The sequence below is a fragment of the Stomoxys calcitrans genome, chromosome 2 (assembly GCF_963082655.1).
Source record: "Stomoxys calcitrans chromosome 2, idStoCalc2.1, whole genome shotgun sequence".
NCBI classification, from domain to species: domain Eukaryota; kingdom Metazoa; phylum Arthropoda; class Insecta; order Diptera; family Muscidae; genus Stomoxys; species Stomoxys calcitrans.
The window spans coordinates 40,008,815-40,076,270 of NC_081553.1; the positions used below are offsets into that span (position 1 = coordinate 40,008,815).

A 67,456-nucleotide genomic window follows, 5' to 3' on the forward strand; every position below is an offset into this window, starting at 1 on the left:
AATGCAGAACTGTGGTATGGCAAATATAAAAAAAAGTTTACAAACTGAAATCTTTAAGGCCAGCCTTAGAGGTACTTTACAAAAACTTCTCTGCACACAGGATTCCCAAAACCAACTGCAATTTCTTGCAACTATATGGAACCTTTTTGTAAATTCCAAGGTTCCTTAAGGAATTTGTCAGTGTGCTTAGAGCATCACTGTGTTTCTTTAGTTATCGCCATAATGCAGGCGAAAAATATCAACTTTTTTTCGCAAGCTCTATATTTTGTCAGCGTTCTTTTATACCATTTAGTTGGGGTCTCTTTCATAGCTGGAGTGTTTTCAGTTGGTGTTTTTCGTTTTTCTTCGTCCTTTGTTAGTGTATTATGATGCTGATGAGAAGGACGACGACGACGAAGACTATGGCAGTGTTGCTGTCCCAGCTGACGTTTGGTTGGTATTTGCTGCGAGATGCTACAATGTGTGGCAGTCACTAGGAAAAGAAGAAGATTTATGGCGGATGTTGGAATTTAATGAAATTGCAAAATGAAAATGAAACTCACACAAACTCCCAACTTAAACACACACACACTCATACACACCCACAAAATCCAGGCTAAGGGCAAAAGCAGGAGGGGACTTACGAGACAGACAGACCCACTAACCAAGCATTTCAACCAGTCTTCCATACATTTGACTTTGGCAAACATCGACCAAAGCAACATCATGGCAAAGGCATGGCTTCAACTTGGAACGCTTTGCAGCTTCCAAAACAAACAGAAAACAAGATATGGTCCGGTTCGGACCACAATTAAATTATATGTTGGAGACCTGTGTAAAATTTCAGCCAATTCGTATAACAATTGTGCCCATTGTGGCTCACGAAGTAAAATAGAGAGAACGATTTATATGGGATCTGTATCGGGCTATAGACCGATTCAGACCATAATAAACACGTTTGTTGATGGTCATGAGAGGATCCATCGTACAAAATTTCAGGCATATCGGATAATAATTCGACCTCTAGGGGTCAAGAAGTCAAGATCCCAGATCGGTTTATATGGCAGCTATATCAGGTTATGAACCGATTTGAACCTTATTTGACACAGTTGTTGAAAGTAAAAATAAAATACGTCATGCAAAATTTCAGCTAAATCGGATAGGAATTGCGCCCTCTAGAAGCTCAAGAAGTCAAATCCCCAGATCTGTTTATATGACAGCTATATCAGGTTATGAACCGATTTCAACCATACTTGGCACAGTTGTTGGATATCATAACAAAACACGTCATGCAAAAATTCATACAAATCGGATAAGAATTGTGCCCTCTAGAGGCTCAAGAAGTCAAGACCCAAGATCGGTTTATATGGCAGCTATATCAGGTTATGGACCGATTTAAACCATACTTGGCACAGTTGTTGGGTATCATAACAAAACACGTCGTGCGAAATTCCATTCCAATCGGATAAGAATTGCGCACCCTAGAGGCTCAAGAAGTCAGGACCTAAGATCGGTTTATATGGTAGCTATATCAGGTTATGGACCGATTTGAACCATACTTGACACTGTCGTTGGATATAATAAGAAAACACGTCGTGCAAAATTTCATTCCAATCGGATAAGAATTGCGCACTCTAGAGGCTCAAGAAGTCAAGACCCAAGATCGGTTTATATGGCAGCTATATCAAAACATGGACCGATATGGCCCATTTACAATACCAACCGACCTACACTAGTAAGAAGTATTTGTGCAAAATTTCAAGCGGCTAGCTTTACTCCTTCGGAAGTTAGCGTGCTTTCGACAGACAGACGGACGGACGGACGGACGGACGGACGGACGGACGGACGGACGGACAGACGGACGGACATGGCTAGATCGAAATAAAATTTCACGACGATCAAGAATATATATACTTTATAGGGTCTCAGATGAATATTTCGAGTAGTTACAATCAGAATGACGAAATTAGTATACCCCCCATCTTATGGTGGAGGGTATAAAAATACACAAAATGGGAAAGTGGCAACAGAAACGGTTGTGGCAAACAAAAAGGATGTTGATATTGGTGATGGTGTTAGCATTGGTAAGAGCGAATAAACAACCAAACGAAACTAAAAAAAATCCATTCAAACGCCCTCTTTGTAAAGGGATTCGGTATTTGCCTGCTGCCACTGCTTCGAAAAGCAAACGAACACAAAATGGCGTAAAAAGGACAAGCTGTTGTTTGTTATTGTCCTTGCCGCTTTGCTAGGAGGATTTTGCAGTCCCATAGGTGGTGATGGCCATGGTTGTCGGTTGGTGGTAGAAAACCAACATCAGCAACTCCCAACTTTCAAGTTTTCATCGTCATCATCAACATCATTATAATGGCTATTTGCTGTATGGATGTTCACGTTTTTTGGCTTCGTATTCTATCATTCGGTTAACTACTCCTATTGAGATGATGTTACTTGGTGCCATTGCACAGTGAGCTCAAAGGTGGATCAAATTTCGCAACGCACAAGGTTGATATCTTTGATATAAACGTATAGCATGTGGCATTCCCTTTATATCTGCGTTTCGAACACCCATCACCAAATTCTCTCATTTCATACAGAAAGGGTTGGCTTGTGCTAAGTATTATAAAGTAAGGCATTATTTTGTAACACCCACCCACCCACTTCTCACTGAGACTGTCCGCTCGATAGTCTTGTCATAACGACCATCATAGGCACTCAGTATTTATGCAAGAGCCGGTGCCACCCAACCTCTCACTGAGACTCTCCGCTCGATACTAGTGTAGGTCGGTTGAGATAAATATAATGGAGAAATTGACACAAGGCACCCCACAGGGGGCCATTTTATAACCACTCCTATGGGAAATCACCATTGATAACCGATTACGGATGTTGACTGAGAAGGGATTTGAACCCGTCTGCTACGCAGAGGTATATGTCTAAGAGGTAAGGATCAGAACCTGCTATGCAAAAGGGCCGAAAGGGTTTTGCATAAAGAATATGACTGGGCAAGATCAAGGGGTCTCAATGTTAATCCAGAAAAGACCGAAATCTGTTTGTTCACGAGGAAGACAATGGTGGGCCAATATAACGCACCACGTTTCCTCAATAGAAAGATTGCGATATCTGGCAAGGTCAAATACTTAGGAGTGATCTTGGACAGGAAACTCAATTGGAAGTCTTATATTCAGAGGTGTACCGAGAAGGCTCACAGATGTTGGACACTATGTAGAGGAGCCGTAGGATCGAAATGGGGCCTGAATCCGAGGATAGTTCACTGGATCTACAGCAGCGTGATTAGACCAATACATACTTACGCCTCAGTTGTTTGGTGGACTGCGATGGAGAAAAAGTGCAACGTTAGTATAATACAACAGTTTCAGAGAACATGTTGTCTTGGCATAGTCTGAGCTATGAAGACCACATCCTCTAGGGTACTGGAGACCATTCTAAATATCCGACCATTAGACATACAAATTAAATGTGAGGCAACCCGTGCGGCTATGAGACTTAAAGAGATGGGAGATAATAGAGGACTGGAGCAGGTCATGCCTTCGCGATACCATCGAGGCGACGATAAGAAACCTGGAAGGAAGGGAAGAGTTTTCTAATGCGAGGCACTGCTGCCAGCGGTACAGTCTTGGATTGACGGAACCCCCAAAATGTCATCTGGAAGATCATTTTGCACGGATGGATCAAATGACCGAAGGTTAGGTTATGTTAAAGTGGCAGTCTGCCATCAGACTCTCTTAGACGTTTTCGTTCATTGTGATACCACAGGAACGGAAGATGGCTTCTAGTTACTAACGATGAACCATACAGATCGGTTTAAACAGCCCAACTTGCGAATGTTCATATCCGCTAAATCAAACAGGTTCTCAAAGAAATGAGAACCTAAAGTGAAACTACTTCTGACTGCTAGTGCGGGAAGGTGTTCTTTAGTCTCTTTTTCTTCGATGTCTTCACAGCTTCTGCAAAGTCGTTGCTGGCAACCTGTGCCGGCAGCATGTTGTCCGATTAGACAGTGACCTGTCATGGCGAACACAATGAATGAGACGTCTGTTTTAGCCTCTATACTAGGCCACATAGTGTAGGGTAGTTCCTAGTCAAGCAAGCTCGTCCGCTTTACAATTCCCTGGGATATCTCTATGGCCCGGCACCCAGAACAGGTGAATTTTGAACTGTTCAGCCATCTCGTTGAGAGATCTTCGACGGTCGAGGGCGGTTTTTGTATTCAGAAATACGTTCTCCAGGGATTGAATGGCTGCATGGCTGTATGAGAAGATAATTATGCCAATCGTCGTAATGACATTATATCTTAGCTATTCCACCACTTCCTTAATTGCAAGGATCTCCGTTTGATACACACTACAGCGGTCGGATAACCTTTTCTATATGACCAGTTCTAGATCTATAGAATACACCCCAAAGCCCACCTGGTCCTTTTGTGTGGAACCATCCGTATAGAAGTTTATGTAACTTCTGTTACCAGGGATATTGTAGTCCAATCGGTTCTATGAGGAATAGTGGTACAGTAACTTTTATCAAAAAGCGGCTCAGGTAGGGTGTTATCCACACTGCCTGAAACATCGGATATTGTATCAAGGATAACACAGTGTCCATAGCCACCACATGACCAATGAGATCATAATATCGTACGGTTCTGCAGGCGGAGATCCGGTCTATGACGGAATGCGTGAGGTGGTGTGGTTTTAACGCGAGGACGTCGAGTGTGAACATCTTTGCCGACAGTAAGCTGGCCATAAAGCCAACAAAAACTAGGACGATAAGGTCACGAACAGTCTTGCAATGTGAGAAGGTGATTAACGCCTTCTCTGAGAATGGTTGCCGGACCATAGCGGAGTAAGGGGGAATGAAAAAGCAGACGATTTGGGAGTGTAGGCCAGAGAACTGCCTTCAATAAACTTGGTTAACACGAAGCCGTTCGGGTCGACGCAGTCAGAGTTAAGGGCATGGGCGACGAATGCGCATGAAACCTTGTGGAACAACGAAAGGGACGGTAGGTCGGCGAAAATCCTGTGGGGATGTCTGATTGACAGCCGACGAGGCTTTTACTGAAAGGAAGTAAGAAGGAGGTCAGTATAACTTTCGGTATCATAACGGGACACATGGGACTCAAGCTCACTTATGTAAAATCGGTGCGGCAAGTGATAGCATGTGTAGGGTATGCGGGGAAAATTATGAAACGTTGGAGCATTTCATATGTCATAACCCGACTTTGGCGGCTAACAGATACCGGCACTTGGATGCCACCGTAGCGCAGAGGTTAGCATGTCCGCGTATGACGCTGAACGCCTGAGTTCAAATCCTGGCGAGACCATTGTGAGGTACTATGTCATGTACAACTTCTCTCCAAAGAGGTGTCGCATTGCGGCACGCCGTTCGGACTCGGCTATAAAAAGGAGGCCCCTAATCATTGAGCTTAAACTTGAATCGGACTGCACTCATTGATATGTGAGAAGTTTGCCCCTGTTCCTCAGTGGAATGTTCATGGGCAAAATTTGCAATTTGCATTTGCAGATACCGGCACTTAGATGGGGACACAATACTAAATATGAACCAACTTAGGGGCGTGGAATGGAAAACAATCAAGGATTTTGTAAGTACCACGGAATTCCTAACTTTGATTTTCTTTTTCCAAGTTACTTTTTATACCCACCGCCGTAGGATGGGGGTATTCTCACCTAGTCATTCCGTTTGTAACACAGCGAAATATTGACCTGCGACCCCATAAAGTATATATATATTCTGAATCGTCTCGACATTCTGATTCGATCTAGACATGTCCGTCCGTCCATCCATCCGTGAGTCGAAATCACGATAGCGCTTGAAATTTTGCACAGATACTTAATATTAATGTAGGTCGTTGGGGATTGCAATTGGGCCATATCGGTTCAGATTTCGATATAGCTCCCATATAAACCGATCTCCCGATTAGAATTCTAGCGCCCCTGGAAGCCGCAATTTTCATCCGATATCGCATAAATTTTGTATGTGGTGTACCATTCAACAACTGTGTCAAGTACAGTCCAAATCGGTTCCTGATATAGCTCCCATATAAACCAATCTCCTTATTTGACTTCTTCAGCCCCTGGAAGGAGAAAATTTCTTCCTATTTGGCTGAAATTGTGCACATAGTGTTCTCTGATGACTTCAAACAATTGTGTCATGTACGGTGCAAATCGGTCTATAACCTGATATAGCTCCCATATAATCCGATCTCCCAATTTGACTTCTTGAGCCCTTCAATCCTCAATTTTTGTCCAATTAAGCTACAATTTTGTACATAGTGTTTTGTTATGACTTTCAACAACTGTGTCAATTACGGTTCAAATCGGTCTATACCATGATATAGCTCCCATATAAACCGATCTCCCGATATGACTTCTTGAGCCCTTACAAGCCGCAATTTTTATCCGATTTGGCTGAAATATTGCATGCAGTGTTCTGTGACGGTCCAAATCAGTCAATAACCTGATATGGCTCCCATATAAACCGCTCTCTCGATTACCCTTGTTCGGTTCCTAGAAGCTTTAGTTTTGCTAGTTTGACAGAAGTTTGGTATATAAAATAAAATGATGTCCTAAATAAAGTTTGCATAAATTGTTAGCAGAATCCATGGTGGTGGGTTCCAAAGAATTGGCCCGGCTGAAATTAGCATGCTTTTTTGAGTTTTTTTGAAGGACGCAAAGTTAAGGATCTATTGAACTACTATCTTATATATAAAATTTTATGTTTGTTTGTAGGTTTGTTTGTTTGTAGGTTGTTTGTTCGTTTGTTTGTATGTTTGTGTGTTCCTTATAGACTCAGAAACGGCTGAACCGATTTTATTGCAATTTTCACAGATGGTGCATAATGATCCCGTGGTGAAAATAGGGTACAACATTTTTTGATATCTGAAGGAGGGGGGGGGGGGGGGGGGGGGCGTACCCTCCCCCTTACCCTAATTTTCAGAAACGCCATATCTCGAAGATGGGTGGTGCGTTTTAAGCAAAATTTTGTGTGCCCTCATATAGTACCCTAGAAATAAAAATCTGGTATCCAAATTTCGGATGGGGTACCTAGGGGGGGCTGCCCCACCCTAAAACCTACCAAACATATATTTAGACCAATCACGACAATATGGGACTCAAATGAAAGGTATTTAGGATAAGAAAACGTATCTGATATCCAATTGTCGGACCAAGTGCTAGGGGGACCACCCCTACCCCCAAAACACCCCTAAATCGGACATATTTACCGACCATGGCAATATGGGACTCAAATAAAAGGTATTTGAGGGTAGAATACGAATCTGATATCCAAATGTGGGACCACGTTTCTGGGGGTCCACCACTTCTCCAAAACACCCCCCAAACAGGACTAATTTACTGACCATGGGAATATGGAGCTTAAATAAAAGGTATTTCAATGTAGAATACGAATCTGATATCCAAATATGGGACCAAGTGTTTGGGGGGCCGTCTCTCACCAAAAACCTCCCCCAAAGGGGACACATTTTCGACCATAGCTACATGGGGCTCAAATGAAAGGTCTTTGGGAGTAAAGCACAAATCTGATATCAATATTCGGGAAAAGTGTTTATGGGGCCACCCCATCCCCACAACACCACCCGAATAGTAAGTTTTTTCTGACTATTGGAATATGAGGTTCAAATAAGAGGGTTTTTAAAGTGGAACACGAATCCGATATATATTTTCAAGGCCAACTCACTGACTGGCCACCCATCCCCCAAAACACCCCCCAAGCCGGTCATGTTTGCCGACTATGCCAATATGGGGCTCAAATTAAAGGTATTTGGGAATAGACCAAGTATCTGATATCAACATTAGGGACCAACTGTCTAGGGGACGTCCCACCACCATAACAACCCCCAAATAGGATGTATTTGTTCACCAAGACAATTTGAGTCTTAAAGAGAGTGGAACTAAATATTCATAGTTTTTAGGGCCAATACCTCAAACCGGACATATTTGCAGACTTTTGCAGTAAGGAGTTTAAATGAGATTAGAAAACGAATTTGACATCCAATTTTGAGGGCAATGACAATATGGGGTTCAAATAAATGATATTGCTTAACTGTTAGCTTTGGGCTAAGTTTTATGTCGGTTTCCGGGGCTCAGGCTCCAAGATGACCGGGAGAGCTTAGGTTCTCCAACGGAAGTGGGAACTCAGGTTCCTTTCTTCGCTACAGGGGACACACACCACCATGTAAAACCCCCGAGAGCCAATACTTACTTCTGGCACGGCTTTCGAGATAGAAAAGGGCAGCAAATAGTTCGAATTCAGACTTACATTCGTATTTTTATTGGAGAAAGATGAGATGCGTTGTGTGTGAAGGGCTGGAGCAAAAGAGGTCGAGGGTCGCTGCCATAGCATGCAAGACACCTCGGCTCTAAGGCACAAGGGAAAAAATGGAAAAAGAAGTTGCCAGCTGGCCAATTATAATACTGGTTTTATAATACTTTTGAGTTCTTAAATTCATGGTTGTATCTTAAACATAGGTTAATTCGTGTATCATATTTCAATGGAAAAAATATAAATTCAATGAAAAAATATGAAAAAGGTTGTTAAAAACTAAATAATACTGGTGAACGCGTTAGTCTTCTCAACATCCTCCCGGCCTTGGCCAATATGGCCAAATTCATTTCACACGAGGGCATCTTGAAGTCGTTGCAGGGCTTTCATAGCCGTTTCCAATATTTTGCGGGGCTGTGAGACATTTTGGCGACTGGCTGGGACTTTTGGATTTCGGTTCGTCTGTTTGTGCCTGCGATCATGTCTACTTCTATCACCTGAGCGTTCCTTTGTCTTAGATTCTCCATGTCTCCCGCGTTGCTCGGTGGACTGCCGGTTTTTTATTAGACGGCTTAAGTCGGCTGCAACCCGTCCCTTGTCCATTTGAGCCAAGGTGAGGCGAGGCAACGGCTCAATATGTAATAGTGTATGGTGCTCCCCTCCGCACTCTCGGCAGGCGACCTCAGACGTACATTCCCAAGATTTGTGGGAGCGAGCCAAGCAGTTCAGACAGTACCCTAGCCGCCTCACTTCTCTGCGCCGACGACCAACATCCATATTCAAGAATTCCCTGCAAAATCTTAATGAGTGGTATCGCTCACACAAAAGGCATTGGCGAATGTTAGTGGGCGCCCTGTGAAAACAAATGGAAGTTATGTGAAGAGAATGATTATTGATATTTCTTTAGTTAAAATCTTTCCTTTTTTTTTTTAAACGGGGTGGGAGTAAGGACAGCGGTTAGGAATGGGTTGGAGAGTCAGAAAAAAGTGGACACAATTTCGTTATGTCCCTAGTTATGGTTCCCTTTGAGGTGTGTACATCGGCTATTCGAACGAACCCGTCGCCGGCCAGATGTGTCTTCGTAATTCGCCCAAGCATCCACTCGCAAGGTGGGAGCTGGTCTTCCTTGACGACTACCAGTTGTCCAACCTCCACATTCTCCTTCGGAACTTGCCATTTATAGCGGTGTTGTAACTCTTTCAAATACTCGTCCTTCCAGCGACGCGCGAACTGGTGTTGTTGGACTTTTAATCGCTCCCAACGGTCTGGCAACGACAAATTCTCCGCTGCGACTTCCGGCACTGCCACCAGTGGTGCACCCCGTAGAAAGTGGCCAGGGGTTAGAGCTAATAATTCGGATGAGTTATCCGTTATGGGAGAGAGGGGACGAGAGTTTAGGACGGATTCAATCCTCACTAGCAGGGTTGCAAATTCTTCGAACGTGTATTTCTGATTCTGAGTCACTTTCTTAAAATGCATCTTAAAGGACTTGACGCCTGCTTCCCATAATCCACCCATGTGGGGTGCGTTTGGGGGTATAAATGTCCAGTGGACACCCTGAGGGGTGTATTTGTTGCTGACATCTTGAGCGGCCAATCTTATGAATTCGTCATATTCGCAACGCAGTTTTCGCTCCGCCCCAACAAAGTTAGTTCCATTATCGGACATAATCTTTTGCGGAAGCCCCCTTCGCCCAACAAACCTAGCGAACGCTGCCAGAAAGGACTCAGCGGACAAACTAGAGCATAGTTCCAAATGTATTGCCTTCGTGCTGAAGCAGACGAAAACGCACACGTACCCCTTTTGATACGGTGCTTGTCTCAACGATGACGTTTTTATCGAGAATGGTCCTGCAAAGTCCAGACCAGTATACGAGAAGGGCAGAGAAAATGAGCTTCGTTCAGTGGGAAGAGCAGCCATTATTTGGTTTCGGACTTTTTGCTTGTAAAGAGTGCAAGTTTTACAGTTGCGTATACATTTCTTAATTGCAGATCGTAATCTTGCTACATAATACTCCTCACGAATAGTTCGCATCATTAGGTTATGTTCAGCGTGCAAGAGAAAATCGTGAATAAAACGCACAAAGAGTTTGCAATAGTTTGAGGCCACGGGCAGTATTATGGGATGGCGTTCATTGTACGGTAGTGCAGCATTCGCAATGCGCCCGTTAGCTCGAATAAGCCCATTGGGGTCTAAAATTGGGTTCAACGTATAAAGGGTACTTCGTTTGGGGATTTGTCGGTTATGCTCAAGAGAGGAATATTCTGCCGTGTAAAAAATCCTTTGCGTCATGCGAATGAGGATATTCTTTGTCTCTGTGAATTCTGGGTTAGAGATTTCCCGCGAAGCGTAACCTTTTCCTTGGCGGTAGCCTTTCCTTACGTTCCTGTAAAAACGCATAGCATATGCCATGACCCTAATCGCTTTATCCCATCTAGAAAACCTTTCCAAAATATCCCCATCCTCCTCAAAGGTGTGAAATACCTCGATCTTTCTCATTTCCGGAGGATTTGGGTCCAGCATTATAGATTTGGGCCAATCCTCTGATGGCTCTTTCAACCAAGCGGGTCCATGCCACCATAAGGAATTGCTACAGAGCTCATTAGGAGAGCATCCCCTGGAGCCGAGATCGGCGGGGTTATCATGAGAGCGCACATGCCCCCATGCACAATTTCCGACATTTCGAATAATCTTTGCCACTCTATTGGCAATATAAGTCTTCCAAGTGCACGGTGGTTTTGCCAGCCAGCTTAATGTGATAGAGGAGTCACTCCAGAGATAAAGGTCAAAATTGTGAAGTGGGAGCTCTGATAGTACATGCCTGGTCAGTTGGGACAATAAAACGGCTCCGCAAAGCTCTAATCGTGGAAGGCTAATGGGATCTATGGGAGCAACCCTTGTCTTAGATACAAGAAGGTTCGTCTGAACTGAATTCGGGCAGACTATTCTGATGTAAATTACCGCACAAAACGCTTTCTCGGAGGCGTCACAAAACCCATGGATTTGGGTGTTTTGAAGTGGCGCGAAAGCAACCCAACGTGGTATCGTAATAAGTGGTATTTGATGCAACCCGTCAACGAAATTGTTCCATTTAAACAAAATCTCGGGTTTGACGTCTTCATCCCATTGCGTGCCTTCAAGCCATAACAGTTGTAGCATGATTTTTGCCTGAATTATAATAGGCGATATCCAACCAGCGGGGTCAAAAAGTTTGGAAACTTTAGAGAGAATTTGACGTTTAGTAATGGACAGTGTTTTCGGGGGCGGATCAATGCGATAGGAGAACTTATCTTCTAGAGCATTCCATTGAATCCCTAAAGTCTTGGTGTCACTGGTCTCGTGAAACTTCAAGAACTTTGAGTCTAAGACATTCTCCGAGGGGACGGAATTCAGAATTTGTGGGAAGTTTGAAGTAATCTTCTTAAATGGGAAACCACCCGACTTAAGCATTTCAATTAACTGTCTTAGTGAGTCGATAGCGGATGCAGGGTCATGGGCGCCTGATAACACATCATCTACATAAGTCTCCTTTCTGATGATATCTGCTGCCTGAGGGAACGACTCAGCAGAATCCTGGGCCAATTGTATAAGAGTCCTAATTGCCAGATAAGGGGCGCAATTAACCCCGAAGGTCACAGTCTTAAGAGCATAATCCCTGATGGGACTTGCTGGGTATGGACGAAAGAGTATACGCTGAAACTCGATGTCGTCCTCGTGCACTAATATCTGGCGATACATCTTTTCGATGTCACCAGTAAAAACGTATTTGTATAGACGCCAGCGCAAAATCAATGTCATGAGATCGGATTGAAGGGTGGGTCCAGTGTACAAAACGTCATTGAGAGATTTTCCTGAGCTGGTTCTTCTCGAAGCATTGAATACAACCCGAACTTTGGTACTTCGGCTCTCAGGCTTCAACACCGCGTGATGCGGTAAATAAAATGAACCGAACGAGCATCGGTCATGAAGCTCCTGAGAATTTGTCATCCTCATGTGATTCAAACGGGAGTACCCCTGTAGGACCTCGTTATACATCCTCTCAATTTCCGGTTTGTGTCTTAAAGAGCGTTCCAATCGAACGTACTGGATCAGTGCCTGAGATCTCGAGCGTCCCAAGGGAGATTCCTGTCGGTATTCCTTCCTGAATGGAAGTCGGACGACATAGCGCCCATCGGAGTCACGAACCGTGGTTCGTTCATATAAGGACTCGCAGTACTCATCTTCCAACGACACATGACGCGTCTCAGGGACCTCCTCCTGCTCCCAGAACATTCTAAGTTGCTGGCCAACGGGGTCACCCGAGATTTCATTCGCCTGGATAGAAAAAGACGTAACAGTCTGAATGGTGACAGGTCCGCTGATGACCCATCCAAAAATTGTCGCTTGAGCAACAAGGGACTCGCAAACCTTCTTGACGCCCTCAAGAAGAATGTTAGGAATCACATTACTTCCCAGAAGCAAGTCAACATGTCCCGGTGTACGGAAGTTGGGATCCGCTAACTCTAATCCGTCCAGCCCGTCCAAGGAAACCCCTGGGTCTGGGAGGAAGAAACTGGGTAGGAGACGAGTTATCTTGGGTACCACAATGGCGTGAATATCGATCAACTTGTCATGGGTCTCCGAAAAGAGGGGAACTTTGCACGAGGAATTCGAATTTGCAATAACCTGCCCACCCATGCCAAGAATCTGAAAATGCCTACGCTCGGTCGGAAGAGACAGACTCTGTTGAAGGTTCCTGGAAATAAACGACTTCTCGGAGCCTTGGTCCAAAAAGGCCCTTGCCTTGAAGGTATCACCGTTATGGCTGATTGTGACCATCGCGGTCGGCAGTATAGTATTCTCCTGGGAAGACTCCGCGTTGTAAGAGGAGAAATGTGAGGATGTCTGAGCCACTGAAACGGCTGCAGGATCGGTAGCTGGCGAGGAGGATTCATCCGATGACTGTTGCGTATCAACACCCACTAGGTCTGTACTGCAGGACTGAACCACCGAGTCCTGGCGAGAAGCCGCAGTCTGGGGTTTATTACTAGGGAAATGTAACATGGTATGATGGTTCCTCCCGCATTCCATGCAAACATACCTGCTTTGGCAATCCTTCCGCACGTGCCGATAGGAAAGACAGTTCAAACACATGCGGTTCTGAGAGACAAACTTGTTTCGAGAGCTAGGACTAAGATCACGAAATTTGGTGCAATTCTTAAGTGAGTGAGCATTCGCATTGCAAAGTTTGCAAACAACCGGAGATTTACTCTCAGTGTTAGTGAATGCGTTCACCTCGAGTCCCTTCATCGAACTGCCTCTTGTTCCGTGTATACTATTCAATCTCTCCACCACCTCGTATCTGTCCGACAAAAATCTATCCATTTCTGCCCATTTCGGAAGTTCTCTGTGAGACTTAAGAGATTGTTCCCACAACGACAGAGTCTCATGAGGCAACTTGGTGGAGCATAGATAAACCAGGAGAGGGTCCCAGTCGCGAGTGGATATGTCTTGAGTCCTTAGCGCCGCAAGACAATCGTTGATTGTAGTCTGGATCCGCTGCAAAGAGTCACTGCTCTCTGAAGTAATGGATTTGAGGTTCAGGAGAACCTTCAATTGGTTGTCGACCAAAATCCTTTTATTCTCATATCTAGAACGCAATGCCTCCCATGCCAATTCGAAATTCTCTGCGCATAATTGATACTTCCGCACAATTCCTGCGGCCGGACCCTTTACCTTGAGACGAAGGTGATAGAGTTTTTGAACGGGGGATAATTTATGGTGATTAATATATACAGCCGTAAATATGTCACGAAATGAGGGCCACTCTTCATAGCTGCCTTCGAATTCTTGCGTGTCACAGGGGGGAACTTTGATGGCACTGAAATTCGAGGGGGAGTCAGAAGTCTCGAGGGGAAATGAAATACGCGAGGAGCCCGGAATAGGTAAAAAAGCTTTCTGTAAATCCATCATCCTGGCCTTGCAGGAGTGAAAACTCGAAGTGCAAACCCTGTACTTCTCCCTAGCCGAGGACACGAAATCGCTAGAGAATTCCTCGTCCTTGGTAGTGAAAATCTTCCTATAAGACGCCTGGACATTCGTCCACCTTTCATGCAAATCCTGCAACGCAACCACTAATGAAGAGTCGGTGTGGTCGGTCTCCGGCCTATTATCGAAGTCGGCACAAAACATGACCAAGTCGTCTGAATCGAAGATAAAATCCCCTTGTAAGTTCGCCATCCTGAGATTCGGAAGCAATCTCAAAACCAGAACCCTTAGCAAAAATACGGTGGTATAGAAGACCCTAGCGGTTATCACCGACTAAAAGATACAGTTCGTATATGTAGCGACTATAGGGCAATTCCTTTCGACAACAGAGATAGAGACCAGTCCTTGTGCCCTGGGTGGCACCGTATGGCTAATAAAAGTGAATAAAATCCGGTATTAAAGAGAAGCCAGTTAATAAATGAGCCAGTGAGGAATAAGCAGAGCAACGACAAACTGGATGCCTGAGGCAAGGTGGTGAGGGTACGATCTACTGAAGTGAGACATGTATTTTGGTCATCAATCGGGATGAAGTCACGTTGTGACAACCTTGAACTGTTTGGCAACTCTTATTCTGTGAACTCCGTTTGGAACCATGCCACGGGCCCTAAGAGCTGATCAAATACAAGGGCGAGATCGAGATTGAATTACGACGAATAATGTCCAATTCAGCAGTTCGTGGAAGCCCCACTCAGACGCAAGCCCGAACCAACCGTCTGTACAGTGCCCGACTTGAAGAACTAAATCCAAAATAAAACGCAAATCGAAGTATAGTTAATGATGTAGTGCGACATAGGCAACTCTCATGAGGAACAAGTAAATAGATAGAGTTATACGGTAGCACAGAGCTCAAAATTCTGAGATTCATAGGCGATGGTGTAGATCGATATAAAATGTGAAGGAATCATAAAGCAAATGCGCTTATCTTATTGATATCGAGACAAGAGAGATTTCATCAATGTTAAATACGAATATTAAAAGTTCGGTTATGACCCTATGTTAGATTCCAGAGAGGAGCCAAGGCGGAATAAATGATCGTATCAAAGATTGGTATATGTGGGATAGCAAATGGGGTGCGTTCTTTATTGTAAAAGGTATATCTATAAATCCAAGCAATTTTTATGAGGGAGCTATAAGTCAGAATGTATCGTGTTCAAAAAAATAGTTTTAGGCGCCGGTAATCTGATGAGTATGTACATATATATATATATATATGGCTGTGTTTCAATGAATATATGGTAGGTAAGTTTATAAGCATGCAATCCAAAGCCTATGAATATATTTGTATGTTTTATTAAGTATATTGTAGGTAAATATATTTTAAAAATCAAATTTATGTGTAGCAGGGAAGACAACCAGGGACGGTAATAAAGTTTGGTTTAAAACTAATGCGCAGTTTTAGGCGGTTTGGTAATCTGCCCACAGGCCATATAAATGTGCAATTTGCTATAGATAGTTTATATTCTCTCCTTACTACACAATATGCACTACGTTGCGTATAAAAGATTTCGTCGCCTGGACTAAGAGTTCAAAATTACCCAAAGATGTCGCTGTCAAAGATTTTTGCATTCACAATAGGCGAGCAACATATGCACTATGTTCTCTAAGAAGCAAGTGTGTATTTCTGCTTATAAAACTACGAACGACCTTTCTACTTGTCGGCACACGGGGATAATATATACTGAGTTTCGTTGTCTGGACCGAAGGTGTCCTCGTTATAGTTTTATGTGGGCGAGCAACATATGCACTATGTTACTATGTTGTCTGAGAAGCAAATGTGTAATTTCGTTTACCAAACTATGACCGGTCAACATATATGTGTCTAACAAAATAAGATAAACCGAGTTTGACTTACTTATACTCGGAAATGTCCATGTTCCTGGTATCTCTCCGTACGGTTGGTGGTGGCTGAAATCGACTGTAAATGGTGCGCTCGGGAAAGATGGTGACGGGTTTGAGTCTGTGTTGCTTGAGTGTTGGATTCGCTACTGAAGGTTTGTTCTGGTGCCGTTGTAATCAGCCGCTATGGTGGTACCCAGACGAGTCTACTGTGCCCAACTGGTGAAAATAGACTGTGTACGAGTTAGGTCAAATCAAATGGATGGTGGATGTTGATGTTAACAAATATGTAGAGCGATTTGGATGAAATGGCGAAAATCAGCGCTGTTGGGATGCTTTTCACTTGTTCCTTTTTAACAGATGTCAGCTGGACGTTGGCAGGCGGAGATGGTGCGATGGTTTGTGCTGATGACAAAGTTTTGTTGAAACACTAAGTGCCGTAGATTTGGCTTATTCTCTGCCCCACACTTTCCTCTTGTTTAACAGGTTGTTGGCCAGATGTTGGTAAACAGATATGGTGCAGCGTTTTGGTTGGACCAAGGTGGTTAGACGCTGGTTGGATGAACGTACCGGTACTGACAATGTGGATGGATGGGTGAAATGGCATGTGGATGGTAGATGTGTGGCTATTGTTCTAAATTGATTGGTTGCAGCGTGAAGTGGTATCTTGTGTTACAATTTTGTTCGCCGTAAATAGACGTAGTTCCTCCGATCAACGGTGAAATTTATCCTAAAGTCGATTATTGGCTTCGCTCTAACGTCGACTTTGTAGACCATGCCGATGGACTTTACCTTCTCAAGACATATGCGTGACTTTGCTTCCTGGCTTGGAGGGTGCACAGACGGCGTGGTGTGACTTCTACGCTTCCTTTTCTTCTTTAGTAGTTCTGCTCACCTTTGAGTTTGAGGTTATGGTTTTCCACACTTTTTCATTCGTGGTGTTCTCACACTGCTACAGTCGGCTTTTGAGGTTATGTTGACCGTGACCTCACCTTACTTTTTGCTTCTTCACTTGGGTTCCTTAGACAGTTTCGTTGATTAAGTTTGGGTAGCGGCACACGAAAATATTCCCTCAAATTATGGCCTTATTACGATGCGTATGATCGTGGGTGCATTTACCTTTATGTGGAATTTAATGGACCAATATTATACAAGTGGTGATTTTACCATCGCAACCACATTTTCCATTTTTATCTCAACTTTCAGGGAGACAATCGATTATGTACGGAGTTTATGATTTTCTTGTTACCGGCAATCTGTCAAAACGTTTGTGCCTCAGAGCTGGGAAAGCACATACAGTTGCCAAAGACCAAACATGCCCTTTTTCTGTGCGTTTTGCGACTGTCACGTTGAACGATATTTTTTTTATATTTCTTATAATTTTTTGTAACTGAATGAATAAACCATGGGGTATGGCTTACAACACGCTTTAAATTAATAATTTCAGGAACTTGTGGTGTGAGCAATATAACCTCACTTCGCGGTTTTTCCCTTTCCTTTTTGTTATGACTTGAAATTTATTACTTACTTAATACTTCTCGACTGATTGTACGATGTGTCGTTTAAACAAGTGTTTTATGACCTTCCAAGAATTGGTTGGACGATGAATTATTTAACAAGGGTTTTTCCTCTTTTTTATTATGAACTTCCAAGGGATTGTTCAGGTTTTTTCGAAGGACCATGCTTAACTGTTAGCTTTGGGCTAAGTTTTATGTCGGTTTCCGGGGCTCAGGCTCCAAGATGACCGGGAGAGCTTAGGTTCTCCAACGGAAGTGGGAACTCAGGTTCCTTTCTTCGCTACAGGGGACACACACCACCATGTAAAACCCCCGAGAGCCAATACTTACTTCTGGCACGGCTTTCGAGATAGAAAAGGGCAGCAAATAGTTCGAATTCAGACTTACATTCGTATTTTTATTGGAGAAAGATGAGATGCGTTGTGTGTGAAGGGCTGGAGCAAAAGAGGTCGAGGGTCGCTGCCATAGCATGCAAGACACCTCGGCTCTAAGGCACAAGGGAAAAAATGGAAAAAGAAGTTGCCAGCTGGCCAATTATAATACTGGTTTTATAATACTTTTGAGTTCTTAAATTCATGGTTGTATCTTAAACATAGGTTAATTCGTGTATCATATTTCAATGGAAAAAATATAAATTCAATGAAAAAATATGAAAAAGGTTGTTAAAAACTAAATAATACTGGTGAACGCGTTAGTCTTCTCAACAGATATACAGATACAATATATGAGAATAGAGTACGTTGCTGATATATTTTCCGGGCTTAGTGTTTGAGGGACCACCCCAATAGCCAAAACATTCCTAAATCGGGCATATTTACCCACCCTGTCAATGTGGAGCTTAAGTGAAAGGAATTGGGGGGTAGAGCAAGAATGGATGCCCACTTTCGGGACCAATTTACTGGGGGTATACCACTTTTCCAAAATACCCCGCAAACAGCAATTGTTTACTGACCATCGCAATATGGGGCTCAATTAAAGGTATATGGGAGTAGAATATGAATTTGATATCCAAATTTAGGACCATGTATTAAGGGGATTCACCTCTTCCCCAAAACACCCCGCAAAGGGTAAAAATTTTCAGCCATGCCAATATGTGGTATTTAAGATTAGAAAACGAATTTGATAACCTATTTTTGGCCATTTGTTTGGGGGACGCCTCATCGTGAAAACTCCCATAAACCAATGGCAATATGGGGTTTAAATAAATGGTTTTTGAAAGAAGAGCACGATGCTGATATTTTTCAGGGCCAAGTGCCTGGGGGACCACCTCACCCGCGAAAACACCCCTAAATCAGATATCATGAAAATATCGGGCTGAAATGAAGTATTTTAAGAATGGAGTACACCTTACATCCAAACTTAAATTCGAAGACCAATAAATATCATATGGGATTGGGACAAAGGCACTTATATTGTTAAATTGTTAGTCAAGCGATATACTATTTTCGTAGCATGGTATTTCACTAAAAGCTCTTTAATTGTCGAAAATAAATATTCCAAGGAAACTTTTGTTCCATATAAAGTAAAAGAAGACGCAGCGGAGCGGGCCCGGGTCAGCTAGTTTAAGATAAAAATTCCTTAAAATAAAGTTAAATATCTTTCACCAAATGAATAGTTTCCTTTGAAAATGAAATATTGACCATATTATTATAATTCGCCATCTTTGACTTGAATCCCTAAAGCTAGAACAAAAATTTGTGCCAATATAAAGAGTAAGAAGTTCTAAGCAATATAGCTTAGAACTTCTTACTTCTTCTTACTCTAAGCAGCTTAGAACTTCTTACTCTTTATATTGGCACTTCAACCTCATTATTGAATCCACTGTGCCCTACTATATGCATGTGTAAACTTTCCATGTGTTCCTATATTCTACAAATACATACATGCTTGCGAACCCTGTACATAACTACCTACGATTGATGTTTCCATAACTTCTAACCAGAAATTGTTATTCAGTTCCTTTTTTTTACACTTCTGCATTGCTGCCTTCAATTACCAAGTCTGTTGTTTTGTTCAGAACTTAAATGGGTTCATATATCCTTAATTTTCTTAATATTGCTTTGCATTGTTCTTCGTATTTTACAATTTAACTTCATTGGTGTTCCATATCTCCCCACACACCATACAATATGTGGTGTGGTCATATTAAAGTTGAAAGAAAGTTCTAGTTCAGTTAAAGTGTTGAAGGGAAAAGAAGCTTCATTAGGATAAATGGTATTTTAACTTAATTCACTGTATGACCAGTTCAAAATATTTGTATTACTTATCGAATATAGAATGAAGTGTGAGGAAATGATCTGCGACTTGATTTTTTATTAACAGATTTGGAGGTTGTCAATATCTGGAGGTTATTTCTCTTTGTTTATGGATTTTAGGTTCTTATTCAACATAATGAATAACTATAACTGCCGATGTCTCAATCTATTATTATCATTGAGCTCATCTTCTTGATATTCAATCAGGAAATGTTCCACCAGAGCTTAGTTGCCATCCATTATGGATTGATGTAATTCGAGTGTGTGTTTTACATACAATACATTATGGCATATAGTTGATATATGGGTTGCCCAAAAAGTAATTGCGGATTTTTCATTTAGTCGGCGTTGACAAATTTTTTCAACGGCTTGTGACTCTGTAATTGCATTCTTTCTTCTGTCAGTTATCAGCTGTTACTTTTAGCTTGCTTTAGAAAAAAAGTGCGCGAAATTTTGTTTACATTTGTTTGTTTGGCGTCAATTTTAATATGGAGCCCACAAAGGAGCATTTTCGTCCTATTTTACTTTATTATTTCCGTAAAGGAAAAAACGCGGAGCAGATTGCTAAAAAGTTACGATATGTGTATGGTGATAAAGCCTTAAAAGGAAGACAGTCTCAAAATTGGTTTCGCAAATTCCGTTCTGGAGATTTTTCACTTAAAGATGAGCCATGTTCAGGTCGGCCAAATGAAGTTGATGATGACCAAATCAAAGCATTAATCGAATTGGATCGTCATGTAACGGAGCGTGAGATAGGAGAGAAGTTAAATATACCAAAATCAACCGTTCATTATCACAAAAAAAGTCTTGGACTGGTGAAAAAGCTTGATATTTGGGTACCACATGTATTGAAAGAAATTCATTTAACAAATAATCGAATCAACGCTTGTGATATGCACCTTAAACGCAATGAATTCAATCCGTTTTTAATACGAATCATAACTGGAGATGAAAAATGGATTGTTTACAACAACGTTAGTCGAAAACGATCATGGTCCAAGCATGATGAACCACCTCAAACCACTTCAAAGGCTGATATCCACCAAAAGAAGGTTATGCTGTCTGTTTGGTGGGATTGGAAGGGTGTGGTATATTTTGAGCTGCTTCCAAGGAACCAAACGATTAATTCGGATGTTTACTATCAACAATTGGACAAATTGAATACATCCATCAAGGAGAAGCGACCAGAATTGGTCAATCGTAAAGGTGTCATATTCCACCAGGACAACGCTAGACCGCACACATCTTTGGTCACTCGCCAAAAACTGAGTGAGCTTGGCTGGGAACTTTTGATGCATCCACCATATAGCCCTGACCTTGCACCATCAGACTACCATTTATTTTGATCTTTGCGGAACTCCTTATCGCACTTGGTTCAGTTTTTTGCAGATAAAGGCCAGAAGTTCTATGAGCGTGGAATACTAAATTTGCCAGAAATATGGCAAAAGGTTATCGAACAAAATGGCAATTATATATTTGATTAAAGTTAATTCTAAGTTTTAATAAAAATGCATTTACTTTCTTTTAAAAAATCCGCAATTACTTTTTGGGCAACCCAATTTCTTCATCAAGGATGAAGTTACTTATATACCGCCACAATGTTTGTCAAGATTCGATCATTCAAGGTTCATTAATTTCCTTTAAAACTATAAAATGTCTGCTAACTATACCTAAATTCGTTATGACCATGGTGCGTTACATAAAGATCCTTCTCACTTTACCCCATTTTCCTCATTGATGACCTCTTTTTCGGCAAAAATTTTGTCTTTTTTTTTCATACAACGCAATAAACACAAAGGATACATGTCGTTGAACTGCACCCAAAAGCCGAACGAAACATTAAATAATTTGCATTTCATTAAATTTGTCATCTGACTTCATTGGGCGACATGCTAACGAATTCGAACTCAGTCGCCAACACGTTTCGCATTGTCATCAAAAAGTCATTAAATAATGCCGCCAAAGAAAACTCATGCTCACACCGACCGCACTCACATGCAATAAAAGTGAAATGGTAAAGCAAAAGTCCACACTACCAACCAATCAGTGAGGCATTCGCAGCAAAGCATAGTCAGAGCCATAGAGAGGACAAACTGCCGAACTATAATTTATGAAGATTGTAATTTAAAGTACATTTGTCGCCGCAAGTGAAAATAACAATTTTGTCACTTAACAGTCGGGCAAAAGCAAATGCAAGCACAATAGCAACAACACCACCACCAAAATAAAGCATCCCTGCCAACCAACCAACCAACCAACCATCCGAATATCGAAAGCCACATCAGTATCGACAAGCCGTTGGCCAGAATGCCATTGACTAAAGATAACATTCGCAACGACCACATATAGAGAGCAATGCAATGCAATCTGCTGAATTCTACCACCTGCCACCTTCTATCGTGCAAACCCCACACCCGCTTAAAGCATTTTTAACCACAATTTGATTGTGGCCCAAAATGCCAGCGGTAGGTACTGAGGCGAAAATCATTGGAGGAGACACTCTAGTCACACACTCTTGGTGGCCCTGGTGAAAGGTAAATAAAAATCACTAGGAGCTTTCACCTTGCCAATGAATTGCAGATGCATAGAATCCTGTAGATGGACAGACAACAATGGATCTTAAATTGGCAATAACTTAAGTATATGTGAAATTTAACGAATTGGAGAAATTTAAGCATTTGCTATTAGGAATTCAAAGGGATAGAGCAAAACAAGTAACTTGTAAAAGCGTGCTAAATTCGGTCAGGCCGAATCTTATATACCCTCCATCATGGATAGCATTTGTCAAATTCTTTGAATGACTTTTTTAAATATATGTGAGAAAACACCAGGTCCAAAATTCAGGCAAAGGAAGTAATAATTGCGCCTTTCTCAGAGTCTCAGAAAGTCAAATTGGGAGATCACTTTATATTGCTGCTTTAACAGGTTGTCAACCAATTTAGACCATACTTGGAACAGTTGTTGAAAGTCATACCAAAAGAACATGTGCAAAATTTCAGCGAAATTAGAAAAGATAGCGCCCTCCAGAAGCACAAAAAGTCTAACCGTGAGATCGGTTTATATGGCAGCTATATCAGGTTGTAAACCGATTTGAACCATACTTTGCACAATTGCTAGAAGTCATACCAAAACACCAACATGTAAAATTTCAGGCAAATCGAGTAATAATTGCGCCCTCCAGAGTCTCAGAAAGTCAAATTGGGAGATCGGTTTTAATGGCAGCTCTATCGGGTTATCAACCCATTTCGACCATACTTGGAACAGTTGTTGAAAGTCATTTCAACCAAATTGGATAAGAATTGCGCCCTCTAGAAGACAACGGAATCTAATCGGGAGATTGGTTTATATGGCAGCTATATCAGATTATGAACCATAGACCATACTTAACGCAAAGTCACACCAAAACACCACATGCAAAGTTTCAGCCAAATCGGATGAGAATTACTGCCTTTAGACGCTCAAGAAGTTTTATATGGCAGCTATATCAAAACATGGACCGATTTGGCCCATTTACAATCCCAACCCACCTACACTAATAAAAAGTATTTCTGCAAAATTTCAAGCTCCTAGCTTTACTCTTTCGAAAGTTGGAGTGCCTTCGACAGACAGACGGATGGACATGGCTAGATCGGATAGATATGGATATATATTTCGAGGTGCTGCAAACGGAATGACGAGGGTAGGGTATAAAAAAGACAGACTGACAGACAGACGGAAGGCGAGACGGACGAACGGACAGACAGACGGGCATTACTAAATCGTCTAAGACCGAGGATAATGAATGTGTATCTTATACATAAAAATTTGTGTTTGTTTGTGTGTTCCTTATAGACTCAGAAACGGCTGAACCAATTTTCATGAAATTATCACAGATGGTGCATAATAACCTCGTGGTGAAAATAGGGTACTAAATTTTTTGATATCTGAAGGGGGGCGGACCCTCCCCCTTACCCAAATTTTCAGAAACGCCAGATCTCGGAGATGGGTGGTGCGATTTTAGCGAAATTTTGTGTGCTCTTATATAGTACCCTAAAAATAAAAATTTGGCATCCAAATTTCGGATGGGGTACCTAGGGGGTCCGCCCCACCCTAAAGCCTACCAAACATATATTTAGACCAATCACGACAATATGGGACTCAAATGAAAGGTATTTAGGATAAGAAAACGTATCTGATATCCAATTGTCGGACCAAGTGCTAGGGGGAACACCCCAAGCCCCAAAACACCCCTAAATCGGACATATTTACCGACCGTGGCAATATGGGACTCAAATGAAAGGTATTTGCGAGTAGAATACGAATCTGATATCCAAATGTGGGACCACGTTTCTGGGGGTCCACCCCTTCCCCAAAACACCCCCCAAACAGGACGTATTTACTAACCATGGGAATATGGGGCTTAAAAAAAAGGTATTTAAAATAGAATATGAATTTGATATCCAGATATGGGACCAAGTGTTTGGGGGGCCGCCTCTCCCCAAAAACATCCCCCAAAGGGGACAATTTAACGACCATAGCAATATGGGGCTCAAATGAAAGGTGCTTGGGAGTAAAGCACGAATTTGATATCAATATTCAGGAAAAGTGTCTAAAAGTGGAACACGAATCCGATATATATTTTCGAGGCCAACTCACTGAGTGGTCGCCCATCCCCCAAAACACCCCCCAAGCCGGTCATGTTTGCAGACTATGGAAATATGGGGCTCAAATTAAAGGTATGCCCCTATCAACATTAGGAGCCAACTGTCTAGCGGACGTCCCACCACCATAAAAACCCCCAAATAGGACGTATTTGCTCACCAAGACAATTTGGGTCTTCAAGACAGTGGAGCTCAATATTCATATTTTTTAGGGCCCATACCCAAACCGGACCTATTTGCTAGCTTTTGCAATGAGGGATTTAAATGAATGGTATTTCAGATAAGAAAACGAATTCCATATCCAAGTTTGAGGCCAATGCCAATTTGGGGTTTAAATAAATGATATATAGATATATGAGAATAGAGCACGTTGCTGATATATTTTCCGGGTGTATTTGAGGGACCTCTCTTTCCCCAAAATAACCTAAATCTAGCATATTTACCGACCATGTCAATGTGGAGCTTAAATGAAAGGTATTTGGGGGGTAGAGCAAGAATTGATACCCATTTTCGGGACCAATTTTCTGGGGGTCTACCTCTTTCCCAAAATACCCCACAAACAGCAATTTTTTAGTGACCATCGCAATATGGGGCTTAAAAAAAGGTATTTTGGAATAGAATACGAATTTGATATCCAAATGTAGGACCATGTATTTAGGGCATCACCCCTTTCCAAAAACACCCCCAAAGGAAAAAAAAATTTCGACCATGCCAATATATGGCTCAAATTAAGGGTATTTGAGATTAGAAAACCGAATTTAATAACCTTTGTTGATGCCATGTGTTTGGGGGACGCCTCATCCTGTAAACTCCTCTTAAGCCAATGGCAATATGGGTTTTAAATAAATGGTATTTGAGAGAAGAGCACGATGCTGATACTTTCTCAGGGCCAAGTATCTGGGGGACCACCTCTCCCCCGAAAACACCACTAAATCAGACATCATGAGAATATCGGGCTGAAATGAAGTATTTTAAGGATGGAGTAGGCATGGTATTTCACTAAAAGATCTTTAATTGTCGAAAATAAATATTCCAAGGAAACTGTTGTACCATATAAAGTAAAAGAAGGCGCAGCGGAGCGGGCCCGGGTCAGCTAGTATTTTATAGGGTAGGATATTTCGATGTTTTGCAAACGGAACATTAAAAATAATATGTCCTCGTCCATAGGTGGTGGGTAAAAAAAGCACACCTCCTAAAAACACCCTTTATTTATACAAATACATTTTCGACTTAATTTCTGGTCTATAATGAAAATGCTAGTTATACCTACACCACCACTTTTCTTCAGGGTTATTGTTGTTGTAGCAGTCGGCACGGCTCGACTTTTGCCTTTCCTTTTTGGTTTTTATCATCAAAAATGGTTTTATTGTTTTTCAAAGTATACTTCAGCATGTATGCTCAAACCAATTGTTGAAGCACCTTTTCCACTTCGATTGAGACACCTCCAAAACGCAAACGCAAAATTTCAGCCAAATCGGATAATAATTGCGCCCTCCAGAGACTAAAGGAGTGTAATCAGGAGATCGCTTTATATGGGAGCTATATCAAGTTGGATAATATTGTCGCCCTCTAGCGGCTCAACCATACATACACATTTGTTGAAAGTTATAAAAAACACTTCATAGAAAATTTCACTCAAATCGAATAATATTTACGCAATCTAGCGGCTTAAGAAGTCAAGATCCCAGATCGCTTTATATGGAAGCTATATCGGGCTATGAACCGATTTTGATCATACTTATAACAGTTGTTGAACGTTATAATAAAACACTTCACGAAAATTTTCAGCCAAATCGTATTATTATTATTGCGCCCTCTAGCGGCTCACAAGTCAAGTCAACATCCGAGATCGGTTTATATGGGAGGTCGGTTTAATCCCAACCGACCTACACTAATAGGAAGTATTCCTGCAAAATTTTAAGCGCCTAGCTTTATTCCTTCGGAAGTTATCATGCTTGAGACAAAGGGACATACTGGCGGATAGGGCTAAATCAATTTAGAATGTCAAGAAGATCAAGAATATATATACTTTGTTGGGTCTCAGATCAAAATTCCGATGTGTTATCCCATGGTAAAAATCTAAGACCTATAAAAGCCATATTTATTATCCGATTTCGCTGAAATTTGGGACAGTGAGTTGTGTTAGGCCCTTCGACATTTATCGTTAATTTGGCCCAGATCGGTTCAGATTTGGATATAGCTGTCATATATACCGATCCTCCGATTTAGGGTCTTAGGCCCACAAAAGTCACATTTATTATCCAATTTTGATGAAATTCGGGACATTAAATTGCGTTAGGCCCATCGACAGCCTTCGTCAATTTGACCCAGATCGATCCAGATTTGGATATAGCTGCCATATAGACCGATCTCTCGATTTAAGGTCTTGGGCCCATAAAAGGCGCGTTTATTGTCCGATTTCGTCGAAATTTGGGACAGTGAGTTGTGTTAGGCCCTTCCACATCCTTTTTGTATTTGACCCAGATCGGTCCAGATTTGGATATAGCTACCATATAGACCGATCTCTTCATTTAAGGTTTTGGGCCCATAAAAGGCGCGTTTATTGTCCTATTTCGTCGCAATTTGGGACAGTGAGTTGTGTTAGGCCCTTCCACATCCTTCTTGTATTTGGCCCAGATCGGTTCAGATTTGAATATAGCTACCGAACTCTCGATTTGAAGTCTTAGCCCCATAAAAGGTACATTTATAATCCGATTTCACCGAAATTTGGGACAGTGACTTATGTTAGGCTTCTCTACATACGTGTCGTATTTGGTTCCGATTGGTCTATATTTTTATTCCGATATTTTAATATAGCTGCTATGGAGGCATAAATAATGCATTTTTCACCATATTATGACAAAAGGTGGTTTACATATATACCCGAGGTGAATGGTATCCAAAGTTCGGCCCGACCGAACTTAACACCTTTTTACTTGTTCTTTTGTTTTTTGAAAAACTTTCCTATAGCTCTTAAAAAATCACCCATTATATACTTTGTTGCGTTTCAGATCGATATTTCGATGAGTTACAAACGGAATGACGAAATTAGTATGCCCCCATCCTATGGTGGAGGGTATAAAAATAAGTACAATTTTGAAGTTAAGATTTAAAAATTTCTTTCATGCCAATTATTATAATCACAATTCATATGAGTGTGCATTACCTCTATTCTTTGGCACATTTTGTTAACTCTTCATTCGACATCTATTGTCATACGACTTTTCGTAAAATCGACAGACTGACAGACATACCAAAAATGCGTTTTAAATTGTCAGCAAAATCAAACCACCCGTTGTCAAGCGGATGTCCGCTTCCAATGTGGCTTCACATTACTATGGTGGAAATGCTAACGCAATCATAACGCAGGACATAATGCTAGAATTGAATGCTTAATATCTACATAAGTACATCAATTTGCAGGCATCAGAATGCGGATACATATGTATATGTATGTATGTTTGTGAATGTGTTCAAGTCAATGTTGTGGAAATAATTTTATGGAGTTTTGATAAAAACCCATTGCTTCAATGTATCCCTAAAAGGAAAGATTTATACACTCCATTAGCTTACAAAAATTCACAACCGGAAAGACATGTAAGCCGATCAATACAATATCAAAATTGGGGTAAACGATCTTGAGGCGAAATTCTGGGTAAAGTTTCGGAAGAACATTACAACCAAGCTTCTTTGGTAGGAAGACCCAGTAAGGCGCACTCCCCATGGCCCTCGTTTGCACATTCAAAAAGACTAGGGTCACTCCCCAAATGCCTCGATAAAACATTCAAATCGATTAGAACATTATTAAAGATTTCACAAAAGAAACTCATTTAGGAGTATACATTTTTTTAAGTTTGTCTCTGGAAAAAAATTTCATTAAAATTGTCTTTTTGAATAAGATTCAATTCAATTTTCTCTAAAAAAAACATTTTAATAAAATGTTCTAAAATTTTTTCAGTTTTTCTACTTTCCGCCTGATTAACTAACTTTTACAAGTTTTAATTATAAAACAGTGGTTCTAATCCTTCTTGTATGTATGATTTCAAAATCGTACGCAAAACATTTGGCACCCTTTCCACTATTCAGTACTTACATAGAAACCTTTCTCTAAAATGTCTATCCATTCATATATGTTACCTTGTACTCACATATGCATCGCTTAACGCCATGTTCATGGATGAAAGTGCGTTTTGTGAGTGTCGCAACCTATGGAGTTAAACTCCAAACCACCATGGACAAACTTTTGAATATAGACGCGTCTATTGTTTGCTTGCAGGATATACGATGTGGTGGCATTATGGGCATGGAGGATGTTTCATGACAGCATGAGCATGGGCATGAGCAGCAGCAGTAGTAGTAGCGGTGGCAGGCAAGGCCGCAACAGCGTCAGGCAGCAACACCGGTAATTACTGCCACGTGACAATGGAAATTACTTGTTGTTGTAGTTGTAGATGCTATGCCATACAAAGTCATTACTGCAACATGCGTCCCTCTTTTGCCAATGGCACGACTTCTTCCCGCAATGCCCGTTTTTGTTACTGTCGTCATAGCTTCCCGCGGCTGCTGTTGGTGGAGTTTTCTGATACTGACATTTTGAAATGTTCTTTTCCGCTTTTTGTTGTTGCCTCACCATTTGTCTAGGAACAGTCGCTCCGTGCAGCCGATTTGGTGTTGCTCTATGGCCTGGTGCCTTGAAAACAGACATTGAAAATAGCATTTAATTTACTTTTTAAAATGTGAAAATTGCTCCATTTATCCGCCACACACAAATGTGAAGTTTGTGGTATTGATATTAATTTTTTTTTTTGCTGGTATAGAAAAGTGAAAGTTTTTAAAACTATTTTAGAACAGGGGTAGGGTGAATATGCTAGCGAGTCGCATTTTAATGCTGGGCAAAGAGTTTTTAAAGTATTTTGATCAAATAGAGGGAAACAAATACTTTAAACTTCTTTTAGTAATGGACGACTTCAAATGTTGATTTGGTGTACTACAACTTAGTAAATTCTTTAATATCATTAAAAAAGTTTTTCCCTGTTTCTCAATAGAATATTCATGGGCAAATTTGCCAATTTGCAACATTAAAAAAAGAGAATATGTGTCTATATCTAAAAATAAACCGATCTGAATCATATACGACACAGGTGTCGAAGAGCCTAACATAAGTCACTGTGTCAAATTTCAGTGACATCGGATTATAAATTCGCCTTTGGCCCCATAGCCAAGACTTTAAATCGAGATATCGGTCTACATGGCAGCTATATCCAAATGTGGACCGATTTGGGCCATAATGCAGAAGAATGTCAAGGGGTTTAACTTAACTCACTGTCCCAAATTTCGGCGACATCGGACAATAAATGCGCCTTTTATGGGCCTAAGACCATAAATCGGAGGATCGGTCTATATGGCAGCTATATCCAAATCTGGACCGATCTGAGCCAAATTGACGAAGGATGTCGAAGGGTGTAACACAACTCTCACTGTCCCAAATTTCAGAAAAATCTGATAATAAATGTGGCTTTTATATCCCTAAGACCCTAAATCGGACGATCGGTCTATATGGCAGCTATATCCAAATCTGGACCGATCTAAGCCAAATTGACGAAGAATGTCGAAGGGCCTTCCACAACTCTCACTGTTACAAATTTCAGCAAAATCGGATAGTAAATGTGGCTTTAATGGGCCTAAGACCCTAAATCGAAGGATCGGTCTATATGGTAGCTATATCCATATCTGCACCGATCTCAGCCAAATTGAAGAATAACGTTGAAGGGCCTAACACAACTCACTGTCCCAAATTTCAGCAAAATCGGACAATAAATGTGGCTTTTATGGGCATAAGACCCTAAATCGGAGGATCGGTCTATATGACAGCTATATCCAAATCTTAACCGATTTGAGCCAAATTGACGAAAAATGTTGAAGGGCCTTCACTGTCACAAATTTCAGCAAAATCGGATAATAAATGTGGCTTTAATGGGCCTAAGACCCTAAATCGGCCGATCGGTCTATATGGGGGCTATATCAAGATATAGTCCGATATAGCCCATCTTCGAGCTTAACGTGCTTATGAATAAAAAAAAAAAGAATCTGTGCAAAGTTTCAGCTCAATATCTCCCTTTTTGAAGACTGTAGCGTGATTTCAACAGACAGACGGACGGACATGTCTAGATCGTCTTAGATTTTCACGCTGATCAAGAATATATATACTTTATAGGGTCGGAAATGGATATTTCAATGTGTTGCAAACGGAATGACAAAATCAATATACCCCCATCCTTCGGTGGTGGGTATAAAAATATATTTTTATACCCTCCACCATAGGATAGGGGTATACTAATTTCGTCATTCTGTTTGTAACACCTCGAAATATGCATCTGAGACTCCATAAAGTATATATATTCTTGATCGTTATGTCATTCTTAGGCGATCTAGCCATGTCCGTCCGTCTGTCTGTCGAAAGCACGCCAACTCTCGATGGAGTAAATCTAGCCGCTTGAAATTTTGCACAAATACTTTTTATTAGTGTAGGTGGGTTGGGATTGTAAATGGGGCAAATCGATCCATGTTTTGATATAGCTGGCATATAAACCGATCTGCCGATTTGACTTTTTGAGTCCATAGGTTAAATTAGGTGGAATTGGCTGCCCACTAAAGGTGAGTTCACTCCGAGGCCAGTTTGGCTCGTTGTGGTACCCCAGAGATATAAAGGGAAGAAAAAAAAGTGTGAGTGGAGAACCCAAGAGGGGGGTGAAGAACCGCCCGTCGCTACGCAAGCACGGATCTACCTACGCCGAAGCCTGTGGCACCCCCCGTCGGAACCATCCTGTTCCTTCTACAAACCTCAGGACACATACCAGAGGTAAGTTCGCAAGTTCACCCAGATCACAGAAGAAACGGCTCCCCAGAAAGGAGAGCCTACGTCTCTGCAGACCCGAACAGGAACACAGCAAGTACTCAATAGTCTCTTCCTCATCCTACAGAAGTCATTGTACGGCATCCTCATGCGCGCCACCATGCGCCCTATGGCTCAGTGTCCGGTTATGACCCCTGTCAAAGTACTCATCGATCGGTTATTGAACGCTAGTAACTCCCTCGTCCTCCTCTGGTCGATGAGGGGCCATAGGGCCTTCGCAGTCCGACACCCATCCACTGAGTCCCACCTCGCCACCGACGCCGCCCTGGCCATCGCATCTACTGTGTTCAGTAGCTCGGCAAATGGCACGTAGGCAAGACCGATGGCTGGTCCGCCCGGCGCAGACGTACCCCTCCTGGCGCAATCGTCCGCCCTCTCATTCCCTGGAATTCCGCTCATGCCCAGTCAGCGTCACATCGTGGGACCGGAGCTTATCCAGAGTTTTCAAACAATCAGCCACGCACCTCAACCTCACCATCCTCGACTCCAAGACCTTAAGCGCCGCCATACTGTCCATATAAATTCTGAGTTTCAAGGGCGTTAAGCCCCTTACCAGAATTTCTTTTGTGGCCACTGCAATGGCATAGACCTCTGACTGAAAGACCGTATACTCGTCCGGCAGTCTCAAGGACATGCTGATATTGAGTGCATCAGAGGAGACCTCCAATTCAGTCCCTGACTCTATCTTGAAGCTACCTGTGTAGATCGAGGTCTCATCCTCCTCAAGTACACCATTCGCCCTTCATTCGTCCCTCTCAAGAAATCGCATCGGGAATGCCCTCACTCCAGTCGGCACTGGTGCTTGGTAGTCGGAAATCCTCCTCAGTTCCCCCTATGTATCCATAAAACCCAGAATCGAACTGTGGCCGCAAACATCCTCCTTCAGCATGCCGAGCTCCCTCAACCCAGGCGCAACCCTGGCGGCTCAGTTCCAAATATAAGCCCCCATGGGCTGCATATCCAGCATCGCCTCCAGGCCTGCCTGCGGTGCAGATCTCAGTGACCTTGAGTACTTACAAGCCGCAATTTGTGTCCTATTTGACTGAAGTTTTGCATGCGGTGTTCTGTTACGACTTCCCACAACTGTGCCAAGTACGGTCCAAAACAGTCTCTAACCTGACATAGATCCCATGTAAACTGGTCCCTCGATCATCCTTGTTCGGTTCCTATAAGCTTTAGTTGTTGTTGGTTTGACAGAAGTTTGGTATGTAGAACAAAATTCTTCTCTGTCCGGCCGGCTGTCTGACGAAAGGGTAAAGCTAGGCGCTTGAAATTTTACACAAATACATCTCATTAGGGTAGGTGCGTTGGAACTGTAAATTAGCTAAATCGGTCTATGTTTTGATATATCTGCCATATACACCGGTCTTGCGTCTTGACTTCTTGACCTTCTAAAAGCGCAATTCTTATGCTGGTGGTGTTTTGGTATAACTTGCAATAATTGTGTCAAGAATGGTTCAAATCGGTTCATAACCTAGCTGCCAAATAAACCGATCTCCCGATTATCTTATGTTTCTAGAGGGCGCAATTCTTACCCAATTTGGTTGAAATTTTGCACCTGTCGTTTTCCAACAACTGTGCCAAGTATGGTCTAAATCGGCTAATAACTCAAAATAGCTACCATTTAAACCAATCTCCCAATTTGTCACTCTGAGCCGCTGGAGGGCGCAATTATTACTCAATGTGCTTGAAATTTTAGGGGTGGTATTTTTCTTCCAGGTTGTCACTCTGAACCGCTGGAGGGCGCATTTATTACTTAATGTGCCTGAAATTTTAGAGGTGATATTTTTCTATGACTTCAGCCATGACAAGTACGGACCATATCCGTCAATAACTTGATACCGCTCATATATACTGAAAAAGTCATTCGAAGAACTTGACAAATGCGATCCATTGTAGAGGGTATGTAGAATTCGGCAAGGCCGAACTTAGCACTCTTTTACTTAGTTGAGCTTCAGTTCCTTTTCAATTACATACCCAACTAAAATTTTGAATCCTGATCTGAATTTTGTGTAAATTAAAATTTTTATTAAAATTTTTTTTACATCAATTATTTTGTTCCTAAATGACTTACCTTACTATGGGGGACATTTGTCTACCACAAGGCGTTAGAATTCCATCAACCAACAGATGTTCCAATTTAATCTTCCCACATCATTGCCAGAAAAGGGGAATAAAAACAAATTCGGCAATAAATTTCATGCTCATAAATACTGAAATGACATTCAAAGTGTCATTAAATATTCAACAACAGACAAAAATACGAATTACCAAATGACATTGAGTGAAGCTACTCTCTAAACAACATCCTGAAAGAGTTGGGCCCAAAAACACATATGCCTGCCCATATATAGTCCAATTTTTTGGAAAATAATTCCACACAAAGATGAAATGACATGAAAACAGAACAGAGCATTGTCATCCACTGAGTACTTCACTCTTTTAGCAAACGGGAGACAAAGGATGAAGTAGAAGTACGAGAAGGAAAAAATCACAAATGAAGCAGAATTCTAACAAGGATATTGAATGCCAAAAACAGGCACATATGGCTTCAACTAAAGCACTTACTTCATTCAATAAAAAGCTGCAATCACCAAAGCAAACTTTCAACTCAACATCTTATGATGATGTCCTGGACATTAGACAAGGCAAAAACTATATGGGAGCACTGCGAGAAAATTCAATATAAATGAGTTGCGGAGAGTCTGCTAAATTATTTTTTTTAAAAAGAATTAAGAACGTTCAAATTAGTGTTTCATGGACAATTTTATCAAAAAAACGTTCACAATTTTTCATTTTTATTGCTTGTTAGATAGTTTCGGCTTTTTAGATCAGGTAAATTATGTTTTGATGGCTTTATTAAATTTATTTCCAATATGCCGATTAACTCCGTCAAACTATTAATGGGGCTAATTCAAAACAAATAACAAAGAAACAAACCACCAGTAAACCAGTAAGGAAAGGCAAAAGTCGGGCGGTGCCGACTTTATTATACCCTACACCTAACCTATAGGTACAAAGTGCGAGCAATGTCTAATTCCGAAACAATTTTGATGGACCTCACCGGATGTTTTCAGTTGGACCTCACCGGATGTTTTCAATTTTCAGTCGATTTCGAGCAAACTTGTGCAAAATGTTGGCAAGATTGGTCAAAAAATGCAATTGCAATGACTCTAGAAGTGAAAATTGGGCGTTATACATGTATGACATCTATATCTAAATGGGAACCGATTTCCATGAAATTCTCCGGTAATGTCGAGAGTCAAGAGAAAATCCTTCCTAACAAATTTCAAGAAAATCGATTAACAAATGACAATTTTATTGCAATATTACTGCAAATCGGACGAACATATATATGGGAGCTATGTCTAAATCTGAACCGATTTCGAGCAAACTTTATAGACATTATGGATGTCGTTGAGGAAAGCGTTGTACAAAATTTTGGGAGGATTGGTCAATAAATGCGCTTGCAATAGGAGTGAAAATCGGGCGATATATATATGAAAGCAATATCTAAATCTGAACCGATTTCCATGAAATTCACCAGTAATGTCGAGAGTCAAGAGAAAATCTTTCCTGCGAAATTTCAAGAGAATCGGTTAACAAATGACCATTTTATTGCAAATTACTGCAAATCGGACGAACATATATATGGGAACCATATCCAAATCTGAACCGATTTGGATGAAAATCATTCGTTATGTCGGGGTTCATTAAAAAAAATCCCTACTGCCAAATTTCGAGAAAATCTGTTAACAAATGACCATTTTATTGCAGTATTACTGCAAATCGGACGAACATATATATGGGAGCTATGTCCAAATCTGAACCGATTTTCTCCAATTTCAATAGGCTTCGTCTCTAGGCGGAGAAACATGTCCAACCCAAATTTGAAGACGATCGGATGAAAATTGCGACCTGTAGTTTGTACTCAAATTAACATGGACAGACGGACAGACAGACGGACATAGCTAAATCGAATCAGAAAGTGATTCTGAGTCGATCGGTATACTTATCAATGGGTCTGTCTTTCTTCCTTTTGGGTCTTACAAACTAATTCACTTAGTTATAATACCCTGTACCACAATAGTGGTGTAGGGTATAAAAACAAAATTCACAGTCGATATTCCCACGGGGATTGTGGTATTGACGCCACTGCAAACATTTCGCCTCGAATGTGGATATAAATACGTTCTCTACTTTCAAATACCTTTCTTTTGACATGGTCGTTTAATGCGTTCGGCTTGGTTTTTAGTGGTGTGAAGAGAGAGGCAGACCCTTTGTCCCGAAAGTGGATATTAGATTGGTACTCTACCCTCTTATAATTGGAGTCCCATATTACCATGGTCAGTATATACTGAATATATGTCTGGTTTTGGGTTAGTTTATGGGATGGGGCGTCCCCCAGACTGTTTTCTCAAATTTATTTCATTTGGCCCTTTAGTACCATAGTCGGAAAATAAATATGTCCAGTTTATGGGGTGTGTTTAGGGGTGGAACGTCCACTCATCGTGCTCTACAACCCAATAACTTTTATTTGAGCCCCATTTTGCCATCGGTTTAAAAGGAGTTTTTGCGATGAAACGTCCTCCAAACTCTTGGCCTTAAAATAAGATACCGAGCTCGTTTTTATACCCTCCAACATAGGATGGGGGTATACTAATTCCGTCATTCCGTCCTCGAAATATGCGTCATAAAGTATATACAATATATTCTTGATCGTCATGTCATGGATACATGCAAACGATCTAGCCATGTCCGTCCGTCTGTACGTCCGTCCGTTTGTCTGTCGAAAACACGCTTACTCTCGAAGGAGTAAAGCAAGCCGCTTGAAATTTTCCACAAATACTTTTTATAAGTGTAGGTCGGTTGGGATTGTAAATGGGCCAAATCGGTCCATGTTTTGATGTAGCTGCCATATAAACCGATCGTGGGTCTTGACTTCTTTAGCCTCTAGAGGGCGCAATTCTCGTCCAATTTGACTGAAATTTTACACGTGTTGTTGTGGTATCACTTTCAACGCTATGTATGCATTAAATCCGTCCATAGCCTGATACAGCTGTCATATAAACCGATCTTGGGTCTTAACTTCTTGAGAATCTTGAGGGCGCAATTCTCATCCGAATTGGCTGCAATTTTGCATGCAGTGTTCAGTGACGAACATCCAACAACTGTGCCAAGTGCGGTCCAAATCAGTCTATAACCTGATATAGCTCCCATATAATCCGGTCTCTCGATTATCCTTGTTCGGTTCCTAGAAGCTTTAATTTTGCTAGTTTGGGAGAAGTTTGGTATGTTGAATAAAATTATGCCCTTCAACTAAATTAAGTTTGCATAAATTTTTAGCAGAATCCATGGTGGTGGGTTCCAAAGATTCGGCCCGGCCGAACTTAGCACTGTTCTACTTGATTATATATAAGAAGAAGATGTATCAAAAAAAGTTTTAGTTTAATAATTTTTCGTAAAAAAATATTTTTTTTGTAAATTTTGAAAAAATTCATTCAAAAAAGCTTTCCAAATATAGATTTACATCGGTCAAGTAAATGAAAAAAAAAAATGTAAAATTCAAACAAAATTCGTTTTTGTTGAAAATTTTAGTTGACACCGGTTTTCTCCGTTACCCATTTTTTTCATGTGTAAACTGCAGCACCACGTATCCATGTGACCCATCAGGAGGAAATTTGAAATTGCCTTAACTAAAAAGAAGCTTAATAGGATAATACGAAGGGGGAAAAAATGGGAAAATGAGAAGTAGAAGAACGTACTAGCCGGCAACCAACCAAACCAACAGACTCCATTAATAGAACTGCATTGAAGGGATCAAGCAGGATGCAGGAAAACAACAATGGCAGGGTAACAGCATCAATACCAACAACGCCAACACCAACACCAACTCAAGCACCAAGGCTAAATAAAAATGATGAGGATAAACGACGCATAAATGACTAAAGCAAGACGTAGAGAAAACAAATGGGGTAAGGAGATGGTTGCCGGATGCTTTCTCAATGGCTTGAAACACCAGCAGCATCAGAAACACCAGCAGCATAACGCAAAAGTCCATCAGCTTAAAAAGAATGCAGTGAATTGGAAATGGTAGCCACTATAGCTTCAATAGCAGCCCAACAATATCCACTCCACCACTGTGTTTGTTGGCCACTGCACATATCCTTCAAAAAGGATAAGGCCATTTGAGCTGCAAGATGCCAATGAGTTCCTCTGGCAAATATAAATTTCTAGTTTTTATTTCCGAACCAAAAAAAAAAAAACGAAAACTCCAAAATATGCCTTCTCAACAACACCATCGTAGCATGGTTAACAGGGTATGGTATCAACACCATCCTCTGTGTGGCTGATGTTGGTCAATTCCTTTTTTTTCAGCTCAATATCTCGTCTCCTTTTGGCTTGGTACACTTTTCAAGTTGGACCCGTAAATAAATCAATAGGCAAGTATATTTTGTGTGTATACTTTAAGCAGGGGCGTAGATTCCTCCTTGAGCATCGCTTCGAGTACATAAAGGCGAAACTAGAACGATTGAACGAAAATATGAAATATGAATGAAAATTCCCTGACATTTTCAAAGATGGTGCATAATGATCCCGTGGTGAAAATAGGGTACTTAATTTTTTGATGACTGAAAGGGGGGACGGACCCTCCCCCTTACCCTAAATTTCAAAAACGTCAGATCTCGGATATGGGTGGGATTTAAGCGAAATTTTGTGTACCGTCATATAGTACACTAAAAACAAAAATTTGGTATCTAAATTTCGGATGGGGTACTTAGGCGGCCGCCCACCCCCAAAACCTACCAAATATATATAAAGACCAATCACAACAATATGGGACTAAATCAAAGGTATTTAAGATAAGAAAACTTATCTGAATCCAATTGTCGGACCAAGTGTTTTGGGGACCACCCCAACCCCCAAAACATTCCTAAATGGGACATATTTACCGAGTATGGCAATTTGGGACTCAAATGAAATGAATGGTATTTGCGAGTAGAATACAATCTAAAGTTAACATTCGGGACCAAATGTGGGACCAAGTTTCTGGGGGTCCTCCCCTTCCCCAAAAAACCCACCAAGCAGGACTTATTTACTGAACATGGCAATGTGGGACTCAAATGAGTAGAATACTAATCTGAAATCCAAATGTGGAACCAAGTATTTAGTGGGGGGGCGCTCCTCCCCCAAAAATAACACCCAAACAAAACAAATTTACGACCATAGCAATATGGATCTCAAATGAAAGGTCTTTGGGAGTCAAACACGAATTTGACATCAATATTCAGGAAAAGGTGTCTATGGGGCCACCCATCCCCATTTCACCACCTAAATAGGACATATTGGGTTGCCCAAAAAGTAATTGCGGATTTTTTAAAAGAAAGTAAATACATTTTTAATAAAACTTAGAATCAACTTTAATCAAATATACTTTTTTACACTTTTTTCTAAAGCAAGCTAATAGTAACAGCTGATAACTGACAGAAGAAAGAATGCAATTACAGAGTCACAAGCTGTGAAAAAATTTGTCAACGCCGACTATATGAAAAATCCGCAATTACTTTTTGGGCAACCCTGACAATTGCAATATGGGGCTCAATTAAGAGGTATTTTAGAGTAGAACATGAATCCGATAGATATTTTCAGAGCCAAGTCAATGAGTGCCACCCCATCCCCCAAAACACCCCCAAACCTAACATGTCTGCCGACTATGGAAATATTGAGCTCAAATGAAAAGTATTTGGGAATAGACCACAAATCTGAAGTCAACATTCGGGACCAACAGTTCAGGGAACGTTCCACTCTCATAACAACCCCCAAATAGGACGTATTTGCTGGCCATGACAATTTGGGTCTTAAAGAGAGTGGAGCTCGATATTTATAGTTTTTAGGGCCCATACCCCAAACTGGACATATTAGCGGACTTTTGCAATAAGGGGGCTTAAATGAAGGGTATTTGAGATTAGAATACGAATTTAATATCCAATTTTGAGACCAATGGCAATATGTGGTTCAAATAAATGATATTTCAGAGTAGAGTACAATGCTGATTTATTTTCAGGGCTTAGTGTTTGGGGGACCACCCCACTCTCCAAAACACACACAAAAACCAGGTCAGTGTGGGGCTCAATTGAAAGGTATTGAGGAATAGAGCATGAAATTGATATCCACTTTCGGGATTAGTTGTCTGGGGTTCTACCCCTTTCCAAAACAAACACCAATTGCCATCGCAATAAATAAACGTATTTGGGAGTAGAATGAGAATCTGATATGTAAATGTGGGACCATGTCTTTGAGGCTCCGCCCCCTTGCCCAAAACACCCCACAAAGAGTACAAATTTACCGACCATGGAAATATGTTGCTCAAATTGAATGTATTTGAGATTATAAAACGAATTTAATAACCAACTTCGGGGCGACGTTTTGGGGAGACTCCTCATCACCCCTAAACTCCTCTTAAACTAATGGCAATATGGGGCTTTGATAAATGGTAGGGTATATTAGAGTAGAGCAAGATGCTGATATTTTTTTCAGGGCTAAGTGCGTGGGTGGCCGCTCCACCCTATATACCCCTCAAACTGAACATATTTGTGGATTATGGCAAAAAGGGGCTCAAATCTGATATCTGTTTTATGGTCAAGTGTTTCAGAGACGTCTCACCTCATAAACTCCCCCGAAACCACACATTTATACCGACCGTAGCAATATGTAGCTCAAAGGTGTTTTTTTTTTTGGAGAATGGTTTAAATCTGTTATCTACTTTCGGGGCAAAGTGTTTGGTTTATCCAATCCACCACCAAAACCAAGAGAATGAAGTAGATGTAACAACCAAACTTTAAAGGTCGGACCCTCCCCTTGCCCTTTTTAAAAAACGCCAGGTCTCGGAGATGGCGAAATTAAGTTAGTTTATAATAACTCAAGAGCAGAAATTTGGTATCCTTATTTACGGTGAGATTTCAGGGGGGCCGCTCCACCTCCAAAGCCCGCCAAATGGAAATATAAACCAATAATGACGATATGGGGTTCATATGAAAGGTATTTGAGACTAGATCACGAAAATGATATATGAGGGTCTACCTCACCCCTAAAAATACCAATATACCGGACATATTTACCGACCATAGCAATATAAGGCGCAAATGAAAAGTATTTGGGAGAAGAACACCAACATGATATCCACATTAGGGAGATATATCTGAAAGGCCGTACCATTAACCCCAAATAGGACATATTTCATGACGTAACAGTATAGGGCTCAGATTGAAAGAAGAAGAGATTGAAAGAAGGCGCAGCGGATCGGGCCCTGTACAGCTAGTATATTTATATAATCCAATTGTATAATGTCAATTGGAGACCACCGTGGCGCAGACATGTCCGCCTATGATGCCGAACGCCTGGGTTCAAATCCCGGCGTGAACATCAGAAATATTTTCAGCGGTGGTTATTCCCTTACAAATGCTGTCTACTTTTGTGAGGTATCCTGCCGTGTTAAACTTCTCTACCAAGTAGTGTGGAGACACCCTATAAAAACGTTCGATTCAAAATTATTGCACTCTTATCTCGACTTATCATATAATTGATTGCTTCTTGTATCTGCATTACTCAACAATTGACCAACTTAATAGAAATTGTGTCAATCTCTCAAAGTTTTTCAAGTTTATCAGTGAATTCATTATCAGTGCGCACGCCTTCAAGCTAATCGATATTACGTTCCAAAAATTTAAATTCTAAAATTTCTGACGTGTGCAAGTGCACGCACTACATGAACATAATAAAACATTTTTATGACTGATAGAAACTTCTGAAGAAAAGACGTCAGAAATCTATCAAAGCTTATCAGTAGTACTCTTCTCTAATAAGTCAACTAATTAGGGAAAAACTCGAAACATGACTTGCAAATAAATTTTTTGTATACCTATGACCATAGGATGAGGGGTAAACTATTCTGGTCATTCCGTTTGTAACACCTCGAAATATCGACAAGAGAACCTATAAAGTATATATTGGGTTGCCCAAAAAGTAATTGCGGATTTTTCATATAGTCGGCGTTGACAAATTTTTTCACAGCTTGTGACTCTGTAATTGCATTCTTTCTTCTGTCAGTTATCAGCTGTTACTTTTAGCTTGCTTTAGAAAAAAAGTGTAAAAAGTATATTTGATTAAAGTTTTACTAAAAATGCATTTACTTTCTTTTAAAAAATCCGCAATTACTTTTTGGGCAACCCAATATATTCTTCCATGTCCGACTGGCTGTCTGTCAGTCCAACTGTCCGTCCACTCGCACGCCTGTCTATTGAAATCACTTTGCAAGCGCAAATTTACCCATGAACATTCCATTAAGGAACAGAGGCAAATTTCCCACATATCAACGAGTGATTCAATTCGATTTCAAGCTCAATGATAGGGAGCCTCCTTTTTATAGATGAGTCCGAACGTCGGGCCGCAGTGCGACACCTCTTAAGGAAGAAGTTTTTACATGGATGTCATACCATTTTTCAAAGGGTATAGTACCTCACAAATGTCGTCAGCATTAGAAGAGGAAAATCACCGATGCATTTTTTTATGTTCTTGCCAGGATTCGAACCCAGGCGTTTAGCGTCATAGGCAGACATGCTAATCACTGCGCTGCGGTGGCCGCCAAATCACGTCACAATACAGATTCTTTTTTTCCATAGGCAGATTAAGTTTGAAGATGGGCTATGGGCCCCCATATAGACGGATACTTTGGTTTAGGAACCCAGGCTCTTAAAAGCCGCATAACAAGTAAAAGCGTGCTAAGTTCAGCCGGTTCAACCGGTAACCTAGCACCATGGATTCCGCTAAAAACAAAATAAATTTTGGTTATTTTACATACCAAACTTCTGTCAACCCATCAAAAATTTAAGCTTCTAGGAACCGAACAATGATGATCGAGAGACCTTTTTACATTGGAGCTATTGGGTTGCCCAAAAAGTAATTGCGGATTTTTCATATAGTCGGCGTTGACAAATTTTTTCACAGCTTGTGACTCTGTAATTGCTTTCTTTCTTCTGTCAGTTATCAGCTGTTACTTTTAGCTTGCTTTAGAAAAAAAAAGCATAAAAAAAGTATATTTGATTAAAGTTCATTCTAAGTTTTATTAAAAATGCATTTACTTTCTTTTAAAAAATCCGCAATTACTTTTTGGGCAACCCAATATATCAGGTTATAGACTGACTTAGACCGTATTTGTGCACAGTTGTTGGAAGTCGTAATAGAACACCGCATGCAAATTTTAAGCTAAATCGGGCAAAAATTGCGGCATGTAAGGACTCAAGAAGTCAAATCGGGAAATCGGTTTATATGGGAACTATATCAGGTTGTAGGCTGATTTGAACCGTACTTGGCACAGTTGATGAAAGTCATAACATAACACTATGTGCAAAATTTTAGCTAAATCGGACAAAAATTGGGGCTTTCAGGGCTATATCAGGTTATAGACCAATTTGGACCGCACTTTGTCCAGTTCTTGGGAGTCATAATAGAATACTTTGTGCAAAATTTCAGCCAAATCGGATGAAAATTGAGGCTTCCAGGGGCTCAAGACATCAAATCGGGAGATCGGTTAATATGACAGCTATATCCAAATCAGAACCGATATGGCCCATTTCCAATTTCCAACGACCTACATCAATATTCAGTATTTGTGTAAAATTTCAAAAAGCTAGCTTTACGCGTTCGACCGTTATCGTGATATCGACAGAAGGACGGACGGACATGGCTAAATCGAATCAGAATGTCGAGACGATCCAGAATTTATATACTTTATGTGGTCTCAGATCAATAATTCGAGTTGTTACAAACGGAATGACTAGATTAGTATACCCCCATCCCATGGTGGTGGGTATAAAAACAACGATTAAGCTGAAATTTGGCACATAGAGTTTTATTTGGTCTCTCGATATTTGAGCCGAGTATAGATCTAGATCGGACTGTATTTGGATTTATCTGCCATATATACCGATCTCCCGACTAAAGATCTTAAGCCCATAAAAGCCGTATTAATTACCCGACTTTACTGAAATTTTTCACTATGAGTTGTGTTAAGATATTCGTGCCGAATATGATCCAAATCGGTCTATATTTATGGGTCCACATAGACCGATTACCATATTAAAAAACTTAGACCCATAAAAGCTGAAATTTTGCACGAGGTGTTTTGTTCCAACTTCCAACAATAGTCGAAATCGGTTATTAGCCTAATGTAGCTGCTATATAAACAGATATCGGATCTTAAATTCTTGGGCGTTTAGAGGGCGCAATATTTCTTATCAGATGTTCTGTTTTGGCTTGCAACAACCGTGCCCAGAATGGTTCAAATCGGAGCATAATCTAATATAGCTGCCACATCAACCGATCTCCCTAATATGCATCCCTAGCCTCTAGAGGGCGCCAGTTTTGTCCAATTTGGCTGAAATTTTGCACGAGATGTTTTGTTTCATTTTCCAACAACTGTGCCAAGAATACTCCAAATCGGTTCTTCGCCTAATATAGCTGCCATACAAACAGATCTCGGATCTTAGTTTCTTGAGCCTCTAGAGAGCGCAATTTTTATACGATTTGGGTAAAATTTAGCAAGAGGTGTTTTGTTTCAACATTTAACAACTGTGCCCAGAATGGTCCAAAATGGTTTATAACCTGATATATTTCCCACTTAAATCGACCTGCCCAATATTCTTCTTGAGCCTCTAGAGGACTAACATCTTAACTTCTTGAGCCTTTAGAGGGCGCAATTTTTATCCGATTTGGCTAAGGTTTTGCAAGAGGTGTTTTGTTTCAACTTCTAACAACTGTGCACAACGACTTCTATTACATTAAATATACGTGCCAAGGTTGGTCTTAATCGGTCCATAACCTGATATGGCTCCCATATGAACCGATATCCCTATTTTTCTTCTTGAGTCCCTATGGGGCTCAATTCTTATCCGATTTGGCTGACACTTTGTACAATGACTTTTATGACTTCGAATAGTCATGTAGATGTAGCTCCTATATATTTGGAAAAGTTAGGGTATATAAGATTTGGCCAGGGCAAACCTAATGTGCTTTTAATTGTTTCTCTTTGACATCCGTGGAGAGTATGGTTCAGATCGGACCATTTTTGGGTATATCTCATATATAAAACTCAATTTTTGTTTGTTTGACAGTTTGTTTGTTTGTTATACGAAACAAGACTCAAAAACGGCTGAACTAATTACCTTGAACTTTTCACAGATTGTGTAGGTTGGTCAGGAAGGAAACATAGGCTATATAATTTTTTGATATCGGGAGGGGAGCGAACCCTCCCCCTTACCCCAAAGGTACTACCCAAAAATAAAAGTGGACCGATTGGAACAATATGGGATTCAAATGAAAGGTATTCAAGAGTAGAGTACGAATTTCATAATAAAGTTGGGTTCAAGTATCTGGAGGGCCGCCCCAGCCCCAAAACCCCTTAAAATAGGTTTGTTTGACGATCAGGGTTTATTTGACGAATATGGTCCCAAAAAACACCACCCAAAATCAAAAGTAGACCGATAAGGACAATATAAGTATCAAATGAAAAGTATGCGGGCATATAAATTCGAATCTGGCATACAAATTCATGTCGAAGTATAGGGGGTTACCCCTACCCCCAAAAACGCCCAGATGGGCACATTAGCCAATCACGGATATATGGGACTCGGTTTGTTTGTTCCTAGACGAAACTGAAAAATGGCAGAACCGATTTTCTCGAAATTTTCGCATATGGTGAAGGTTGGTCTGGAAGCAAACATAGGCTGTATAATTTTTCGATATCGAAAGGGGGACGGACCCTCCCCCTTATGCCAAAAACACAACACAAAATCAAAAGTGAACCGATCGGGACAATATTGGTATCAAATGAAAGGTATTGAAGAGTAGAATATTAAAATTTGAGTCTCAGTAGCCCTCGGTCCGCCCCAACCCCAAAACTCTCCCAAACAGACATATTGGACGTTCATTTCAATATGGGGCTCAAATCGGGAGTAGATTTCGAATTCGGCATACAAAATCAGATTGAAGTAAAGGTGGTCACGCCACTTATTTGGGAATAGATTACGAATATGACATTAAAATTTGCGTTCAAGTTAAGGTGGCGCTTTTCCTCTTAAATATTCGTCAAATGGGTTATTTGATCCATTATGACAATATGGGACTCAAATGAAAGATATTTGAGAGTAGAAAACGAATTTGATAACAAATTTTGGAGCCAAGTATTTTGAGGTACGCCCTAAAGCACCCCCTTAACTGAACTTCATTTCCGTTGGGAATAAAGAACGAATTTGATATCTATTTTCAGTGCAAGGTGCCGGTGGCCGCCCCAGCCCAAAAACACCTCCCAAACGGTTCATATTTACCGGCCATGGCATTATGGGGCTCAAATTAAAGGGATTTAGAAGGGCAGCACGAATTTGATATCCATATTTGAGTCGAAATGTCTGAGATCCCTCCCTTCAAAAGCAATTCGCATTACCCTTATTTTTAAAAACACCAGGAACCTAGCAGTGGCAAACTTCTCACACATCAATGATTGCTTTCTGTGGGGAAATTTTTTTAATTAAATTAAGAGGATGACCATCTCTTTGTCCCATGTCCTCGCCAGGATTCGAACGCGTTCAGCGTCATAGGCTATAATGGCACGAATTCGAAATCCGCATTCAGGGCAAAGCGTCCCCACCCCAATAAAGATTTTAGAGAGTTAAAGAAGGCGCAGAGAAGAGAGCCGGGTTCAGCTAGTCCCCATATAAACCGATCTCCCGGTTGAAGGTCTTTCACCCACAAATGGCCTATTTATTTCCCAAGTTTTCTGATATTTGGTACAGTGAGGTATGGGGTTTTGTTATATTTCCACAGCATATTCCCATATAGCTATTATGGGTGCATGGGTTTCAGATTTTCGGACGGAAAAAGTTGATCTGTTTCTCATGGGCCACTTGCAGAAACTGGCCTTTTGTGAGCATTTGATCGACCCATAGTCATATGAGATCTTCGTCATAAAAATAAGTAAAACTCCAAAACTTCGTTTTCAATGATTCATCCCCCCTCAAACCTTACGCTCCTGCCTCTACTACTAGCTGCCTTTCCATTTTTTCTTACTTTGCACTCGCCCATCTTGATGTACACTTTAAGGCTTATGGAAGGTTTTTGAAGTTAATGTTTCTGGTATATCAACTGCAGTAGGCTCTACATGTACTCCTCGATTTAGAGGCAACTCAAATGTATGGACATTGCCTCCTATTGGCCCCTATGCATCGCAAAGGGGTATGGACCATGAAATGTCATTTCCTCAGTTTAGGAGCAAAGCCAAAGAAAAAAACTTCACTTGTGTAGTGTATGTATCGGTCAACACACCAAAAACGGAGTATTAGACATAAATTTCCAACAGAAAGAGAAAGAAAGAAAAAATGGAAGAAGAAAGAGCTGCATAAAGTCGACAAACAGGATATTACAGGATATTATGGTCTTAAATAATTGAAAAGTGGATATATCAAAACTTAAAAAAAGAAAAAATTAAGTTTATGACCTTACTCTTAAACCGTTCGAACTAGTTTAGCAGAGGAAAAAATGTACTAAAATTTCAAAGGGAAATATAGGAAATTTTCTAAATTCTGGCATTATCAAGCAACTCTGCTAGATAGCACAATTGAAAGCTGATAGATTTTCGAATTTTGATGAATGAAATTCTATGAAAATCGAATTTCAACATTGTTTTAATTTTTTCACTGATTTATTTATTCATTTTTTCACAAAAAAACAATCATTTTGCCATTTCTAGTTCCTGCACAGAAAAAAACGATTGTTCCAAATCAATTCAATGCATTTTTTTACTCATCCATTTACTTTTTGCAGCAGTCATCCTTGGAACCAGTTTTGCAGGGGCAATGACAGTTTTGGTCACAGGCACAATTGTCACCGCATTTTTGGGCAGTGCATTTACAGTCTGAAAAATCAAGAAATAAAAGCACTTCAACTTCGAGCAACAAATCTAAAACTTCACCAAACTCACCATTACCACATCCTTTGCAAGGCATTTTGACTAAGTTTTGTCTTCAAATTTACGATAAAATTGAAATTTTTATTAAAACTCTGTTTGATTTTCAAACTGTGATTGATAGCTCCACAATGGCGTTGAGCAGTTTATATACTGCCTTTCGGAGTATTGCATTATTCCAATAATACTTTGGGGTCGTGTGCATATTTCACGCCTTTCAAGAGTTCTTTTTAGAAAAGTTGAAAAACTTGCGTTCGAGTTGATACTTTCTCACCGTGTGCATCGTTTTGAGTTTGTTAACCGACTGCCCCGGCTTACAACTAGAAAGAAACGTGTGAATTTTTATACCCTCCACTATAGGATGGGGGTATACTAATTTCGTCATTCTGTTTGTAACACCCCGAAATATGCGTCTGAGACCCCATAAAAAATATTCGTCATGTCATTTTAAGTCGATCTAGCCATGTCCGTCAGTCCGTCTGTCTGTCGAAAGCACCCTAACTCTCGAAGGCGTAAAGCTAGCTGCTTGAAATTTCGCACAAAAACTTCTTGTAGGTGTAGGTCGGTTGGGATTGTAAATGTGCCACATCGGTCTATGTTTTGATATAGCTGCCATAGAAACCGATCTTGGGTCTTGACTTCTTGAGCCTCTAGAGGGAGCAATTCTCGTCCGATATTAGATCTTGACTTCTTGAGACAATGGAGCTCGCAATTCTCATCCGATTTGGCATGAGGTATTTTGTTATAACTTCCAATGACTGTGCTAACTATGACGCAAATCGGTACATAACCTGATATAGCTGCCCGATCTGCGATCTTGATTTCGTGAGCCTCTAGAGGGCGCAATTCTCGTCCGATTTTACTAAAATTTGGCACGTGGTATTTTGGTATCACTTCCAACAACTACGCTAACTATACATCAAATCGGTCCATGTTTTGATACAGCTGCCATATAAATCGATCTTGGGTCTTGACTTCTTGATCCTCAAGAGGGCACAATTCTCGTCCGATATTGGATCTTGACTTCTTGAGACAATAAAGCGCGCAATTCTCATCCGATTTGGCTGAAATTTTGCATGAGGTATTTTGTTATGACGCAAATCGGTACATAACCTGATATAGCTGCCATATAAACCGATCTGGGGTCTTGACTTCTTGAGCCTCTAGAGGGCGCTATTCTCGTCTGATTTGAATGAAATTTGGCACCTGTTATTTTGGTGTCATTTCCAACAACTGCGCTAAGTATGCTTCAAATCGGTACATAACCTGATATAGCTGCCATATAAACCGATCTTGGGTCGTCCGATATTGGATCTTGACTTGTTGAGACAATAGAGCGCGCAATTTTCATCCGATTTGGCTAAAATTTTGCATGAGGTATTTTGTTATGACTTCCAATGACTGTGCTAAGTATGGCGCAAATCGGTACATAACCTGATATGGCTGCCATATAAAAACATCTGGGATCTTGACTTCTTGAGCCTCTAGAGGGCGCAATTTTCGTCCGATTTAGCTGAAATTTTGTACAACGGCTTCTCTCATGACCTTCAACACACGTGTTTTATATGGTCTGAATCGATCAATATCTTGATACATCTCCCATATAAACATATCGCCCTATTTTGCTTCTTGAGCCCCTACAAGGCGCAATTCTTATCCGAATGAACGGAAATATTACACAATGACTTCAACAATGTTCAGCATTCTATTATGGTCCGAATCGGACTATATCTTCATATAGCTCCAATAGCATAACAGTTCTTATTCAATATTCTTTGTTTGCCTAGAAAGAGATACCGCGCATAGAACTCGACAAATGCGATCCATGGTGGAGGGTATACAAGATTCGGCCCGGCCGAACTTAGCACGCTCTTACTTGTTCTTTTGCACTCAGCAGCGTCGCAATGAGCTTCTTTTTGCGCTTTATTTTCAATTGGAGAGCGTTTTATCGCCCTTTAGTATTAAACTTTTGATAAACACTCGACCGGCTTCTACTTGTTGTCTTTGTTTATTTATTTATGCAAGACTTTTTTTTTGTTGTTCGAAGATAAAAAAAACACAGGCCTACAAATCGCTTGAATTAAGTAAACAAAACTATGCGAACAAATGTTTACTGCAAAAGTGATAAGATACAAATGATTTTGAAAATTATTCATTAAGAACATTTTATTTGAAATTTCATTGAACTTTTATCTTAAGAGGAAACTTTATGGAAATTTTGTCTTATCCTTTGTAATCTTGTTTTCGGGAAAATGTTATGAAAATTTTGTCTTAAGAGAAATTTGAATTTTAATTTTTTCATTATAAGTAAACTCCTAAAATGTTGTTCGATGGAGACAACTATTTCACTAAATTTTTGTCTTCTCAGGAAATTGATTTAGACATAATTCTTTTATTTAATTTTGTTTTTTTTTTGAAAAATTTTATCGAATTTTTTATCTTTGTGGGAATATCAAAGAAAGTTTCTTGAAAATTCTGTTTTTATACCCTCCACCATATAATGGGGGCATACTAATTTCGTCATACCGTTTATCAGCTCGAAATATTCGTCTAAGTCCCCATACATATATATACTTTATGGGGCCAAGACCCCATAAATATATATATATATATATAATGAATCCATATCCTGATAAAGCCGCCATATAAACCGATCTCCCGATTAGACTTCTTGGGCTTCTATATATATGTAAACCACCTTTCGTCATAATCCATAGAAAAAGGCATAATGTATGCCCCCACAGCAGCTATGTCGAAATATGGTCCGATTTGGGCAAAATTCGGCACGGGCATTAAGTGGTCTAAAAAGTACAAGGCATTGTTCGCCACGGATGTCGAAAGGCCAAACATAAGTCACTGTGCCAAATTTCAGCGAAATCGGACTATATTGGGTTGCCCAAAAAGTAATTGCGGATTTTTTAAAAGAAAGTAAATGCATTTTTAATAAAACTTAGAATGAACTTTAATCAAATATACTTTTTTTACACTTTTTTTCTAAAGCAAGCTAAAAGTAGCAGCTGATAACTGACAGAAGAAAGAATGCAATTACAGAGTCATAAGCTGTGAAAAAATTTTTCAATGCCGACTATATGAAAAATCCGCAATTACTTTTTGGGCAACCCAATTAATGCGCCATTTATGGGGCCAAGAGATCGGTCTATATGGCAGCTATATTCAAATCTGAAACGATCTGGGTCAAATTGCAGAAAGATAGCAAAGGCTTCAACACAACTCACAGCCCCAAATTTTGACGACATCGGACAATAAATGCGCCTTTTATGGACCAAAAACCTTAAATCTTGAGATCGGTGTATATGGCTGCTATATCCAAATTTAAACCGATCTGAGCTAAGTCGAGTGAGCTAACACAACTCACTGTCCCAAATTTCAGCAAAATCGGATAATAAATGTGGCTTTTAATGGACGCAAGACCTTAAATCGAGAGATCGGTCTATATAGCAACTATATCTAAATCTGGACCGATCTGAGCTAAATTGAAGATGGATGTCTAAGGACCTAACACAACTCCCAACTCACAAATTTCAGCAAAATCGGATAATAAATGTGGCTTTTATGGGTCTAAGGCCCTAAGTCGAAGGATCGGTCTATACGTGGGCTATATCAAGATATATTCCGATATAGCCCATCTTCGAACTTAACCTGCTTATGGACAAAAAAAAAGAATCTGTGCAAAGTTTCAACTCAATACATCTATTTTCGAAGGCTATAGCGTGATTTCAACAGAGAGGCGGATAGACGAACGGACATGGCCAGATCGTCTTAGATTTTTACGATGATCGAAAATTTACTTACTTTATAGGGTCGGAAATGGTTATCTCGATGTGTTGCAAACGGAATGACAAAATTAATATACCCCCATCCTTCGGCGATGGGTATAAAAATTATTCAAAAATTTTCAGAACAATTTCATGGAAAATGTGAAAATATCTATGGGTAATTCATGGATACTAAATTTTCTCTCTAGAACCCCAACCCCGGACAGCTGGTCCCAACTTTGTATGATAGATTATTTCGTTCTTTCTTTCTTTAATTGGCTATGACAGAACATTTGTCCTGTTAGTCGAACTTAGAAGAGATTTCCAAGGAGCTCGATCTTCAGTGCTTCTTCTTTGATCTCTGACACGAAGTTTCGAGCTGTCTTTCACCACTTGATGATCTGAAACCCCTAGAAGCCTTACTATTTGCCCGAGTTGGCTGAATTTTTGGCACGTTGTTTTCTGTTACAGCCGTCTCACATGCGATTTAAATCGGCCTGTAAACTGACATAGCTTCCCTATAAATCGATGTATCGATTAGTCTTCTACTGCCCTAAAAGGCTTTTTGGCTGATTTGACAGAAATTTGGTACGTATGGTATACATACATATGTCCTTCAACTAAGTTAATTTTTGCAAATTTTTAGCAGAATCCACAGAGGTGGGTTCTCAAGATTCGGCCCGGCCTTACTTCCATTCATACTTGTTCATTTATTCATTTTCACAACAACGCATGTGTTATCTTAGGCTATTTGTAGGCTTGTTTCTTAACCAAAATACTCCAACGTTTATCTTAAAAAAAAAAAAAAAAAAAAATTCCACAAGTAAACAAACTCAAAAGGTAGAAGCCGGTCGAGTGTGTTTGAACAGTTTATCACTTAAGGGCGGTAAAAAACGTTTTCCAATTGAAAATGCGAAAAAATAAATCGTAAAAGTTGCACACTACGAAGCTGAGTGCAAAAAATTCACACGTTTCTAGTCAAGGCACTACAGTAGTTAAACAAACTTAAAACGATGCACACGGTGAAGAACAATCTATCAGATGGAAATTTCAAAATTTCTTAAAAGAACTCTGAAAAGAAGTCAATTGTGCACACGGCCCTATAGTAATATCGAAGGGCAGTATATAAACTGGTCAACGCCATTGTGGAGCTATCAATCACAGTTTGAAAATCAAACAGAGTTTTAATAAAAGTTTTTATTTTATCGTAAATTTGAAGACAAAACTTAGTCAAAATGCCTTGCAAAGGATGTGGTAATGGTGAGTTTGGTGAAGTTTTAAATTTGTTGCTGAAAGTTGAAATGCTTTTATTTCTGGGTTTTTCAGACTGCAAATGCACTGCCCAAAAATGCGGTGACAATTGTGCCTGCGACCAAAACTGCCATTGCCCATGCAAAACTGGCTCCAAGGATGATTGCTGCAAGAAGTAAATGTTATGAGAGAACATGGGAACAAAGAACGCTGTATTGCATTGATTTGAAACGTTCGTCTTTTATTCTGCAAATACAAATGCCAAAATGAACAGTTTTTTTAGTTATAAAATATATTTTTGAAAATTTTAATAAATATTGGGTTGCCCAAAAAGTAATTGCGGATTTTTCATATAGTCGGCGTTGACAAATTTATTCACAGCTTGTGACTCTGTAATTGCATTCTTTCTTCTGTCAGTTATCAGCTGTTACTTTTAGCTTGCTTTAGAAAAAAGTGCAAACAAATTATATTTGATTAAAGTTCATTCTAAGTTTTATTAAAAATGCATTTACTTTCTTTTAAAAAATCCGCAATTACTTTTTGGGCAACCCGTAGCTCCCATATAAACCGATCTCCCGATTTGATTTCTCGAACCCCTGTAAGCATCAATGTTCATCTGATTTGACTAAAATTTTCCACATAGTCTTCTGTTATAGCTCCCAACAACTGTTTTAAGTACCGTTCAAATCGGTATATAACCTGATATATCTCCCATATAAATCGATCTCAATTTTCTTCAGCTTCTAGAAGCTGCAATTTTTGTCCAATTTGTCCAAATTTTGCACATAGTGTTCCAATGTGAGTTCCAACAATTGTGCCAAGTACCGTCCAAATCGGTATATAACCTGATATAGCTCCCATATAAACCGATTTCCCGATTTGACTTCTTAAGCCCTAACAAGCCGCGATTTGTGTCCGATTTGGCTAAAGTTTTGCACATTGTGTTCTGTTATGACTCTCAACAATTGTGCCAAGTACGGTCCAATTCGGTTTATATTCAGATATAGCTCCCATATTTTAGCAGAATCCATGGTTGTGTGTTCCCAAGAATCGGCCCGGCCGAATTTAACACACTTTTATTTGTTCTTGTTTTAATTGATAAATTTTTAATTACTTTTTTAAAAACGGTGATTGTTATTATCATTTTTCGTGATTGAAGCAATTTCAATTAAAAATTAATTGCAACAATTAATTTTGTGATTGATTTCTTTTTTTCCTGTGTGGAGGATATTACTTTGCAAAACAATAACCCCCTTTTGGATGATACATGATTAGGCCAGACATTTATAAAGCAGTCCTCGTAGAGTACCTGGCCGTCATTTAAACTCACTCTAGTCCAAGAATTTTCTCGCTTTGTTATAACCTTTAGAAACAAAAGTTGTAACTTTGGTGAATATTCGCTATAAAGAAATTGTGCAAGGAGTATCGGTCTGGCAACCTCAAGGAGTATCGGTCTGGCAACTTTAGTAGTCAAATCAAATCGGCCACTACTTTTGTAGGATAGTTAAATGTGGCTGGTATCATCGCTTAGGACTCCATTATTAAGAGGATATTCGTGTATGAAAATGGTCCCTTTTCATTTTGTGTGAGCCCAGGCGTTGAACTCGCCATTAAAAAAAATTTTTCATAACAAATAATTTTTGTAGCTTCCAAAGTTTTATTTGAAATATTCAATTTTTTGTTCCTATGAGTCCTTTACTTATTTCCAGGCAAATTAAAAAATTAATTTCATCCCCTCTTCTCCTTCATTGATGTTTCACTTATTGCAGCAGTCATCCTTAGATCCAGTTTTGCATGGGCAATGGCATTGCTTGTCGCAGGCACATTTGTCACCGCATTTTTGGGTAGTGCATTTGCAGTCTACAAAAATTAAAAAAATTGTTTTTTTTTCCTTCGGAAAATTTTAAATTTATAGCGCAACTCACTGTTTCCACATCCTTTGCAAGGCATTTTGAATATTTTGTCTTTGAATTTAAGTAAAACGAGAAACTTTTGTTTTAAACTCTGTTTGATTTTTAAACTTTGATTGATAACCCCCCAATGGCCGCCATCGGCTTATATACTCTTCACCGTGCTATAGCATTATTCCTTTGCACCAAAAACTCTAATAGTGCCGCGTGCATTTTATTTCTGGGAATTATTCTTTTTTTTCTCCCTGATGAAATACTTCCGAATTTTAAATTTACTCTTCATTGCCGTGTGCATCGTTTTGAGTTTATGTTAATACTGCTGAACTGTAGCGTAAATCGTGTGAATTTTTTTAGCACTCAACTGCCCATTAGCCTATTTGGAGTATATATTTTTTGTACCCTCCACCATAGGATAGGGGTATACTAATTTCATCATTCTGTTTGTAACACCTCGAAATATTCGTCTAAGACCCCATAAAGTATATGTGTTCTTGATCGCCATGACATTTTAAGTCGAAAGCACGCTAACTTTCGAAGGAGTAAAGCTAGCCGCTTGTAGTTTTGCACAAATACTTCTTATTAGTGTAGGTCGGTTGGGATTTTAAATGGGCCAAATCGGTCCATGTTTTGATATAGCTGCCATATAAACCGATCTTTGGTCTTGACTTCTTGAGCCTCTAGAGGGCGCAATCTAATCCTATTGGATTGAAATTTTGCACGGCGTGTTTTGTTATGATATCCAACAACTGTGCCAAGTATGGTTGAAATCGGTCCATAACCTAATTTTGCTGCATATAAACCGATCTTGGGTCTTGACTTCTTGAGCCTCTAGAGGGCGCAATTTTCGTCCGATTTTATTGAAATTTTGATCGTAGTGTTTTGATAGCACTTCCAACATCTTGAGCCTCTAGAGGGCGCAATTCTTATCCGATTTGGCTAAAATTTTGCATGGGTGTTTTATTATGTCTTCCAACAACTGTGCTGAGTATGGTTGAAATCGGTCCATAACCTGATATAGCTGTCATATAAACCTATCTTGGGTCTTGACTTCTTGAGCCGCTAGAGTGCGTAATTCCTTTCCGATTTGGCTGAAATTTAGCACGACGTGTTTTGTTATGATTTCCAACAACTGCATTAAGAATAGTTCAAATACCTGCCATATAAACCGAACTGGGGTCTTGACTTCGTGAGCCACAAGGGGGCGCAATTATTATCCGATTTAGTTAAAATTTTCCATGAGGTGTTTTGATATAACTTTCAACAACTAGCTAAGAATAGTTCATATCGGTCCATAACCTGATATAGCTGCCATATAAACCGATCTGGGATCTTGACTTCTTAAGCCTCTAAAGGGCGCAAGTATTATCCGATTTGGCTGAAATTTTGTACAACCGCTTCTCTCATGACCTTTAACATTCGTGTTGAATATGGCATGAATCGGTTTATAGCCTAATACAGCTCCCCTATAAACCGGTCTCCCTATTTTACTTCTTCAGCCCCTAAAGTGCGCAATTCTTACTAGAATTGGCTGGTCTACTATGGTCTTCAATATTCAGTTCAATTATCGTCCGAAATGAACCATAGCAATATCAAGTGCTCCAATAACATAGCAATTATTTTCTTTTATACTTTGTTTGCCTGAAAAGAGATACTGTGGCAAGAGCTCGACAAATGCGATCCATGGTGGAGGGTATATAAGATTCGGCCCGGCCGAACTTAGCATGCTTTTACTTATTTAAGAATTGTGTTGTTATCGCACTTTGGTGATAAAAGAGTTGATTCACTCTTGGCCGATTACTTTTTTATACCCAACACCACCACTGTGATACAGGGTATTATAAGTTTGTGCATTCGTTTGCAACGCTAAGAAGGAGAAGAGCTAGACCCATTGATAAGTATACCGAACGACTCAGAATCACTTTCTGATTGGATTTAACCATGTCCGTCTGTCCATCCATCGGTCTGTGAGTCCAAGTATTCTTGTATTCAAAGTGCAGGTCGTATTTGTTGTCCAATCATCACGAATTTTGCACACATCACTTTTTTGTTCCTAGGACAAACGCTATTGATTTTGGTAAAAATCGGTTCAGATTAAGATATAGCTCCTATATATATGTATCGGCCGATTTGCACTTAAATGGCCGTAGTAGCAACAATTTACAAACGATCTGCACAAAATTTGGCGCGAATTGTTTTGCTACAGATCTTAACATATGTACAAGATTTCATCAAAATCGGTTCAGATTTAGATATAGCTTCCATGTATATGTATCGCCCGATTTGCACTTAAATGACCGTAGTAGCTACAATTTTCAATAGATCTGCACAAAATTTGACATGTATTGTTTTGTTACAGATGTTAACATATCTGCAAGATTTCATCAAAATCGGTTCAGATTTAGATATAGCCCCCATATATGTGTATCGCCCGATTTGCACTTAAATGACCGTGGTAGCAACAATTTTCAACCGATCTGCACAAAATTTGACATGTATTGTTTTGTTACAGATCCTAACATATCTGCAAGATTTCATCAAAATCGATTCAGATTTAGATATAGCTCCCATGTATATGTATCACCCGATTTTCACTTAAATGACCGTAGTAGCCACAATTTTCAATAGATCTGCACAAAATTTGACATGTATTGTTTTGTTACAGATCCTAACATATCTGCAAGATTTCATCAAAATCGGTTCAGATTTAGATATAGCCCCCATATATATGTATCGCCCGATTTGCACTTAAATGGCCGTGGTAGCAACAATTTTCAACCGATCTGCACAAAAATTGGCATGGATTGTTTTGTTACAGATCTTAACATATGTGCAAAATTTCATCAAAATCGGTTCAGATTAAAATATAGCTCCCATATATATGTATCGCCCGATTTGCACTTAAATGACCGTAGTAGCCACAATTTTCAATAGATCTGCACAAAATTTGACATGGATTGTTTTGTTACAGATCTTAACATATGTGCAGAATTTCATGGAAATCGGTTCAGATTAAGATATAGCTCCCATATATATGTTTTGGCCGATTTGCACTTAAATTGCCGTAGTAGCAACAATTTACAACCGATCTGCACAACATTTGGCAGGAATTGTTTTGTTACAGATCTTAACATATCTGCAGAATTTCATCAAAATCGGTTCAGATTAAGATATAGCTCCCATATATATGTATCACCCGATTTACACTTAAATGACCGTAGTAGCAACAATTTACAACCGATCTGCACAAAATTTGGCATGGATTGTTTTGTTACTGATCTTAACATATCTGCGGAATTTCATCAAAATCGGTTCAGATTAAGATATAGCTCCCATATATATGTATCACCCGATTTACACTTAAATGACCGTAGTAGCCACAATTTTCAATAGATCTGCACAAAATTTGACATGTATTATTTTGTTACTGATCTTAACATATCTGCAAGATTTCATCAAAATCGGTTCAGATTTACATATAGCTCCCATATATATGTATAGCCCGATTTGCACTTAAATGGCCGTAGTAGCAACAATTTACAACCGATCTGCACAAATTTTGGAACGAATTGTTTTGTTACAGATCTTAACACATTTCAGATTCAGATTTAGATATAGCTCCCATATATAAGTATCGCCCGATTTGCACTTAAATAACCGTAGTAGCTACAATTTTCAATCGATTTGCACAAAATTTGACATGGATTGTTTTGTTACAGATCTCAACATATCTGCGAAATTTCACCAAAATCGGTTCAGATTAAGATATAGCTCCCATATATATGTATCGTAATGTAACTACAATTTTCAACCGATCTGCGCAAAATTTTGCATGGATTGTTTTGTTACTGATCTTAACATATCTGCAGAATATCATCAAAATCGGTTCAGATTTAGATATAGTTCCCATATATATGTATCGCCCGATTTGCACTTAAATGGCCGCAGTAGCAGCAATTTTCAAACCATCTGTTTGAAAGTCGGTTCCGATTTAGATATCACTCTCATATACATATATATTTATATATTGCCCGAATTTATAGTTGTAGGGTAGGTATAGGGTACTATATAGTCGACTCCGCCCGACTTTTGCCTTTCCTTATTGGTTTTACAACAAATTGAGTGTTTTAGTTCATAGAGAAAATTTGATAGTTTAATTGAAAACTTTCATTCAAATTTGGTCCTTGGAGAATATTATCTTCAGACGCTGTATTTAAGGAAATTTTTTTGGTTAACAAATAAGCTTATCGCCTAAAATCCCTCAATCATTAACCTGTTCATATCTTTTTAAATTTCAACAAAACTATTTAGCCAGCATAGCTCTCATTATTCAATTCTTGTGGATTGTGTACTAAAATACTCAATTTGTTATCTTTTTGCGATAAAAAGAAAATTAGTCGGCCTAGAGTGATTCAACCTTTTTATCACTTAAGTGCGATAACAACACAATTCAATAAAAATATAAACTCCAAATGAGCTCAATAGACCGCTGAGTGCAAAAAACTTCACACGACTTTTGCTAAAGCCCTGCAGAACTCAGTATTGAAATAAACTCAAAACGATGCACACGGCAATGGAAAGTAAATTTAAAATTGCAAAATATTGTATTTCACCAAGAAGAACAAGAAGAAAAAGAATATTTTCAGTAAATAAAATGCACGCGGCACTATTAGAATAATTGGTCTATAGGAATAATGCAACACCCTAGTAAAGAGTATATAATGCGATGGCGGCCATTGTGGAGTTATCAATCCAAGTTTGAATATCAAACAGAGTTTTAACAAAAGTTTCTCTTTTATCCTGAATTTAAAGACAAAAAGTATTCAAAAATGCCTTGCAAAGGATGTGGAAATAGTGAGTATTGCGTAAATATAAAAATATCTTTAAAAAATAAATTTCCTTTTTCATTTTTTAGACTGCAAATGCACTGCCCAAAAATGCGGTGACAACTGTGCCTGTGATCAGCATTGCCATTGCCCCTGCAAAACTGGCTCCAAGGATGATTGCTGCAAGAAGTGAATAATGATAAGAAATTAATTAAGGAATAGAGTGGATGAAATGAATCACCTTTAAATTTAGCTGGAAATATTTTGAAGTTCGAATAAAATGTTTTGAATAAAATTTTGGTAAACATAAAAAATTTTTTTAAGATTTTTTTTGAAATGGTATATTAAACGCCTGTTCACATTCAATTAAAAGGGACAGCTTTCAAGCATAGGTAATGATGTCATATGGAATGATACCTGCCACAAAAGGTTTATGTGGCCGAATTGATATGAATATGCAAATTTGCCCATAAAAATTCCATTGAGGAGCAGGGGCAAACTTGTCACATATCAATGAGTGCTATCCGATTAAAGTTTTAGCTCAATGACAACGGGCCTCCTTTTTATAGCCGATTCCAAAAGGGGTGCCGCAGTGCGACACCTCTTTGAGAGAAGTTTTTACATGGCATAGTATCTCACAAATGTTGCCAGCATTAGGAGGGAATAAGCACCGCTGAAAAATTTTTTTATACCCTCCACCATAGGCTGGGGGTATACTTATTTCGTCATTCTGTTTGTAACTCCTCGAAATAATATTCTAAGACCCCATAAAGTATATATATTCTTGATCGTCATGACATTTTAAGTCGAACTGGCCATGTCCGTTCGTCTGCCCATCCGTCCATCCGTCCGTCTGTCTGTCGATAACACGCTAACTTTCGTAGGAGTAAAGCTAGCCGCTTGAAATTTTGCACAAATACTTCTTATTAGTGTAGGTCGGTTGGGATTGTAAATGGGCTATATCGGTCCACGTTTTGATATAGCTGCCATATAAACCGATCTGGGATCTTGACTTCTTGAGCCGCTAGAGGGCACAATTTTTATCCGATTTGGCTGAAATTTTGCATGAGCTGTTTTATTATGACTACCAACAATTGTGGTGAGTACGGTTCAAATCGGTCCATGTTTTGATATAGCTGTCATATAAACCGATCTTGGGTCTTGACTTCTTGAGCCTCTACAGGGAGCAATTCCTATCCGACTTGGCTGAAATTTCGCATAAGGTGTTTTGTTATGACTGTCAACAATATGCTAAGAATAGTTCAAATCGGTCTATAACCTGATATAGCTGCCATATAAACCGATCTGGGGTCTTGACTTCATGTGCCACTAGAGGGCGCAATTATTATCAGATATAGCTGAAATTTTGTACAACGGCTTCTCTCACGACCTTTAATATACGTGTCGAAAATGGTATGAATGGTTTATAGCCTTATGTAGCTCCCTTATAAACCAATCTCCCTATTTTACTTCTTCAGCCCCTAAAGTGCGCGCAATTCTTACTAGATTTGACTGAAATTTTACTCAATGACTTTTACTATGGTCTCCAATATTCAGTTCAATTATAGTCCGAAATGAACCATAACTTGATATTGTTCCAATAAAACAGCAATTCTTTTCTTTTATACTTTGTTTGCCTAAAAAGAGATACCGTGACAAGAGCTGGACCAATGCGATTCAAGGTGGAAGGTATACAAGATTCGGCCCTGCCGAACTTAGCACGCTTTTACTTGTTATGTTCTCGCCCGAATTCGAACCAAGGCGTTCAGCGTCATAGGCGAATATGCTAACCTCTGCGCTACGGTAGCCTCCTATGTGGTAGTAGTCTTTTAAGGCTACGAAGTCTTACCAGAGACTTTAATCTGGTACCACGGGTGTCAGGAACCCCCGGAACTTTGGTTCCAGCCTGACAATGGTGAGGCCCCAGTGGGGAGCAACGTGGTGGCTGTGGTTTGTACCCAAATCGCGGGTAGAGCATAAGCTCGGCGTGGAGTTGCGTTTTCAACCGGGTGCCATGACCCATAGATCGGAAGGAGTTTTAGGTAGTGCTCCGCTCCTAACCAAGGAGGTGAACACGTCCAAATACGTGGGATCAAATTGGTATTCATGTGTGGGTTACCACATGTGGGGGCGTTGGTAGACGCATTGTATTCACCCTTGGGCCTTGGGCCTCGCAGGTTTGGGCCGTGATGGCAGGTATCTGCGTAAGACTCGACACTCGTACCCTTGTTCCTTAATTTAAGATTTGTTTATCCAAAAGCAATGAAATTTTCTTTTGAAACACAATTTCATTGAAAATATTTTTTTAAGAAACATTTTCTATAATATTTTAATACACTCCACCATAGTATGGGGGTATAATAATTTCTTCATTCCGTTTGTAACTCATCGGAATATTGATATGCAACCCTATTAAGTATATATGTCGGTTTGATATTTAAAGTCGAGCTTGCTATGTCCGTCCGTCCGTCTGTGGAGTATAACGGTCGAACGCATAAAGCTAGCTGGACGAAATTTTGCACAGATACTTCTGAAGGATGTAGGCCGTTGGTGATTGGGCCACATCAGTTCAGATTAAGATATAGCTCCCATATAAAGTAGTCCTTGATTTCTTGAGCCTCTAGAAGTTCGAATTATTATCCGATTAAGCAGAAATTTGATACATACACTCAACCAAATTTGTTATTCAAAACAGCAAAAATTTTTGCTAAAACAGCAGTATTTGTCTGCTGAAAATGGGAAAGCAAAGATTAATGCTGTTTCAACAAACATTGGCCTGCTTTATTAGCAAACATTTCCTATTGCTATTTCAACTAACAAAATCTGCTGTTTTGAGTACACTATTCTGCTGAAAAAAATGTGTATGGTACTTTTGATGATTGTCTGTTACATGTTTTGATTACTTTTGGCATATTTTAGAATTTTGTTAAGAAATTTTTTTGGAAGTGATGATTTTAACTTGTTGAATATTTCTGTAAAAAAGCTACCTGATCCATCCATTGGTATACATTTCGAAATGTATCTGAGCTAGCTCGCATTTTTTGTTATTGCTCTACTAATGTGCCCATGTCTAGCATGGCCTATATTTACAGAAAAAAGGTTATGGAATGTATACATACAGTGGTGATTATAAACATCCACTGAGACACACATTTACATATGTCTTCTATTGTTTCTTCGAACATTCCCCTTCATAATTAAGCAGCAGTCATTTTCAGCAAACAACAGACTTTTCAGCACTAACTCTGATATTGAAGTACTACTGCTGTAATAGCATAACTACTGCTATAATAGCAGCAAAATGAACCAGTAATATTCAGCAGACAGTGTTTGCTATTTTCAGCAAACTTTTTTCTATGAGTGTAGTGTTCCGTTACGACTTTCAATGGTAGCGCTAAGTATGGTCCAAATCGGTAAATCGGGTTATCATGTCAAGTTCGTACTCTGCTCTTAAATACCTTTCATTTGATACCCATATTATCCCAATTGGTAAATATGACCGTTTGAGTGGGTTTTGGGGGTAGGGCGTCCCCCTCGGTTATTTGACCCCAAAGTTTTATTCTAATTTTGTGTTTTTGGGTTACTATAAGATGGCATACAAAATTTCATTTAAATCGATGCACCCATCTCCGAAATCTGGCGTTTGTGCTTGGAGAGAGGGTCCGCTCTCCTCGCTGATATCACAAAAGATTTTTTTTATACAAAATGCTTTAGGTTAGGTTAGGTTGAAAAGAGGGTGCAGATATTATTCCGTCCCATGCCACTATGGACATACACCTAAACCAGTAATCGGCTTGTTGTGCGCTTTAAAAACTATAAAGTAACCTTTATAAAGAAAATTTTAAGTTAGAAGTTCCGTGTTACTTACAAAATCCTAAATTGTTTTCCATGCCAGGCCCCTAAGTTGGTTCATGTCTGGTATTGTGTCCCCACCTAAGTGCCGGTATCTGATGTGAAAGCCAGGCAATGACAAAGGGAATGCTCCAACGTCTCATCATCTTTCCCGCATGCCCTACACATGCTATCACTTGCCGCACCGAATTTGCATAGTTGAGCTCGTAGTCCTATGTGTCCCGTTAGGATACCGAAAGCTATACTGACCTTCTTCTTACTTCCTTTCAGTAATAGGCTCGTCTTCTCACCATCTGGATCTCACCATAGGATTTTCGTCGACCAATCGATCGATTCGCTGTTCCACATGGTTGCATGCGCATTCGTCACCCATGCCCTTAACTCGGACTGCGTCGACCCGAAAAGCTTCGGGTTAACCAAGTTTATTGACAGCAGTTCTCTGGTCTTCACTGCCAAATCGTCTGCGTTCTACTTACTTACTTTCAGTAATAGCCTCGTCTTCTTACCATCTGAATCTCCCCATAGGATTTTCGCCGTCCTACCGATCGATTCGCTGTTCCACATGGTTGCATGCGCATTCGTCGCCCATGCCCTTAACTCGGACTGCGTCGACCTGAAAGGCTTCGGGTTAAGCAAGTTTATTGACAGCAGTTCTCTGGTCTTCACTGCCAAATCGTCTGCTTTCTCATAACCAGTTACTCCGCTATGGCCCAGCACCCAAACGAAGCAGTCCTCTAGCTTTGATCCATCCTTGTAACATGATATTCCAGATAGCAATTCGGAGGTTCCGTAAATCCAAGACTGTGCCGCTGGCAGCAATGCCTCGCACTCGACCTGAAGTGTTGTCTCAGGTATCCGATCGGAATACCATTCCTCCAGGTTTCCTATCGTCGCCTCGATTATACCGCTATGAGATGGGCTGCCCCTATCCTCAATCCATTCTTCCATCGCCTTAAGTCTCATAGGCCGCAGTGGCTGCCTCACACTTAATCTCTATGTCTATGGGTCGGATATCTAGAATAGTCTCCAGTGCCATAGTGGGCGTGCATCTCATCGCCTATGCCAAGACAACATGTCTTCTGAACCTGTTGTATTACTGAGGCGTAAGTAGTATTGGTCTAATCACGCTCCTGTAGAGCCAGTCGACTATCCTCGGAATCAGGGCCCATTTCGAGCCCGCGGCCCGTCTACAAAATGTCCCAGCCTCGGGTGTTGTAATGATACCTAATGTGTGTTCACGTACTCAAAAATTTGTGCAAATTATTGCCGGAAGTCGTTCGCGTACTTTAACTTTCAAAGTAGTAAAGCTAGGAGTTTGAAATTTTGCAGAAATATATTTTACTAGTGTAGGTCGGTTGGGATTGTAAATGGGCCAAATCGGTCCATGTTTTGATATCGCTGCCATATAAACCGATCCTGGGTCTTGACTTCTTGAGCCTCTAGAGGGCGCAATTCTCGTCCGATTTTACTGAAATTTTGCACGCGGTGTTTTAATAGCACTTCCAATAACTGTGCTAAGTATGGTTCAAATCGGTTCATAACCTAATATAGCCACCATATAAACCGATCTTTGGTCTTGACTTCTTTAGCTTTTAAAGGGCGCAATTCTCCTCCAATTTGACTGAAATTTTGCACGCGGTGTTTTAATAGCACTTCCAATAACTGTGTTAAGTATGGTTCAAATCGGTTCATAATCTGATATAGCCACCATATAAACCGATTTTTGGTCTTGACTTCTTGAGCTTTTAAAGGGCGCAATTCTCCTCCGATTTGACTGAAATTTTGCACGTGGTGTTTTGGTATCACTTCCAACAACTGTGCTAAGTGTGGTTCAAATCGGTTCATAACCTGATATAATGTCATATAAACAGATCTGGGATCTTGACTTCTTGATCCTCTAGAGGGCGCAATTCTTATCTTATTAGGCTGAACGAAGTATTTTTTTGTGACTGCCAACAACTGTGCGAAGTATGGTCCAAATCGGTTCATAACCGGGTATAGCTGTCAAATAAACCGATCTTGGATCTTGACTTCTTGAGCCGCCAGAGGGCGCAATTCTCATTCGATTGGGCTGAAATTTTGCATAAAGTGTTTTGTTATTACTTCCAACAACATAAGCTGATATAGCTGCCATACAAACCGATCTGGGATCTTGACTTCTTGAGACTGTAGAGAGCGCAATTCTCAACCGAATTGGCAGAAATAACGGATTTTCAAATGATCTTCAACATGTCCAATATAGTCGGAATCGATCTATAGCTTAATACAGCTCCCATATAAACCGATCTCCCTACTTTGCTTCCTGAGCCCCTACAAGGCGCAATTCTTATCCGACTGACATATTTCACAATGACATCTACAATGTTCAGAATTCGATTCATTTATAGTCCGAATCGGACTATAATACAGCTCCAATAGCATAACAGTTCTTATTTACTATTCTTCGTTTGCCTAAAAAGAGATACCGCGAAAAGAACTAGACAAATGCGATCCATGGTGGAGGGTATATAAGATTCGTCCCGGACGAACTTAGCGCGCTCTTACTTGTTTTTACTAACCTCAACTGCCCCCATAGCTTGCCACATTGCCATGAAATCAAACCAAAAGAAAAAAAAACTCGACGGTAGGCCAAATAACGCCTCCACATAATTAGTTTGGAAAATGGCCGTAATAGCTTCACAAAATGGTCCATACCCCAAACTACACCGCACATTACATAAAATGTCCCCAAAGTGTGAGAATTACCAAAGCAGGGCCCCAAACTAAGTGCCACCAAGTAAAGTGAAATATAAACAGAAAAGAAATTTTCAAAAAGTAAGGACTTTGTCAAAAAACAAAAACTAAGAACTCCTTAAATGTAAAATTGGAAAATGTTTAAAGAATTTCCCATTTTCTTGTTGCTGTTTCTTTGGGGATGTGTCTTTTTGGGGCATAAAACTCAATTTTTTTCTCTTGCCAGCAGAAGAAAGCTTATCAAAGCATAGAGGTGTTGATGTTAATGTTATTTTAGTTATTTGTTGCTCCTTATTGTTATGTTGATATTTAAGATTGTTAGCCGAATCGAAGGCAATGCCAACTTCCACTTAGACTCCATCGTGGTGGGACTGACTGAAATCTGGAAAGAAGGTATATTTTTTCACTTGAATATGGCATTCAGCCAGTCAAGTCAGCCCTGCTGCCTGCTAACGTAGTAACATTGCTAACGACACTATGGAGAGTAATTTTTGACAGCAGGAAGCAAGAAAAAATGGGAAAAGTTTGTTTATCTTCTCCACCTTCTGGTTGTTTCCTCCATCTTCTTCTCGTGGCAGTTTTAAGAGTTTATTGTAAAATTGATATTGTCGCTGTTTTTTCCCCACTTTTCTTTTGGTAGGTTTTCCCTCACCGGAAAATTTGCATATTTTAGCATTGATTTTATGCACAGTTGAGCATTAAGGCCATCACATTGTGTGGTGTGATTTTGCGGGAGCAACGTTATGCCCTCTCTTCCTCGTTCCCTAATAATGCTTATGGCGTTGCTGTGACTGTTAACAACGCCTTGTAATTGTTTTCCAATGTCTTTCGCAACTAAAGGGAATTTAGTTGCAGGGATGGAGAAATCCCTTAAGTACATTTTATACTTGTTAGAGAGCCATTTTGATTGTTTTAATTCATTCGCAGGAAAGTTTTTTCCTGTTGAAATTTTTTAATAAAATGAAATTTATGATTCCCTTTATTTGAAGTGAATATAAAGTTTTAAAAGGCATTACCTTCAGATTGTTGTTGGAACTCTTCGCTTCGAAAACAAGTAAAAAGGCGGGCCAAACTTTGAATACTTACCACCTCGGGTATATATGTAAACCACCTTTTGTCAAAATCCGGTGAAAAATGCATACCTTATGCCACATAGCAGCTATATCGCAATATGTTCCGATTTGGACCAAATACTATGGGTTGCCCAAAAAGTAATTGCGGATTTTTTAAAAGAAAGTAAATGCATTTTTAATAAAACTTAGAATGAACTTTAATCAAATATACTTTTTTTACACTTTTTTTCTAAAGCAAGCTAAAAGTAACAGCTGTGAAAAAATTTGTCAACGCCGACTATATGAAAAATCCGCAATTACTTTTTGGGCAACCCATAATAAGTACAAGTCATTGCCGAATTGTGTATAACAAAATATTGGCCTTTTTAGTAGCTATATCTAAAAATAAACCGATCTGAACCATATACGAAACGGATGTCGAAAAGCCAAACAAAATCTGATTAAAAATTCCCCTTTTATGGGGCCAAGACTTTAAATCGAAATATCGGGCTATATGGCAGCTATATTCAAATCTAAACCGATCATAAACCAAATTGAAAA

The 67,456-nt window shown here is 39.9% G+C and overlaps 5 protein-coding genes across 5 annotated transcripts; 2 read left to right on the forward strand and 3 right to left on the reverse strand.

Moving 5' to 3' along the window:
• Positions 1-8,646: 8,646 nt before the first annotated feature.
• Positions 8,647-14,514, reverse strand: LOC131994647 (uncharacterized). The gene is made up of 3 exons (XM_059361417.1): positions 13,376-14,514; positions 9,353-13,321; positions 8,647-9,148 (listed from the first exon to the last, which is right to left on the reverse strand). Exons 1-3 carry the CDS (start codon positions 14,512-14,514, stop codon positions 8,647-8,649), a joined length of 5,610 nt encoding a protein of 1,869 aa, XP_059217400.1.
• Positions 14,515-47,165: 32,651 nt separating this feature from the next.
• Positions 47,166-47,727, reverse strand: LOC106091548 (metallothionein-2-like). The gene is made up of 2 exons (XM_013258096.2): positions 47,514-47,727; positions 47,166-47,447 (listed from the first exon to the last, which is right to left on the reverse strand). Exons 1-2 carry the CDS (start codon positions 47,536-47,538, stop codon positions 47,344-47,346), a joined length of 129 nt encoding a protein of 42 aa, XP_013113550.1. The 5' UTR covers positions 47,539-47,727; the 3' UTR covers positions 47,166-47,343.
• A 4,543-nt stretch (positions 47,728-52,270) lies between these two features.
• LOC131995205 (metallothionein-2-like) lies at positions 52,271-52,704 on the forward strand. The gene is made up of 2 exons (XM_059363467.1): positions 52,271-52,534; positions 52,601-52,704. The coding sequence occupies exons 1-2, from the start codon at positions 52,510-52,512 to the stop codon at positions 52,702-52,704; spliced, it is 129 nt and encodes a 42-aa protein (XP_059219450.1). The 5' UTR covers positions 52,271-52,509.
• Positions 52,705-54,242: 1,538 nt separating this feature from the next.
• Positions 54,243-54,532, reverse strand: LOC131995251 (metallothionein-2-like). The gene is made up of 2 exons (XM_059363615.1): positions 54,451-54,532; positions 54,243-54,385 (listed from the first exon to the last, which is right to left on the reverse strand). The coding sequence occupies exons 1-2, from the start codon at positions 54,473-54,475 to the stop codon at positions 54,282-54,284; spliced, it is 129 nt and encodes a 42-aa protein (XP_059219598.1). The 5' UTR covers positions 54,476-54,532; the 3' UTR covers positions 54,243-54,281.
• Positions 54,533-58,990: 4,458 nt separating this feature from the next.
• LOC106091550 (metallothionein-2-like) lies at positions 58,991-59,572 on the forward strand. Its single transcript, XM_013258097.2, has 2 exons — positions 58,991-59,286; positions 59,348-59,572. Exons 1-2 carry the CDS (start codon positions 59,262-59,264, stop codon positions 59,449-59,451), a joined length of 129 nt encoding a protein of 42 aa, XP_013113551.1. The 5' UTR covers positions 58,991-59,261; the 3' UTR covers positions 59,452-59,572.
• The last annotated feature ends 7,884 nt before the right edge of the window (positions 59,573-67,456 follow it).

Excerpts from the sequence above, each read along its gene's own strand:
- LOC131994647 (XM_059361417.1), bottom strand. The coding sequence starts at position 14,514 with ATGGCGAACTTACAAGGGGATTTTATCTTCGATTCAGACGACTTGGTC. Across the intron at positions 13,322-13,375 it reads CGGAAGGATTGCCAAAGCAG|TAATAAACCCCAGACTGCGG; the intron begins GTATGTTTGCAT and ends ACATTTCCCTAG. Across the intron at positions 9,149-9,352 it reads ACACATCTGGCCGGCGACGG|GGCGCCCACTAACATTCGCC; the intron begins GTTCGTTCGAAT and ends TTGTTTTCACAG.
- LOC106091548 (XM_013258096.2), bottom strand. The coding sequence starts at position 47,538 with ATGCCTTGCAAAGGATGTGGTAATG. Across the intron at positions 47,448-47,513 it reads TTGCAAAGGATGTGGTAATG|ACTGTAAATGCACTGCCCAA; the intron begins GTGAGTTTGGTG and ends TTGATTTTTCAG.
- LOC131995205 (XM_059363467.1), top strand. The coding sequence starts at position 52,510 with ATGCCTTGCAAAGGATGTGGTAATG. Across the intron at positions 52,535-52,600 it reads TTGCAAAGGATGTGGTAATG|ACTGCAAATGCACTGCCCAA; the intron begins GTGAGTTTGGTG and ends TGGGTTTTTCAG.
- LOC131995251 (XM_059363615.1), bottom strand. The coding sequence starts at position 54,475 with ATGCCTTGCAAAGGATGTGGAAACA. Across the intron at positions 54,386-54,450 it reads TTGCAAAGGATGTGGAAACA|ACTGCAAATGCACTACCCAA; the intron begins GTGAGTTGCGCT and ends TAATTTTTGTAG.
- LOC106091550 (XM_013258097.2), top strand. The coding sequence starts at position 59,262 with ATGCCTTGCAAAGGATGTGGAAATA. Across the intron at positions 59,287-59,347 it reads TTGCAAAGGATGTGGAAATA|ACTGCAAATGCACTGCCCAA; the intron begins GTGAGTATTGCG and ends TTCATTTTTTAG.